The sequence below is a fragment of the Nicotiana sylvestris genome, chromosome 12 (genome assembly GCF_000393655.2).
Source record: "Nicotiana sylvestris chromosome 12, ASM39365v2, whole genome shotgun sequence".
NCBI classification, from domain to species: domain Eukaryota; kingdom Viridiplantae; phylum Streptophyta; class Magnoliopsida; order Solanales; family Solanaceae; genus Nicotiana; species Nicotiana sylvestris.
Genome location: NC_091068.1, coordinates 102561818 through 102633906, shown reverse-complemented (window position 1 = coordinate 102633906; position 72089 = coordinate 102561818). Strand labels below are relative to the sequence as shown.

At 38.9% G+C, this 72089-nt stretch overlaps 1 protein-coding gene, 1 long non-coding RNA gene and 1 pseudogene across 2 annotated transcripts; 2 read left to right on the top strand and 1 right to left on the bottom strand.

The window, feature by feature from the left end:
• Positions 1–16996: 16996 nt before the first annotated feature.
• LOC138884322 (uncharacterized) lies at positions 16997–44662 on the top strand. Its single transcript, XR_011404491.1, has 3 exons — positions 16997–17487; positions 43955–44018; positions 44145–44662. It is a non-coding gene; the product is annotated as an uncharacterized lncRNA (long non-coding RNA).
• Positions 44663–55501: 10839 nt separating this feature from the next.
• On the top strand, positions 55502–56809 carry LOC138883471 (uncharacterized). The gene has a single exon (XM_070164160.1). It carries the CDS (start codon positions 55502–55504, stop codon positions 56807–56809), a length of 1308 nt encoding a protein of 435 aa, XP_070020261.1.
• Positions 56810–69834: 13025 nt separating this feature from the next.
• LOC104228395 (protein DETOXIFICATION 21-like) overlaps positions 69835–72089 on the bottom strand; it is a 2453-nt pseudogene continuing 198 nt past the window's right edge.

The following is a 72089-nucleotide window of genomic DNA, read 5'->3' as shown; positions in this document are numbered from 1 at the left end:
TTATAAAAAATCCAAATTCCTAAAAAACAATGATGAATGTTAATCACATTTATCTAACTCAATAAAAGAACATCTCAACTCTACAAATACCTTAGTATTTGAACTTTTATTAGGGATAGATTTAGGTTCTCACGCCATAGGGCACTATCATCAGCCTAAGAAGCATGCTTATAAAATCAACACTAGTAATCTGGTAATTCAGATCGCTTCACTGCCTTATTGCGCAAATAATTAGAAATTATACTTATAGGACCTGCAGTGCTTTAATCTGCCTATACGAAGCAGTACTGTCTGGTTAATATTGATTAGAATCATATAGGAACCATGCCTATAGGATTTAGCAACCCAAATATGTCTTAATTCTGAAATTGTCTACTGCATAACCATAAATCTGATCGCGTGCTTTTGTGCTTATATGTGCAGGCTAACTTGAGCCTTTTATTGCTATCATGTGCAATCCTATCTATTTTGAATGTCGCCTAGTTTTATCATTTTGATCACCTTAAGTAAAGTCTAGAACCACCCAAATAGTAGATCCAAAGCCTCCTAGACCATAGGCATGGGATGGGTAATGCATGCATAGGATGTCACGACCTAAACCGATGGACCGCGACGGGTGCCCGAGTCCTACCTGTCAAACACCCCAAAACATGCGTCTAAGATATAAACCTGAATAATATCTGCTGAATTACGAGAATAATATACACGAAGGAAACCTGCCTAAAAAGGCATACATACATATACGTGCAACACACGTAGGGCGAGCCGACAAGGCTGCTATAGACAACAATATACCTCAAAACTGGAAGCCGACAAGGCCACATACAACCCAACTAGACATACTTTATATAAACCTCTAATAGAAATATAACTGTACAAAGACGGGATTGAGCCACGTCATACCCATATATATACAAACATATCGTACCAAAATCAAAAGTAGCTCCGGATCAAGTGGAGCACGCCAACTCTCGCTGATCAAGGATCCTAAAAAGGGGGATCGTCAGCTTGCCTACCTGCACATGCGGGCATGAAACGCAGGCCCCATAAAATAGGGAGTCAGTACGAAAAATGTACTGAGTATGTAAGACATGAAAATAAATACATAAAAGATATAGATGAAACATGGAATAAAGAAATCCATCTTTAAATCTGAATAACTTTGTAAATTCTTAAACATTTATAATGCTATGCACGTGTATATAATGTCGTGTCATGCATGGGTTTAGGTGTACATAACATCATCAAGCCACTGAGGGCATCCTATCATATCGTCTCGGCCACTGTGGACAACATCATCAACATGTACCAACTGATCAGGTGGTGGTGCGTATATAACGTCGTAACCTTTTTTCCATATCCCATATACATATAAATACACGTATATAACGTCGTCTGGTCATGTGTCAATGTACATGCATAAATGAATAAAACACATGAAAATATGTTAAAAAATCTCAATATTTTTCGCGGATAAACTTTATCAACTGCGTATTATTTTGAGACCCATGAACGGAAGATATAACAATATGTCACATGGGGAATCAATAACAAGGAGACCCCTAGTATTTCTATGAATAGAGTCGTTTATAGAAACTGTGTGTTTACTTGCTTCTTCTGTATAACTTGGACCATGCCAAAAAGAAAGAAGGGATGACCTTAATATACCTGGAGTAGGGAAAACTTCGTATAATATTCTTGGCGAAGATTGCACCGTACTCTTTTAGAACCGCAAAATTTAAATGGAATTAAGCTTCTGCTTCTTTGAAGTGTTCGAACGAATTTAAGTTTCTGATTGTTGAAATATTTGAACGATTTTGAGCTCTGTTCTTGAAATGTTCAAACTAAGAAAGGGAATGAAATATTCAAAGTTCAAACCAAGAAATGGAATGGAACCTTACTTCAGGATTTTTAGTCATCATTTGGTTCATTTTGTCTAAATGAAAAATGGAATCAGATTGTGAATCAATCTTTTCCTATAAAGTTCTAAGGTAACCACCTAATTACTTAAAATGACTTAGTCATTTTATGTTGCCACGTTACTAGGGTGTAATTTATTAAGTATTATTCAGTTATTAGTTAATTGGGTGATGTCCTTACCCGGTAATTAACCAATTACCCGCATAATTTAAAAATTGCCTTAAATTACATAAAATTCTACTTATTTTTACTATACTTTATACATTATACTATCGTGGTCATATGGTATCTTGCATGGTACTAATTCATAATTATTCGGTATTATCGCTCCACCCGTATTTTATTGCAAATTGGCCACTTTCAACAAAACTCGTTTTCTTTAATTCGTGTACCATTTATCCTTCATGACACTTATTTATCGCTTGTTATAAATAGAGTAAATACGTTAACCTCAAGATAATTTTGTAGACATGTGATTTTTGACCCAACCCAAAATTTTACACATTTTTGTATTTAAATATTTAGTTTAGGTCTAATATATTTATTTTAACTAGTTTACCCTTTTACTTTATTTTATCACAAAATGAAAATTATAAAAATGTTTCTTCTTTTTAGTTGCTTTTAGTTTATATACCTTTCGTAAAACTAAAAAAAATACAAAAATAGTACCTTGTTTTTATTTTAATATGATATTTGAAAATACTAAACAATAGGTTTGTTTTAACAGTTAGTCTTATTTTAATAGTTATATTACTTAAGTAGGATTAATCAGTAAATAAGGTCGTATTTTGATTGTTGAAATGTTTGAACGATTTTGAGCTCTGTTCTTGAAATGTTCAAACTAAGAAATGGAATGGAACCTTGCTTTAGGATTTTTGGTCATCATTTGGTTCATTTTCTCTAAATGAAAAATGAATTCAGATTGTGAATCAATTTTTTCCTATAAAGTTCTAAGGTAGCCACCTAATTACTAGGGTGTAATTTATTAAGTATTTATCCACTTATTAGTTAATTGAGTAATGTTTCGTTATCCGGTAATTAATTAATTACTCGCATAATTTAAAAATTGTCTCAAATTACATAAAATGCTACTTATTTTTAATATACTTTATATATTATACTACCATGGTCATATGGTACCTTGCATGGTACTAATTCATAATTATCGGGTATTATCGCTCGACCCGTATTTTATCGCAATTTGGCCACTTTCAACGAAACTCGTTTTCTTTAATTCGTGTACCATTTATCCTTCATGACACTTATTTATCGCTTGTTATAAATAGCGTAAATATGTTAACCTCAAGATAATTTTGTAGACATGTGATTTTTGACCCTCCCCAAGATTTTACACATTTTTATATTTAAATATTAAGTTTAGGTCTAATATAGTTATTTTAACTAATTTTGACCATTTTACTTTATTTTATCACAAAATGAAAATTACAGAAATATTTCTTCTTTTTAGTTGCTTTTAGTGTATATACCTTTCATAAAACTAAAAAAAATACAAATATAGTACCTTATTTTTATTTTAATATGATATTTGAAAATATTAAAAAATAGGTTTGTTTTAATGGTTAGTCTTATTTTAATAGTTATTTTACTTAAGTAGGATTAATTAGTAAATACGGTCGTATTTTAGTGTCGTTCACGGAGAAAGAATAAAATTTGGGCTCAAACAACCCATTTTAGGCCTAATTTTCGGATCTAGCCAATAATTTTAAAGCCCATAATTCCTAAACCCATACCCCCTAACCTAAAAATAACCCAAAAACCTAATACTACTTAGAGCATCAGTCGTTTTTTACATGCTAGAGACCCTTGATCTTCCTTATGAAGACAACCAAAGAAAAAACCCTAGGGACCTAAGCTCCTTCATCTTCCTTAACAAAACTCTAGAGAAGAACAACCAAGACCAAATCCAGCCGTCATCTTCTCCAAGCAGCAGCCCGTCTCCCTCACCAACTTGTTCCTCTCCTGGTGACGCTGCCAACAACAGAACCAGCGGCGAACTCGCCGGAAAACGCAATAATACACGGACCCTTCAACCATTTTTTCTGATTGAAAGAACACAAAAAAAACCAAGGACCTTCATCTCTTCACCTTTTACAAGCCCTAGTGATCAATTTCTCCCCCATCGTTCTTCTGCCTCAAGTTGTAGAACGCCGGATTCTCCTCCTCTCACCACGCCAGCGACAAACTCAACGGAAAACACCATGACACACACATGAAGACAACTTAAAAACACCCTAAGCTTCTTCTTCTTCATCCAAAACCAACGACAGACTTGAAGCTCCCTTAACATCGACCCCTGCTCCCTTCAACGAAACCAGCAGCCGTAAATCTGGTCGCAACTCCATTATCAACAACCTTTGAGTCAAATTTTTTACTCATTTTTCATCTCCATAAAAAATCAAAGGTTCAGCTCCGGTTTTGAAAGTTCTGGGTCGTCATTTCATCTCTAGTACATTGTTGGTTTGAATTGGTTGAGGTACGTCGAGGTTGTCGGTGCGGTTCATGTTTTCCGGTCAGCGACTCTCAGATCTGTTCGATTTTTGCTTAGAGGTCCATGTATATTTTTAAAGCATCGAAGGAAGTTCAATTTTGATACTCTAAGGTCCATTCTTAATTTATTCTTTTAAATATAAGTAGTTTCTGTTCTAATTTTATTTCAAAATTTGCTTTGGTTGGTCTTTGTTGCTATTATGTTGATTGTGATTCTTTAGTTGAACTAGTACATATATTGAATAGTTTTGCAAATCTGATCCAAAATTCTTGAATGAAGACTTGAGTGAAATACATGGTTCATTATCCTATGTTTGCTTTCGAAAATTAGTTCATTTGTTGAATTCTCTAATGAGACATGACTGTTCATTTGTTCGAAGTTGCTTGTTTCGTAATGTCGCTTAAAAATGGTCCTTTGAATAGTCTGTTGGATTAAAGACTCCAATGACTTGAATAAGATATTAGTTGGCTAGGGTTTAAAAGTTGAATGAATAATGAACCTCGTAATCTGCTTTAGGCACGTAATTAAAACATCACAATTACGAGTACGGTTCCCGTGGCGTAGTTGTGCTACCTAATTAGTTTTAAATATGAATATTCGTAGTTCTTTTAATTGAATGCATTTCCTTTGAAAGAAATTGAGGTGCGCCATTCACACAATTGAATCACCTAATCTATGGCCCTCATATTAATTATCTTAACTAATGTAGAAAAACACCTTGAACTCTCGTAGTTGCTTTAGGCGCGTTGAATTAAATAAATTGTCATAGTTACCGGTACGGTTTTCGTGACGTAGTTGTGACGTCTAATTTCTAAATCCAGAGGTATATTTATGTGACCCGACCATAATTTTAATCTTGTTAATAAAATAAACATGTTGTGGATCATGGGTATGCTTCCCATGACACGATTCGCGACGTGTAATCAAATAATTAGTTGTATGACAATTGGATTACTAAAAGCGGTTTAAAAGTTAAAAATGCACGTAGGTTTAAAATGTGTAATTAATTGGATAATTAGGCTAATTATTAACAGTTGAGCGACCGTGCTAAAACCACGAAATCCGGGAATGCCCAACACCTTCTCCCGGGCTAACAGAATTCCTTACCCGGATTTCTGTGTTTTGCGGACTGTAAAATAGAGTCAATCTTTCTTCGATTTGGGATTTAAAACCGGTGACTTGGGACACCATAAATCATCCCAAGTGGCGACTCTAATTTCTAAATAAAATAATCCCGTTTTGATTATCACTTTAATTGGAAAAACTCCCTTATACCCCTTCCGGGGATAGAAAAAGGAGGTGTGACAGCTCTGGCGACTCTGCTGGGGATCGAACCCAGAATCTCTGGTTCAGGGTTCAAGAATTCGAGCTTAGAATAATTGTTATATTTGGCTTCTATTTATTATCTGATTTTTATTATATGTTTGGGCCTAATGTGCTAAATATTGCTTTTTACCACTTTGATATTAGTTGAACTGTATATAAACTGCTGCGAAACCCTTCTCTTCTAATCTTCTAGGAAGTGCACGCTGGCGTGACTTCTTTTCTGTTAGTGTCACGCCCTAATTTAGAATGAGGTTCGAACAAGTTGCAAAGCCGGATGATCTTTTGCTTACCGGTATGCTTCCCCCCCTCGGCTCGAGTTGTCCACTCGGGTAAGCCAATTCTAGAATAATACACCCAGGTTTTAAACCTAGAATAACATAGCCTCATGCCGGATCTAGTAGGAATGCTTATTTGCATCACGTGCATTTGACTTTGGGGACTCAACATAGGGGTTGGGTCCGTCTATGATAGGTGTACCCAAAAATAAAAGACCATCCTGATGCATACTATGTGCTACATGTTGCAATTTTCAAGGGTAAAAGGGGTCATTAGGCAGACCAAGGAGGTTTGAGGATAAATAAGAAAAAAAGAGGGTGAGGTATAAAAAAAAATAAAGCAAGAAGGGCCCAGTTATGTTTTTCTTTCACATTTTTTTGAGAAAAAGACAAAAAAACAACATGAAAAATCCAAAAAGATTTTACACTTTCCCATCATTTTCCAAAAAAAAAAAATCAAAAAAAAGAGGAAAAAGAAAATACAAAAGAGTTTACATGTTTCATAATTTTTCAAAACAAAAAAAAGATAAAAAAAATATTTTCTCTAAATTAGTTGTTTTTTTTAATTCTCGCCCGTATCCGATTTTCCCGAACTACGCATACCTGATTCCCGTCTTTCGGGGCGTGATACGTAGGCAACCCACATAGGGTTCGGTCTTCCTAGTGAGTCTTAGGTTCTTGGCTTTGACGGGTCTTAGCCAAATTTTGCATTTTTAGCCACTTTTAGCCACATATGTTAATTTTAGAAGAATAGTCACAATCATGTCTTGCATGTGTCCAACAGGAAGGGTTATTCTCTCACATAGCGTTCTAGGTCTTTAACATTATTTGGTCTTAATTTTCTCATACAGGTGTGGGTCTACTTACTGGAGTTTGAGCATGACATACACCCCGGGACTATCCAGTCAGGATCGTTGATTCAGGAGTTGCTTAAGGAGATTTTTTTTATTTTTTATGTTTTGAGTATGTTCTTCATTTTATGTCGTCTTTTACTTTCTAGTTTTGTACAGTAATGTCGAGTCTTTTGTTATTGTACTTTCTACTTTGTATTTGAAAAAGTGTGTTGTAACTCAAAAATCCAAAAAAGAGGTTTTGCGTTTTATATTTCTGTTAGAAGTTTTCTTTAGAATACTAATTCTAGAAATAAAAAAAAACTGAGGTGGTTTTTCTTTAAGAAATTAATATCTAGAACTCAAAATAAAGAATTGCTTATATATTTCCTTTTAGTACATTAAGGCTAAAAATTTAAAAAAAAAAGAATTTTCTTTTAGTACCTCTTTAAAATTTTTCTTTAAGATATTAATTCCAAAAATCCAAAAAGATTTTTGTTTGAGGTTCTTCTTTGAAAATTAATGAAAAATGAATTAAAAAAAATTCTTTTATTTTTACTAGAACTTTAGGACATTGAACATAGAAGAAAAAGAAAATAACATACTTTATCTTTGTTTTATTTTCAGAGTTTCTCCCTTAGGTAATCAAACTGAAATCCAAAAATATTTTTTTATCTTGTTCATTTCTCGTTTCGAAATATGTTTTTCAGGGATATCAAATGAAAATTCAAAATATTTTTCTTTGGTTTATTCTTTAGATTTCTTTCCTAAAAAGAATCAAATTTTTTTCTTCTTCTAGGGTTTTTTCCTTAATAATTCCTCATAGAGTATTTGTTTAAAAAAAAAGATATATGTTTGTTTGAGCTTGAGTTTAGAATTAGTTATAAAATATTAAGTCTATAAAATAAAAATAAAAAGATTTGGTTCTTTTATTTTCCTTTTCTCGTCAGAGTAACGTTAGTTTATTTAGTCTATTCTCGATTTTCCCGAACTACGCAAAGATCTGATTCATGCGGCGTCATGATACTTAGGCAACCTATATAGGGTTCGATCGAATCATCATTAAATAAAAAGCATAAAAAAAAAGAGAAGAAAAAAAAAGGGTGAAACTATGGGATGTGAGAAATGAGAGGAAAAAAGGAGTGATAATTAGAAGAAAAAAAGAGGAAGGAAAATGAGCAAGCCAAGAAGTGCTAGAAAAGAAAGAGAAGAGAAGATTGAAATGAACAAAATTGGGATGATGCCAAGTGACCTTGTGACCCTCGAAGTCATTCTAGAACCGTTAATTGTTGCTAGGTGTATGACATACAATGTGATATTTTTAGCTGTTAAATGCCCTAATGCTAACAGGATGACCCCATTTTGTTCCTTTTGTTATCTTCATTGAGTAAAAGGGTGGTTGGTTTGTGGTTTTTAAGTAACTTATCCATATAACACAAGGTCAAAGAGCAAGGTAGCCATGGCTAGCAAAGACTTGGACACAGGGGTTGTTGATCCGTTTAAGGGAAGTGTTGAATCAGAATCTGAGTTGAAAGAAGAGGTCTTAAGGTTGAAAAAACAGATGGCCGAAATATACCAAGTTTGGATTAGTGGGCGTCCTCCACCATCAGTTTTAACTAACTACACTGAAAGCCTTGTCACCATTCCGCCACTGTCACAAGTCCATGATATCTCCCCACAACCTTTTCACACTCCACCCTTCAGAACCACCTCATATCCCGCACCTTTGACCATTTTGTAGCTCATCCACCCGCTACCTTTCCTTGATCCTCTAGCGAGACTGCGTTCAAAATCCTCGATGCCCAACTCTATGCTCTAGAATCAATTTTCAAGGTATCGGGTCCATACTCCTACGCTCCTGATTTTGAGCCTCCCGATGAGACTGCAAAGCCTGCTAAGACAGTGGAGCAAGATGACATATCCATAAAGTTTAAAGCATTTAAAATGCCAAAGTTTAACTGGTATGATGGGCATGGAGATCCAGTAGCCCATCTGAGGGGTTACTGCAATGAAATAAAAAGTGTTGGTGGGAAAGATAATTTGTTGATGGCATATTTCAGTGAGAGCTTGACTGCCCCGCCTTGGAATAGTATACTAGTCAAGATGTCAATATGTGGCATGCATGGGATAACATGGCTCAAGATTTTGTTCGACATTTTCAGAACAATCTAGACATTATCCCAGCCGCTCCTCCCTGTCTAAGATGGAAAAGAAATCCGAGGAAAGTTTTAGGGAGTTTGGGCTCAGATGGAGGGAACAAGCTGCTTGGGTCAGCCCTCGGTTGGTGAAGAAGAAATGGTTGAGCTTTTCCTACAAGCCCAGGGGCCCACCTACTTCAATCATTTGATCCCGGCCTTGGCTAAACCTTTCAATGATGTGGTAAAAATGGGGGAGATGGTAGAAAAAGGAATCAAGTCAAGCAAAATCAGGAGTTATTCTGCATTGAAAGATACTACATAAGACATTCAGAACATCTCAATAAGTCTGGGTGGAAGAAAGAGAAACAGAAAAGATACTGTGGAGCCCCGCCAACAACGAGATCCAGTGGACATTTCTGCTCAACGTTTTCAGCCTCAATATCGACCCCATGGATATCCCTGTGCTCCAGATAATCCTCCCAAATGCTACTTCTCTCCACAAAATCCCCAAAGTCATACATCACCTTCCCAGTACTCCATCCATAATGCACCACCATATGCTCCACATCCACTAGACCCCCAATGGCGTGCACCATTTTCGCAAATATCCTACCCGCCTCCTCAAGCATACCAACCACATACCCGTAAAAATTCCAACAGAGGATAGAGTACAACATGAAAAGGCAACAGGAAAAAGAAAAGACTTTCACTCCTATTTGAGAATCATATGCTAGTTTGTTCCAAAAGTTGAGGCAATTGGACATGTTGAAGCCGATTCAGATAAAAATGCTGAACCCTCGTCCAAAGAATTTTGATTATTCTCAAAGGTGCGCATATTGCTCTAATGCCCCGGGTCATAGCACAAAAAAGTGTTGGCATCTGAAAAGAGCAGTTCAGAAGCTTATTAATGCAGGTGACATTATCGTGCAAAATCCAGATACAGTAGACAATAGCCAAAGTCCATCGTCTGTTCATAATGAGACGCATATGGTGTGTATGATTTGTGTTGAAAAGGAATATGAGAATTTTTCTGAGATCCTCGAAGGGACACTTGCCGCAAATCTTTCAGCGATATCACCGTCGGTTCCGGAAGTTGATCTTAAGAACGAGCTGGCAAAAGGGACCCAAAAGCAATTTGCTAAGGTCAATGTGATGGAGACTTGTGAAGGTCCTAGTACTGTTGATACAGAACTCAGTGGCTAAGATGTTGAGCTTGGTGATTGGGAAGTTGCTCCTTTCTTGGCTAGTCAGGGAGGAGTTCTGGTGTTTTATTTTGTTGTCATTTCTATTGTCCGGGTTATTTCAGGGTTGTAATCCAGATATTGTCTTGTGACTCAAACCCTTCTATCCTTTTATTTTGCCTAGTTTCTTTAGTCGTAGTAACTCATTTTGTGTTATCTAAGTTTGTTCTAGGGTTGTACCCCAATTTATTTTGCTTGTTTTGTTGTTCAAACCCTTTCACCGTATGCCTAATGAAATTTTCTGTTTTATATTATTTCTAGTCATTTTTGTTTAGTTCTCTTCTCGTTCTATAGTTCTTTTCATGCTGGTTCTAGTGACATAACATGCACACATAATTCTAGGCTTGGTCTTAAAAGTTAGTTTAGTCATGAAGCAATGAAGCAATTTTGAAGATGATAGGGACACTTGAGGGAAATAAGTACAGATTTGGACATTTTGAGATCATTTGAAGCCTGAACCATGTGAAACTGGGGCAGATAATTTGAAAAGTTAATAGGGTGACAAGAATTCATTAAAGGAGAGTGCATCCCGGATGATTTGAAGCAAGCGACTTTGAGTTCAAGTGCATCTCAAGTTACAAGATAAAGTCAAGGAAGTTTTCTCCAAATTGATGGAGGATATCCATTGTGAAAAGGGAATCACCCAACGAGGGTTCTGTACTTGACAAGGCGCTAAAGAAAATTGAAAGGCATATCAATGATATCAATGCCGAAGCCGCAAAAGAAATATGTGAATGATCTTCAATTTTTATCCTCAAGTTGCATGTGTTGTACTTGACATTTTTAGGGATTGGGAGGCCCTCTTTCAGCTACCCAAACACTTAAACCATTTTATACCGTTTTGAGCCTGTACTGATTTCTTTGACCTCCCCTCTTTTGGAATCAAGTTAGAGTCATACGAAAAAAAAATTGTCCCCATAGGTTTATTTTAGAAAGTTCATTCCGAAAGAAAAATTCAAAAAAAAGAAGAGAAAAATAGAGATAAAGAAAAAAAAGGAAAAAAAAGGAAAAAAAGAAAAGAAAAGAAAAATGAAAATAGTAACAAAAAGTAGTCTTGTGAACTACGTTTGACCTGATTCTTGTCACCACAAGATACGTAGGAAGCCTTACGGTTCGGTCATACCAAATAAAATATTTCACAATCCCACGAAGTCGAGAGTGGGGTAGTCTTTCTTAGAAATTCCATCTCAAAAAGAAAAAGAAAAAAAAAGAATCAAATGCCATTGTTTTAGAAAGTGGGGCAAAGTTTTTAGAATGGATTCCAAAAGTTGTAAATAAATTAACCCCGTTGTCTTAGTTATTTTGAGACTTTATGATATCCTTTCTTTCTAACCTCTTCCAAAAGCCATATTACAGTCCAAAAAAGACCTCCCAAATAATCTTTGAGAGTGCCGAGTCAGACATGCCAGGAGCATATGATAAATGTATCGTGGTTAATGCCTTATCATATGCAGAATCAGAGGGAAAAGAGGAAATAAGAAGAAAAGAACAAAATGAGAGAGTCTTATCGGTGAAAACCTTCACAGGCACCATAAGGCGATGGTGAGTTGAGAGAAAGAACAAAATGAGAGAGGCTTGATGGTGAAAACCCTTCGAGCACTACAAATCGAATAAGGATCGTGAATCAGATTGGATAATCGCAGCGTTGAAGCCCAGTTTTACGGTTTAGGGGTATAACAAGAGTTGAACATCAGACTTGCTTGACAGATTAGGCCATTTAATCCAAAGTTGCATGTCATGGTCATTAGAGTTGGTATCCACATTTGATAAGTTTCTACTTTGTAGTTTTCTTGTTAGGAATGATCTCTTTCCATTGTCCTTCACTCTATTCCTTTTGTCTTGTTTACTTCCTCTTCCTGAGTCTGTTTGGTCAGAACAAGTGAGAAATGACTTCAAAATTTGTCACCAGTTTTCCAATTGCACAAAACGGAATCTGGCTAGCACATCAAAGTGGCATATATCAGGAAAGAACAGTACGCGTACTGATTTGGTAACAATCAATGTGCTTTGGGATTCATGTGAAATACAAAGGTTTAGCATATGTCAATTCATGAACAATGAATCAGATAGAGGGTGTTGGGTTTGAACGGATCAAGGGTATTTTCTATGATAAGGTTGACAAAGAAAGTGGTTAACCAATAACAAACAAGGTCTTCCAAGTGGAAATCAAAGTTATCATGGCAAGTGAAGGAGCAATAGACCTCAAGGCCAAGGCCAGTGGCATACGTCAGGAAAGAACAACAAGCGCACTGAGTGGGTGGCAATTGACGTGCTTTGGGATTTATGTGAAACACAAAGGGTCAATATATGTCAATTCATGAGAACAATGCAACAGATAAAGGGCTTGGGTTTGAACGAATCAGAGGTATTTTCTGTGATAAGGGTGACAAAGAAAGTGGTTAGTCAATAAACAAGCAAGGTCTTTCGAGTTGAAATCAAAGTTATCATGGGAAGTGAAGGAGCAATCGCCCTCAAAGTCAAGGCCACAAACCAACCACCATGTTTAAACTCACAAGTTTTCTTTGTTTAAAACATGGACGAAGATTATGTCCAAATCAAACCTTGGAAGCTTGAATATTTCAAGTGTCGTGCCCAAATTTTGTCAGCACAAAGGCGGTTTGAGAAGGGGAAAGAAAATTTGTTCGATCTGCGGGAACACTCCATGAGGAAAGCATACTTCAAGGGCAAGGAATTTTGTTCGTTCTGTAGAGATCCTCCAGGAAGAGGGTATGGCGCAGGTAAGTTCATTCTCGGCTTTTCAGGACCCTCCCGGATAATGAGATTTAATTTTAGTTTTCAGGGCCTTCCTGGATAATGAGATTTAATCTTAAAAGCTCTCAGACCCTCCTAGATAATTGGACCTAGTTACATTTTAAGACCTTCATAGATAACAAGATTTGGCGTAAGTTCTACCTTTAGGGAACATAATTTAGCTTTAAGGTTTTCACTCTTGAGATGAAATTTAATTTGAAATTTTCAGGATAATGGGATTTAGCTTTTAAATTCTTAGAGCTCTTTTGGGTAACATGATTCGATTAACACTCATAGATGTGACCAGATACCAAACTAGGGCAGAAAAGTTTCTTTTATTTTGTCTGTTTTGTTGTAATGTCAGGCGCCCACCTAGAGAATAAGGGAATACAGTTCAAGTTTTGGCAGTCAGGTGCCCCTAGAAAACAAGGGAATACAGTTCAAGTTTTGGTAGTCAGGCGCCCACCTGGAGAACAAGGGAATACAGTTCAAGTTTTGGCAATCAGGCGCCCACCTAGAGAACAAGGGAATACAGTTTCAAGTTTTTGGTAATCATGCTCCCACCTGGAGAACAAGGGAATACAATTCAAGTTTTGGCAATCAGGCGCCTACCTCGAAAATAAGGGAATACAGTTCAAGTTTTGGTAATCAGGCGCCCACCTGGAGAACAAGGGAATACAATTCAAGTTTTGGCAATCAGGCGCCCACCTGGATAACAAGGGAATATAGTTCAAGTTTTAGCAATCAGGCGCCCACCTGGAGAACAAGGGAATATAATTCAAGTTTTGGCAATTAGGCGCCCACCTGGAGAACAAGGGAATACAGTTCAAGTTTTGGCAATCAGCCGCCCACCTGGAGAACAAGGGAATACAGTTCAAGTTTTGGCAATCAGGCGCCCACCTGGAGAACAAGGGAATATAGTTCAAGTTTTGGCAACCAGGCGTCCACCTGGAGAATAAGGGAATACAGTTCAAGTTTTGGCAATCAGGCGCCCACCTGGAGAATAAGGGAATACAATTCAAGTTTTTGGCAATCAGGCACCCACCTGGATAACAAGGGAATACAGTTCAAGTTTTGGCAATCAGGCGCCCACCTGGAGAACAAGGGCATACAGTTCAAGTTTTTGGCAATCAGGCGCCCACTTGGAGAATAAGGGAATACAGTTCAAATTTCGGCAATCAGGCGCCCACCTGGAGAACAAGGGAATACAATTCAAGTTTTGGCAATCAGGCGCCCATCTAGAGAATAAGGGAATACTGTTCAAGTTTTGGCAATCAGGCGCTCACTTGGAGAACAAGGGAATACAATTCAAGTTTCAGCAATCAGGCGCCCAGCTGGAGAACAAGGGAATACAGTTCGAGTTTCGGCAATCAAGCACCGACCTGAAGAACAAAGGAATATAGTTCGAGCTTTGGCAATCAGGCGCCCACCTGGAGAACAAGGGAATACAGTTCAAGTTTTGACAATCAGGCGCCTACCTGGAGAACAAGGGAATACAGTTCAAGTTTTGGCAATCAGGCGCCTACCTGGAGAACAAAGGAAGTCATTTTAGAATTCAATTCAAGTTAGAAGTAGCAGAAACTCGCGGAAAGAATGCAAGTCAACAGTCCGAGATGATCAACAAAAGTTAGTCACAATCCAGAATAAAAAAAGAAAAGAAAAGCAAGAAGTGAATCCAAATGCGGAAGTAGATGAAAAATGTGAGCTGCTCAAGACATGGCTGAGGTCACAAGCACTGCATGTCCGATCTTGATCCGAAAAAGCTGAAGAAGAATGAACTAGCACCTGCAGCTAGCAAGCGTCAAGGTTCAAATCTAAACTCTGCATGAAGAACCATTCAGGACTCAACATCAAGCTTCAGAAAACTTATTGATAGGAATCTTGTAACTCGTAGTTGACAGGCTTAGTTAGTCTTTTTTATTTTGATTTTTGATGTAATAACAGGAACCGCAGACCGGAACCTCGGCGGCACCTCAATCGGCTCTCCACCTCGATACTCCATCACTCTTCCTAATTTTGAACTACACGTGGCCTGATTCCTTTATAGCCAAGGATATGTAGGCGATACCAGGGCTCGGTCACATTCTCCTTTCTCTTTATTTTTTGTCTCCCTAAATAAGGGTCGGGTCAAAAAACCTGTCTAGTCGTTCTTTGTCTGAAAATACTTCATGTTTCCAGTCAAAGAGGGGTAACTGTAGACATGTGATTTTTGACCCTCCCCAAGATTTTACACATTTTTGTATTTGAATATTTAGTTTAGGTCTAATATAGTTATTTTAACTAGTTTTGACCCCTTTACTTTATTTTATCACAAAATAAAAATTACAAAAATATTTTTTCTTTTTAGTTGCTTTTAGTTTATATACCTTTCGTAAAACTAAAAAAAAATACTAAAATAGTGCCTTATTTTTATTTTAATATGATATTTGAAAATACTAAAACATAGATTTGTTTTAACGGTTAGTCTTATTTTAATAGTTATTTCACTTAAGTAGGATTAATTAGTAAATGAGGTCGTATTTTAGTGTCGTTCACGGAGAAAGAATAAAATTTGGGCTCAAACAACCCATTTTAGGCCTAATTTTCGGATCTAGCCCATAATTCCCAAGCCTATAATTCCTAAGCCCATACCTCTTAACCTAAAAATAACCCAAAACCTAATACTACTTAGAGCATCAGTCGTTTTTACATGCTAGAGACCCTTGATCTTCCTAATGAAGACAACCAAAGAAAAAACCCTAGGGACCTAAGCTCATTCATCTTCCTTAATAAAACCCTAGAGAAGAACAACCAAGACCAGATCCAGCCGTCATTTTCTTCAAGAAGTAGCCCGTCTTCCTCACCATCTCGTTCCTCTCCTGGTAACGCTGCCAGCAACAGAACCAGGGGCAAACTGGACGGAAAACGCAACAATACACGGACCCTTTAGCTGTTTTTTCTAATTGAAAGAACACAAAAAACCAAGGACCTTCATCTTTTCACCTTTTACAAACCCTAACGATCAACCTCTCCCCCGTCGTTCTTCTGCCTCAAGTTGCAGAACACAGGATTCTCCTCCTCTCACCAAGCCAGTGACTAACTCGCCGGAAAACGCCGTGACACACACATGAAGACAACCTAAGAACACCCTAAGCTTCTTATTCTCCATCCAAAACCAACGACAGACCTGAAGCTCCCTCAACATCGACCTCTGCTCCCTTCAATGAAACCAGCAGCCGTAAATTTGGTCGCAACTCCATTATCGATGACCTTTGAGTCAAAATTTTTTACTCATTTTTCGTCTCCATCAAAAATCAAAGGTTCAGCTCCGGTTTTGAAAGTTGTAGGTCGTCATTTGAGCTCCAGTACATTGTTGGTTCAAATTGGTTGAGGTACGTCGAGATTGTCGGTGCGGTTCATGTAGACTTGTAATTTTTGACCCTCCCCAAGATTTTACATATTTTAGCATTTAAATATTTAGTTTAGGCCTAATATCGCTATTTCAACTAGTTTTGACTCTTTTACCTTATTTTGTCACAAAAATGAGAATTACAAAAAATATTTTTTCTTTTATTTAGGTAATTGATATTTTATATTGTTACTTTTAGTTTACCTACCTTTCATAAAATTCAAAAATACAAAAATAATTTCACTTTGTTTTTGGGAATATTAGTAGTTTGGTAGGAATATTATTTTAATTTTGCAATAATTTTAATCTAATTCCATTTTAATCTTTTAGAATGATATTTGAAAAATACCAAAAATAGGTTTGTTTTAACGATTAGTTTTATTTTAATAGTTATTTTTTCTAAGTAGGATTAATTAGTAAATGGAGTAGTATTTTAGTCTTGTTCAAGGAGAAAGAATAAAATTTGTCTCAAACAAGCCATTCCTTTAGACCTAATTTTTGGACCCTTAGCCCACAAATCCAAGCCCAATACCCTTTTAACTCACCCAAAAAAGAAACCTAATCTTCCCTTTAAAAGGAAAGAAGCCAAAATCTGAAGGGGAAGAAATTCCAAAAATAGCTAAGGCAAGAGAAGCTGCGCGACAACAACCATTTCCGAGCAAAAATACAATGCCTTTGGTTTCTTCTTCTTCAAAAATCAGCCATACACACATTGAAAAACCAGCAGCCACCTCCTTTTCCAACACCCAGGTGACACAACGAGAGATAACCCTTCCTCTTCAGCCCTCAGGGATGCCGCCATCGTCGTTTTCTCCGGCGAGCTGGCTGGCCGGTAGCCATGCTTAGCCATTGACCACCTCTCTCTCTTCCCTCATCTCCTCTCTCATTTTTCTTACACAACCATTACTCCTTTTCTGTTTTCAATGAGCAACATTCAAACATACAAAACAAAAAGAGAAAATCGGTAGCCATCTTTCAAGGAGCTCAGCCGAAAAAATCCTCCATAAGTAATCGCCGATTTAAACCGCTCCTCCCATGTTCCCTCCTCATGCCATTGCGATTTTTTCTATAGGCGAAAATCTCAGTGAATCAGCCTTCAATCTACAAAGGTCATTTTTCTAACATATTTCATCTTTTTATTCTGGATATTTTGAATAGTATATTTTTGTATACCCAGTTGGGAAATGCTTGGATATTTGTGTTTTCTTGTTTGTCTTTCAATTTAGTTTCGTTGCTATTTGGTTTAATTATGGTATGATTTTGTGAGTCTTAACGAAATGTGGATTCTGTTGTGTTGTTCTCTGAATGGGTTATGTGGGTCTGCTATAGAATTCAAGAATTAATACGTAATATGATTGTTGATTGATATAAAAAGGATCATAAATTTTTCCATTAATTAATTAATTAGGATGGCACTTTGAAATGATTCGGAGTTACCCTCCTTTTGATGGGTGTATCATTGTTGCTAATAGTCTAAATTTCATTTGCAAGTAACTCCAAGGAATGGAAAATATTCTTTCATGTAGCTTAAGTGCGACAGAGCTGAGCATTGAATCAAAGTTTTGGGTTCAGTTCTGAGTTTCTGTGATCTTGCATAGCTTAGTTAAAGACCAAATCTCGTAATCAATAATCTCAAAGTAGTTTTAGGAAATAATATGAACATCGTAGTTTGCTTTAGGCGCGTAAATAAATAATCGTGACTATGGGTACGGTTCCCGTGGCATGGTCGCGATACGTAAATCTCAATTCGGGTGTGCATTTCATGTGACCCTACCATAATTTTGAATAATAATAATAAAAATAAACATGTTGTAAATCGGGGGTGCATTTCATGTGACGCAGTTTGCAATGTGTACCAAAACGACAAGTGTACGACAATCGTGACATGTTCCAGAAAATAATTCTATAAACATTAAAAGCGGTTAGAAAGTTAAAAATACACGTAGGTTTAAAATGTGTAATTAATCAAATAAATAGGCCAATTATTAATAGTTAAGCGAACATGCTAAACCCCCGAAACCCGGGAATGTCTAACACCTTCTCCCGGATTAACAAAATTCCTTACCCGAATTTCTGTGTTTCGCGGACTGTAAAACAATGTCAATCTTTCCTCGATTCGAGATTTAAAACCGGTGACTTGGGACACCATAAATTATCCCAAGTGGCGACTCTGATTTCTAAATAAAATAATCCCATTTCGATTGTCACTTTAATTGAAAAAACTCCCTTATACCCCTTCCGGGGGTAGAAAATTGAGGAGTGATAGATTTCATCCCCGAGTCTACGTCGATTAACTGAAGATGAAACTTTTAACATACAAAAATGCGAGTTATAACATCCTTCCCCCCTTAGAACATTCGTCCTTGAATGTTCAACTCCCCGAGATCTATATAACCTTTGGTAGGGTCGCCCTTGTAACAACACTACTACCAACTCTCCCTGTAGAAGCTTAATAATCCAATGCCACACAGGGCCACAATCATCAATAACGACACTGGCCTCACACGACCACCGATAATAACTAACACAAGAATTCTTACACGTACCTTGAGGTTATGACGTCTCAGTTGGATCCTTCCCTGGAGGAGGAAATAAGTAGGGATATCTAGGCTTCATGTCTTCCTCGACCTCCCAAGTCATTTCTTCCACATTGTTTTTCCTCCAAAGTACTTTCACGGAGGCTACCACTTTATTCCATAGCTTGCGGATTTATCGGTCTAGGATGACAATCGAAATTTCCACGTAAGACAAGTCCTCTATAATCTATACATCATCCGTGGGCACCACTCAGGTAGGATCGCCAATGCACTTCTGTAACATAGATACGTAAAAAACCAGATGGACAGACTCCAATTCCGAGGGCAATTCTAACTCATAAGCTACTTGGCCCACTTTCTGAATGATCCTATAAGGCCCAATATACTGTGGGCTAAGTTTACCTTTTTTGCCAAACCTCATCACACCCTTCATAGGTGACACTTTTAAGAATACCTAGTCATTAACCCCGAATCCTAAATCTCATCGCCGCGCATCAGAATATGACTTCTGATGACTCTGAGCTATCAACATTCGATCCCGAATAAGCTTTACTTTTTCTATGGCTTGCTGAACCAGGTATGGTCCATGTAACCCAAATTCTCCAACATCATTCCACCCTATAGGCGACCTACACTTCCGTTCGTAAAGAGCTTCGTATAGAGCCATCTGAATACTGGAATGGTAGCTATTATTTTATGCAAACTCAATAAGAGGCAAATGATCATCCCAGCTACCGTTGAAGTATATTACACAAGCTCGTAACGTATCCTCCAGTGTCTGAATAGTACGCTCAGCCTGTCCGTCTGTCTGGGGATGAAATGTTGTACTAAGACTTACTTGAGTCCTCAATCCTTTTTGGAAGGACCTCCAGAAGTTAGTTGTAAATTGAGCTCCTCTATCCGAGATAATAGATACCGGAACACCATGTAGTCGTACTATCTCTTTAATATAAAGCCTTGCATAATCCTCTGAGGAATATGTAGTTCTAACGGGCAAAAAATGGGCTGGATTTGTAATCCTATCAACAATCACCCATATCAAATCAAACTTACGCTGGGTACGAGGTAAGCCTACGATGAAATCCATATTGATTACTTCCCATTTCCAAGTCGGAATCTCCATAGCCTACAATAACCCACCGGGTTTATGATGCTCAATCTTAACCTGCTGATAGTTAGGACACTAAGAAACAAACTCCGCTATATCCTTTTTCATTCTGTCCCACCAATATACTTCCCTGATATCATGATTCATCTTTGTTGCTCATGTATAGATAGAATAACGAGAATAGTGAGTTTCTCCAATAACCTGCCGACGCAGCCCTGCAACATTAGGCACACATAATCACCCTCGATATGTGAGGACCCCATCTTCTGTAATTTCAAATAGTGTCTTCTCCTTCTAAGGGGTGGTATCCCTATAATGAACTTGTTTACCGTGAAAATGGTAATTTCAAATGGCACACATTAGGCCTTGAGCTTGTTGATCCGGAGCCTCGAGGTCGATTTCGGGGCTCGAACTTGAGCTATCGTGGGTGATCGGGGTAGGGCTAACAGATATAAAATAATAAATGAAGGCTCTTTATGGACTAATGTGTGCGGAGTGATAAGAAATGATTTTGACACCCAACTCTTCGGACTTCCCGCAGTGATGTCATGCTGACGATATCATACTTACGATGTAAGTCTCCGCGATAACTGGTACATCCCATGGACTTGTCTTTTCAGCGTTATTCAATGTGCTACCGATTCCCATTGTTCAAGGCGACCATATCTTCGTCGATCCAGTTTCCAATGGCGCATTGACTGTGTCTGTCAATACATCTTCTAAAGGCATTGATGGCATTGTAGGCCACACTATCATCCCCTATAAATGGGGCCTTTCCATGCTAACTTTTTATTCAAGTGTTTCTCAAAATCTTTTCATTCCTTTCTTCTCATTCTCATTATCCTTCTCTTATTGCTACCCGCCATGTCTGGGGTTTCTGACCTTAAGATCTTACGGTGGCGTTCTTACCAGTCGTGCCATGACCCTTTACCTAGGATTTGCTGTGTCACGCAGGATTACACTGTCTCATTGTTGTTGTTGTTGTTGTTGTTGTTGTTGTTATTGTTATGGCTATCACCACTGTCGTCATTAGACTGAGGTGACGAGATAAAAGGTGTCGGCCTGTTCCAACTTGGGGGAATATTTGGACTCTACACCGCTGCTCGGGAGAGTGTTCGGACTATACACCGCTGCTCACTCTCCTACCCTGGCCTAGTGCTGCACTTCATCCCTTAGGTCTTTTCCCAAAGGATAAAATGGCACACCGACCATTAAGCTCGCACGACATGATGTCCCGGAAGGTGGACCCAGAGCGGCCGTGCGAGTAAGGTTGAGGCCCGCCGAATCTTCAACTTTTGGCTTCGGCGGGCTATGTCTCTTTTTTCTGCCTCTTCTGCATCACCTTCATCTTCTTTGCCTTCCTGTTTTCCTCTTCTTCATCTTCGCCCTTTGGAGGTATTGCTCAGTGGGATCGAGCTGGGAACCTAGAGGAGGTGGCAGTCGAAGGTATCACCATCAAGGAAACATGCTCGATGGGGTGGAGCTCGGAGATGTGGATTCCGGAGATGAACCTTTGAGAGTAGATTATGTCCCAGGTTTTCACTACATGCATACCCTCCCGCTTCTTTGTTTCTATGTAAGGACCCCTCGTGGGCTTTTGTAATCATATGTAAGGACCCCTCGTTGGCTTTTGTAATTGAATGTTTCATGAATACTGTATACGGTGAAATCGGAGGGTCCAATTTCTCATTATCAAAGCACCTCAGAAGACCATCTCGAAGTCCCGGGGCTACAAGGCTACGATAGAGATTTCTCTCTTGAGGTTCGTCGACACTCGGTCTTGTGATAATGTCAACCACGGCCACGGCAGAAACTGGAGTTCTCAAGGCATGTGGCTAGGACTGACAGAGCCTAGAGAGCTACTCTAAGACCCGAGTCAGGGTGTCATCTAATGGTCACATCTCCATATCTTTGTAATTAATGCTTGTTGTACTATGAAGGAATTTCCCTCCTATATAAAGGGAATCCCTATCACTTTGTAATGGTTGGTCACTTCAGTTACTCCACATGAAAATATACAAGAACTCTCTGATTCACTCTCTCACATACTCTCTTGATATTATTGCTTTCATTTCTTATCTTCTTATTTGTTCATCATTTATTGCTTATCATTGGCCATAAAGAGATCTCTTTAATCGTCTCATAACTGTTAGCCCTACCCCGATTACCCTCAACAGCTCGTGGCCGAGCCCCGGGATCAACGTTGAAGTCCCAAGTGACTGGCCTATCGGTTTGGTTATAGCTCCCTCCTTAACTTTATTTCGTCTATAAATCTCATATACTTAGCATCATCCGCTTATCAAACTAGCATAAAAATAGATCACGTATTTTTAGAGTTCCATCAATAAATTTAATTGCTATTACTATTTTTATGGTAAACAGTTTGGCGCCCACCGTGGGGCTAAAAATAATACTGATTATTTTCTTGCTGGTTTTGGCACACAAGCAAGTTATCTTACATGCTTTTTCTTGTCCAAGATCTTCAATTTCAGGTCAATATGTCTAACTCAGTGAATGGAGGCGAAAACAACAATCTCGAGGACCACAGGGAGAACAGTGTGGATGTTCCGGGTGTTGGTGTGCTACCACAAAACCCTAGGAATTTGCCTGAACCAATCCCCGTGGACGCGGTCTCTCTCGACGCCCAACGCATCGATATAAGCTCGCATACCGACAGGAGTGTACGTAGGGGAGATCCACAAGAAGCTCAGAAAACCCCGATCAGGGAAGGTTGTGAGGTTAGCCTTCACGTTATTTTCGAAAAGTTACAGGCACAACAACTAACTATTGCTCAGCTACAGAATCACCAAAAAACTCCTAGCACGGTAGCGTCGGGGACAACTCCCCCAACTGAACAGGTACCGTAGAGATCAAGCAATAACGGGTCGATGACCGATCCTGCCATCATAAAAATGCTCGAGGACCTCACTATGAGGATCGAGTCAGGCGAGAAGATGATAAAAGCCAACGACAAAAAAGTTGAAAATTACAACTACAGGGTTGACCAAATTCCGGCGCACCCCCGGTCCTGAAAGGCGTGGATTCGAAGAAGTTCATACAAAGGTCGTTCCCTGAGGAAGCGGCCCCGAAACCCATTCTAAAGAAGTTCAGAATGCAGGAACTCCTAAAATACAATGGCACCTCAGATCCTAATAAGCACATTACTGCCTACACCTGTGCGGTAAAAGGCAACGACATAAAGGATGACAAAATCTAGTCCGTCTTGGTAAAAAGGTTCGGGAAAACACTCTCGAAGGGGGCCATGATGTGGTATCGCATAGTTCCTAACTCCATAGACTCATTCTCCATGCTTGAAGACTCCTTCATAAAGGCACATGCTGGTGCCATCAAAGTAGCAACGAGGAAATCCGATGTTTTCAAGATTAAGCAAAGGGAGAACGAGATGCTACGAGAATTTATATTTCGCTTTCAAATGGAACGGATGGAGCTACCGCCAGTGTCCGACGATTGTCAGTGCAGGCTTTCACTCAAGGTCTGAATGAATGAAGCTCGGTGGCTCCAAAACAATTGAAATAAAATTTGATCGAGTATCCAGCCGTGACCTGGTCGGACGTACACAACCGGCACTAGTCAAAAATCAGGGTCGAGGATAACCAGTTGGGAGCCCCATCGGGCTTAGTATACCCAAGCAAGCTCCTGGAAAAGGAGCCAAAACCAAACAAAGAAAGATATCAGCCATACGTCGAAGACAGAAGGAACGCCCCAAGGCGCAACCCACCGCACAATGCTCGAAGGATAGACCAAGGACTAGACCCTCGGGGGCTCTCCAGTAGAGCCAGATTCGATAGGAACGCAAGGCCAACGGGGGCACCTCATAATGCTGTATTCTGGGCCAGGCCCGGGCCTGGGCTTAGCGGGCCTAGGCTCTAGCTGTCCCGGGCTTCGTTGGCTCAACGGGTGAAACCAGCCCATGACGGGCCTAAGCCCATATGGTCCTGGGCTAAACGGGCCGGGCTCGTGGGCCTAACGGGCTTTTTTATTTCCGTGCTTATTTTTTTAATTTTTTTTGTTTAAGGCAATTTCTTGTAAACCATATCATGGCTATATAAAAATTATATATGTAGAAATCTAATTATTAAAGTGCTTGACGAAAAAGTAAAATAAAAAAATAATAGTAAAACTAAATTGCCATGCATAATAAATTAATAAGAAAGTACAACATGAAGCATAAATACGTCTAATAATTTTAAGACTCTTCCACAGTTCTTGCATTTTAATATTTGGCCTTCTTCATTTTCTTCAAGCACTTCATAGTAGTGCGAAACAAATAAGCGCACTCTTTCCGAACGAGGCATGATGTAACTTGAAAATTAAGATTGAGACTTGAAGTCTTGAAAATTGGAGATTGAGAGATTGAGAGAAATTTAGATTGAGAAATGAGTATTGAGTATTGAAATGAAGAAGAGGGAGGGGGTATGTACAGTGTTAGAGAAGGTTAGTTTTGTAAATTGGAAAAAAAAACCCGGCTATTTGTGCAATATGGCCGTTGGTGGTCATTAAGGGTGGGGCCCTCATTTTGAATTTTGAAAAATCTTGTTTTGTAGTATATATAGTATACTAGTATAGTATATTAGTATAGTATACTATATATAGAAATAATGCATTTTTGCATTGTCCACTCTTCATCTATCCAATGACTTGTAACAGTTAGATAATCACAATCATTACCACTTCTACCAATATCAGTAGTAATAGAAATTCGATTAGTTATATGAGTAAATAAATACCGCAAATATTGTTCATATTCATGTTTATATTTATAAATATCGCTCTTAACTGTTGCGCGAGGCCAACCTTTATAAGTAGGATTAAAAACTCTTCTAATATAATGCACCCAATTAGGATTAGAAGGAAAAGAATAGGGTAAGCACATAACGGTAACCATCTTTGCTAATTCTTCACGATCTCTATTTGGATCGTAATATAAAATACCTCCGGTCACAGTGTTAATTCCTGGTTGAACTAGATTTGAACCTGTACTAGGGTTAACATCAGAATCTACATGTGTTCCCTCTAGCTGCGCTTTCATTTGTAAATATCTAACTTTATCTCTAGGGTGTGTTTTTATGTGCCTAGTCAAACTACCCGTGCCGCTACGGTCTCCGATATATTTATGCGCCAGTAATTTCCCACATGTTTTACACTTAGCCTTATTTTGTTCTCTTACTTGAGTAAAACAATTCCAAACTAATGATGTTTCTAGGCGTTTAGGAGGTTGTCTATTAAAACTAGGGGTTTCTACAGGTGGGTCGGGCGGTACATCAGTTGGATTATTAACAGGACTAGTAGGTGTATCATCTAAATCCGGTTGGGTTTCATCTTCATCCTCATTTTCAAAGATAGTTTCATTAGGATAAAGAGCATTCATAGTTTCATCATCTAAATTTTTACCTGGTGCAATATTATGGCAAAATTGACTATCGGAAAATTGAAAATAGGGGTTATCACTATCAAGAATAATAGGAGCAGCAGGACGTCTACCAGGTCTGGGTCGGGGAGCCGGGGGAAGGGTAGTAGGTTGGCCACTACTTTCACCAGTTTTAGCTTTACCCTTACCACCAAAAATATTTTTCAAAGAAAATGCCATATTAATTATAATTATACTAAATAAAACTAACAAAACTATAATATTAAAACTTAAGAGTTGGAACGCGTTTACCGAATTGCCGAACAACTTCTTGAAAATTGAAAATCGTTGAAGACTTGAATACTTCAATTCACCAACTTCACAATTTTTCACGAAATTTCAACAATAAAATAAGCAATTATAGTAGAGAGATTGAGAGAGATTGATGAATTGGTGAGTAAAAATGAAAGAATGAGGGGGTATTTATAGTTGAGAATTGGGAAAAAGTGTAATTATATAAAGTTTGGGGGCCAAATGACTATTTTTGAAAGTTCCAAACGGTCAAAATTGCAGCCCAACGGCTACTTTTTTAATTTTTGACCGTTGCTATTTTTTTTTTAAAAAAAAAATTAAAAAAAAATAGCCGTTAGGCCCGTTAAGACCGGTCCCGGGCTTAGCGGTCCCGGGCTCGTGGGCTATTTTATCATACCCGGCCCGCCCCGGGCTTTTTGCACCATTAAGGACCGGCCCACCAGGCCCGGCCCGCCAGACCCGTTTAGCCCGTTAGGACCGCGGGCCCGGTCCAGTCCCGGTCCCAGCCCGGCCCACCATACAGCACTAGCACCTCACTTGTCAGAATACAACTTCAACATTGATGTATCGTACATCGTGTTCGCCATTAGTAAGATCAGAGATGCCAGATGGCCCAGGCCTGTATAATCGGATCCTTCACAAAGGAATCATAACTTAGTGTGCGAGTTTCACAACACGCATGGCCACAGGACCGGAGATTTCCACCAACTCTTAGAAGAGGTAGCTCGACTACTTAACAAAGGTCATCTCCGAGAATTCCTTAGTGACCGAGCCAAAAATCAGTTCCGGGAAATAGAGGCAGCCAGGAAGAGCAAAGCAAATGAGCTACAACATGTCATCCACATGATCTTGGGAGGCGTCGATGCCCCACAGGAACCTATAATGAGAAGGACAAAAATATCCATCACCAGAGAAAAGCGGACCCGGGGATATATTCCTGAGGACGCCCTCACTTTCAGCGAAGAGGACACCGAGACCTTGTCTCAGCCTCACAACGACACACTGGTAATCTCTTTCCTTGTAAATTCTTTTCAAATAAAATGTGTACTCGTGGATCTAGGTAGCTCGACCAACATTATCAGGTTGAGGGTGATAGAGTAGCTCGGACTGCTTGACCAAATTGTGCCCACCACTTGAGTCCTCAGCGGATTCAATATGGCAAGTGAAACAACAAAAGGAGAAATCACACTCCCAGTCACCATGGCCGGCACGACCCAAAATGCCAAATTCCATGTCATCGAGGAAGACATGAGGTATAACGCCTCGTTCGGACGACCGTAGATACACTGCATGAGAGCAATACCATCCACTCTCCACCAAATGATTAAATTCCCAACAAATAACGGAATTAAAATTGTCTACGGGGAACAACATGCGGCAAGGGAAATGTTCGCGGTGCACGATGTGGCACCGGCGCCCGCACCTCCGCTCGTAAAAGAGCTAAAGGGTAATCAAGCCACACCCTTGATCAAACCCGATTAAACGAAATAAAGGACCATACCACGTCCTCATCTCGAGTAATTGGAACATATCGATCCGCAAAACATCATCGGCGCGTCTCGCACTAAGGTACAACCATCTCCCTTTTCATTTTGTATTCTAGACTAACCCTTATGCAGGCGCCTGATCGAAGCATTCAGAACGTTAACCCAGCTCAAAGACCTTGAGGTTTTAAAGCATCTATTTAGCACTCTTTTCCTTCGACTGGGTTTTGGTCCCGAAAAGGGTTTTACCGACAAGTTTTTTAACGAGGCAGTATCTACATGCTTCCTAAGGGAGATTCAACGAGTGTCTGAGGCTTCATTTGCAATCAACCTCGAGCGCTGAGGGGCATCCCCCCCGAAGGTCATCCGCTCGAAAAAGCCAAGAGTCGCCGAATCGGGCCCCTATAGGAAAATGATGTATTGGGCCAAGCGATTGAATGAACCGTGTCCGTATAGCCGGGCCCCCGACGGTGAAAACGTGTACAATTGTACCAAAAAATTGAAGAATATTTGTTATCAAAGCATCTCACGCTCCAAAAGAGGCTCAACACCTTAGCAAAAACAACTCCTCCGCCGAAAATGTCCCGAACACTCAGGGACAGGCATCAACGATTAAACACCTAAACGACCTCCAGGTCAGGACTCCAAAATTGTAAGCCCTTAGATAAGGCAATGCGGAAATCGCTAAACATCTTCAATGCCAAAAGTACCTCGAATACTCAGGGACTAGCATCAAAATCTCAAAAGAGAAACACACGGCCTCAGGGTCGGGATCTCCAAATCATAAGCCCTCGACGAGGCAATGCAAAGTTTGCAAAAAATGGCTCCCGAGTCAAGAAACTCTCGACGACTTGGGGACTGCCGTCAAGCGCTACCTCCATCGACTTATCAAAACTCGAGGCCATAAGAACCCGAGTGGGGATACTCGATCTCGTAAGACCTACATAAGGCAGTAATCATATTTGTAAGACCTCAACGACATGTAAAACTGTAAGACCTCAACGGCATGTAAAACTGTAAGACCTCAAAGACATGTAAAACTTTAAGACATCAACGACATGTAAAACTGTAAGACCTCAATGGCATGTAAAACTTGTAAGACTTCACTAAAGGCATAGGCTCGATCCCAAGGTTTTGGCTATATATCAAACTTGTAAGACCCCTAAAAAGGTATACCCTCGATATAGATGCTGAAACTACTTCACTCGGGACTCAAAGGCTCCGACCAAATACAAGTGACTTTGGTCACACAGCTATACCAACCAAACTAATGCGACTCGGGGACGCCCGACCGTCGCACACATGCCTTTAAATTACTCCGAATCTACTTCGAAAAGAACCGGTGAACAGGCTACCCTCAACGTATACAAAAGAGCTTCGACCATGTCAGCTCCAAATCACAGGCTTCGAGCCACTCAGCCTCCGAGCCAAACCTCCCGAGGTGCTCGAACATCGCCGCAAGTTACTCGAAATCGAGGTTCTTCCTGAACCGACGACGAGTCATGCAAAAATTACTTCAAAAGTCCTTAACAAGAGGAAAATAAAGCCTACATAAATGGTTGCATCGACCAAGCACGTAAGAGCCATTGTCGCCAGCCTAATAAACCTCAGGGCCATACACATAAAAAGGTCGCATCGACCTAAAGTGTAAGAGCCACTGTCGCCAGCTTGAAACCTGAAAACTTGAGAGTCAAAATGAGCTTGAGTTGTAACCTGATTCGGAGACCGGAATCAAAACAGTTAACTAAATATGCCTAAGAGCAAGGCGTAAGAGCCATTGTCGCCAGCCCTCATTAAAAGGTCGCATCGACCAAAAGTGTAATAGCTATTGTCGCTAGCCCTCATTAAAAGGTCGCATCGACCAAAAGCGTAAGAGCCATTGTAGTAATGGTCGGGCATCCCCAAGTCGCGTTAGTTCGACTAGTACAGCCGTGTGATCGGAGTCACTTGTATTTGGTCGGAGCCTTTGAGTCCCGAGGGAAGTAGTTTCGGCATCTATATCGAGGGTATGCCTTTTTAAGGGTCTTACAAGTTCGATATATAGCCTAAACCTTGGGATTAGGTCTATGCCTTTAGTGAGGTCTTACAAGTTTTACATGCCGTTGAGGTCTTACAGTTTTACATGCCATTGAGGTCTTACAGTTTTACATGCCATTGAGGTCTTACAGTTTTACATGTCGTTGAGGTCTTACAGTTTTACATGCCATTGAGGTCTTACAGATATGATTGCTGCCTTATGTAGGTCTTACGAGACCGAGTCTGCCCACTCGGGGTCTTATGGCCTCGGGTTTTGATAAGTCGATGGAGGTGGCACTTGACGGTAGTCCCCAAGTCATCGAGATTTTCTTGACTCGGGAACTATTTTTTTCAAACTTTGCATTGCCTCGTCGAGGGCATACGATTTTGGAGATCCCAACCCCGAGGCGGTGCGTTTCTCTTTTGAAATTTTGATGCCAGTCCCCGAGTATTCGAGGTACTTTGGCATTGGAGATGTTTAGCAATTTCCGCATTGCCTTATCTAAGGGCTTACGATTTTGGAGTCCCGACCTGGAGGTCATTTAGGTGTTTTATCGTTGACGCCTGTCCCCGAGTGTTCGGGATGTTTTCGGCGAAGGAGTTGTTTTTGCGAAGGTGCTGAGCCTCTTTTGGAGCATGAGATGCTTTGATAACAAATATTCTTCAATTTTTTGGTACAAGTGTACACATTTTCGCCGTCGGGGGCCCGGCTATACGGACATGATTCGTTCGACCGCTTAGCCTGGTACATCATTTTCCTATAGGGGCTCGATTCAGTGTCTCTTGACTTTTCCGAGCGGATGACCTTCGGGGGGGGGGATGCCCCTCAGTGCTCGAGGTTGATTGCAAAAGAAGCCTTGGACAATCGTTGAATCTCCCTTAGGCAGCATGCATATGTTGCCTCGTTAAAAATCTTCCCGGTAAAACCCTTTTCAGGATCAAAACTCGGTCGAAGGAAAAGAGTGCAATGGATGCTTTAAAACCTCAAGGTCTTTGAGCTGGGTTAACGTTCTGACTGCTTCGATTGGGCACGTGCATAAGGGTTAGCCCGAAATACGAAATGAAAAGGGAGATGGTTGTACCTTAGTGTGAGACGCGCCGACGATGTTTTGAGGATCGATATGTTCCAATCACTCGAGATGAGGATGCGGTACGGTCCTTTATTTCATTTAATCGGGCTTGATCGAGGGTGTGGCTTGATTACCCTTTGGATCTTTTATGAGCGGAGGTGCTGGCGCCGGTGCCACGTCGTGCACCGCGAACATTTCCCTTGCCGCATGTTGTTCCCCGTAGACGGTTTTAATTCTTTCCTTTGTTGGGAATTTCATCATTTGGTGGAAAGTGGATGGTATAGCTCTTATGCAGTGTATCTATGGCCGTCTGAACAAGGCGTTATACCTCATGTCTCCCTCGATGACATGGAATTTGGCATTTTGGGTCATGTCGACCATGGTGACTGGGAGTGTGATTTCTCCTTTTGTTGTTTCACTTGTCATGTTGAATCCGTTGAGGACTTGAGTGGCGGGCATGATTTGGTCAAGCGGTCTGAGCTGCTCTATCACCCTCAACCTGATAATGTTGGCTGAGCTACCTGGATCCACGAGTACACATTTTATTTGAAAAGAATTTACAAGGAAATAGATTACCAGTGCGTCATTGTGAGGCTGAGACAAGGTCTCGGTGTCCTCTTCGCTGAAAGTGAGGGTGTCCTAAGGAATATATCCCCGGGTCCACTTTTCTCTAGTGATGGATATTTTTGTCCTTCTCATTATGGGTTCCTGCAGGGCATCGACGCCTCCCAAGATCATGTGGATGACATATTGTGGCTCATTTGCTTCATTTTTCTTGGCTTCCTCTCTTTCCCGGAACTGATTTTTGGCTCGGTCGCTAAGGAATTCTCGGAGATGACCTTTGTCAAGTAGTCGAGCTACCTCTTCTCGGAGTTGGTGGCAATCCTTGGTCCTGTGGCCATGCGTGTTGTGAAACTCGCACACTAAGTTGTAATTCCATTGTGAAGGATCCGATTGTACAGGTCTGGGCCATCTGGAATCTCTGATCTTACCGATGGCAAACACGATATCCGATACATCGACATTGAAGTTGTATTCTAACAAGTAAGGTGCCCCCATTGGCCCTGCGTTCCTATCGAATCTGGATCTGTTGTAGAGTCCCCGAGGGTCCTATCCTTGGTCTTTCCTTCGATCATTGCGCGGTAGGTTGCGCCTCGGGGCGTTCCTCCTATCTTCGACGTATGGCTGATATCCTTCTTTTTTTGGTTTTGGCTCCTTTTCCAGGAGCCTGCTTGGGTATACTAAGCCCAAGGGGGCTCCCAACTGGTCATCCTCGGCCTTGATTTTCAACTGGTACCGGTTGTGGACGTCCGACCAGGTCACAACTGGATACTCGATCAAATTCTATTTCAAATGTTTTGAAGCCACCGAGCTTCGTTCATTCAGACCCTGAGTGAAAGCCTGCACTGCCCAGTCATCGGAGACTGGTGGTAGCTCTATCCATTCCATTTGAAAGCGAGATACGAATTCTCGCAACATCTCGTTCTCCATTTGCTTTATCTTGAAAACGTCAGATTTCCTTGTTGCTACTTTGATGGCACCAACATGTGCCTTTATGAAGGAGTATGCTAGCATGGCAAATGAGTCTATGGAGTTAGGAGCTAAGTTGTGATACCACATCATGGCCCCCTTCGAGAGTGTTTTCCCGAACTTTTTTAACAAGACGGACTCGATTTCGTAGTCCTTTATGTCGTTGCCTTTTACCACACAGGTGTAGGCAGTAACTTGCTCATTGGGACCTAAGGTCCCTTTGTATTTTGGGAGTTTCGGCATTCTGAACTTCTTTGGAATGGGTTTCGGGGCCGCTTCCTCAGGGAACGACCTTTGTGTGAACTTCTTCGAATCCACGCCTTTTAGGACCGTGGGTGCGCCCGTAATTTGGTCTACCCTGGAGTTGTAAGTTTTGACCTTTTTGTCATTGGCTTCTATCATCTTCTAGCCCGACTCGATCTTTCTAGTGAGGTCCTCGAGCATTTTTACGATTGCAGGATCGGTCATCGACCCGTTATTGCTTGATCTCTCCGGTACCTATTCAAGTGGGGGAGCTGTCCCCGATGCTACCGTGCTAGGAGTGTTTTGGTGACTTTGCAGCTGAGCAATAACTAGATGTTGTACCTGCAACATTTGAAAAATAACGTGAAGGCTAACCTCACGTCCTTCCCTGGTCGGGGTTTTCTGAGCTTCTTGTGGATCTCCCCGACGTACGCTCCTGTCGGTATGCAAACTTATATCGATGCATTGGGCGTCGCGAGAGACCGCGTCCATGGGGATTGGTTCAGACAAATTCCCAGGGTTTTGTGGTAGCACACCAACACCTGGAACATCCACACCATTCTCCTCGTGGTCCTCGAGATTGTTGTTTTCGCCTCCATTCATTGAGTGAGACATATTGACCTAAAATCGAAGATCTTGGACAAGAAAAATAGTGAAAGATAACTTGCGTTGTCTGACGAAACCAACAAGAAAATAATCACTATTATTTTTAGCCCCACGGTGGGCGCCAAACTTTTTACCGTGAAAATAGTAATAACAATTAAATTTATTGATGGGACTCTAAAAATATGTGATCTATTTTTATGCTAGTTTGTTAAGCGGTAGATGCTAAGTATATGAGATTTAGAGACGAAATAAAGTCAAGGAGGGAGCTACAATCAAACTGATAGGTCGATTATTCAGGGCCTTGAGCTTGCCGATCCGGAGCCTTGAGGTCGATTCCGAGACTCGGACTTGAGCTATCGTGGGTGATCGGGGTAGGGCTAACAGATATGAAATAATCAATGAAGGCTCTTTATGGCCAATGATAAGCAATAAATGATGAACAAATAAGAAGATAAGAAATGAAAGCAATAATATCAAGAGAGTATGTGGGATAGCAAAGAGAGTGTTTTTCTATATTTCTTTATGGAGCAGCAAGAGCAACAGAAGTAACCAACCCTAACAAAGTGATAGGGATCCCCTTTATATAGGAGGAAAATCTCATCATAGTACAACAAGCATTAATTACAAAGATATGGAGATGTGACCACCAGATGACACCCTGACTCGGGACTTAGAGCAGCTCTCTAGGCTCTGTTAGTCCTAGCCACGTGCCTTGGGAACTCCCTGTTTCCGCCGTGGCCATGGTTGACATTATCACAAGACCGAGTGTCGACGAACCTCGAGAGAGAAATCTCGATCGTAGCCTTGTAGCCCTGGGATTTCGAGACGGTCTTCCGAGGTGCTTTGATAATGAGAAATTAGACCCTCCAATTTCATTGTATACAGAACTAACACAGGATCCTCGTACTAGCATTCCTTTACTTCAGTTACTAAAGAGGATGTTGCAGTATCCTGAATAGTAACTCCAATATCACCTGAGTCTAGTAACCGAACTTCAAGACTAGCTAGCTGATGAACCTCATGGGTTGTTCCCCTCTTTTCTGGCTGTAAATACGACATGCTACCCATAGATCTATGGCTGAGGGCGTTGGCTACTACGTTTGCCTTCCCTGGATGGTATAAAATATCAACGTCATTGTCACGACCCAATTTCCCCTATGTTGGGTTTTGTGATAGCACCGAGTCTTAAGGACTAGGTAAGCCTAACATTTACGAAAGAACAACAATAATAAACAACATCTTAAACTTCTTTTGGAATGAATCCTTTATACAATGAACCTATTCCCAAAACCCGATAGTACAAGTCATAAGCTCTACAGAGTTAACTACCACTTCTAAATGTAACTGTTCAGAAAAGAGTGAAAATAGTTGAATACAAGTAGGAAGATGACTCCGAAGCCTACAAACGCGACAATAGGTTTACCTTGAGTCTCCTCAGCAATGTTCTGCACAGCTTCTAACGATCGATACCTGGATCTGCATAACAAAAATGTGTAGAAGACTAGCATGAGCACACCATAACGGTGCCCAGTAAGTATTAAGACTAACCTCGGTGGAGTAGTGACGAGGAACAGTCAAGATACCTACCGGTCCAATAAACTGTACAATTATAAGCATAGGAACAACGAAACATGATGTATATATAAAGACTACACGAAATGACTTAATAAGAGAAGAAAACAGAAAGTAACAGCGGAAATACCAAAATAATGACATAGAAGAGCGAGCGAAATCACAACCCCAAAACCTAAATCACAAATACAGTAAAGGTAAGCAATAACTCAGAACCTACGACAGTGTTCACATCAAGTCTTAGCCAATAGACTCCATGAAATACCGAACTTCGGATAACTTACAGCTCACGGGTCCCAATACTTGAACCCTAACACTTGGCATCATGTGCCTCCATCACAACTCATGGGCATGCTGATTACTCACTTACTAACTAGAGCTACTCTCACATATATGACAAGTAGATGAGGGTGTACATCTATACTCAGCAATATCAGGAGTACTTCATATCCAATGGGAGTGTTCAACTACGTATATACTTGTGCAAGTGCTTTAACATAGTTCCTACCAGCTAATAAGCATAAGGAAAAGAATGGAACGACACGCAAGATGTTTTCTCACAACTTCCACGAGATAAAACTCACATAGGTAAGCATACCACAACACAATATCAAACAACAAGAATGCCCCCAGGCCATCACAAATCATCACATATCAATCCCTGACATAGCCCACCTTGTCTCGCCACGTGTGCAAATAATAACATAATAAATGCCCGCCTTGTTTCGCCATACGTGCATCATAATGTTCCCACCTTGTCTCGCCACATGCGCAACCCACATATAAGCATATATATATATATACATACATATATATATATATATACATATCCCGCCTTGTCACGTAGCATGTGCAATATATCAATAGTAGCGATAGCATGGCAGAAACCTCGTGCAACCCCATAACAATAACCACACGACAGAAACCTCGTGCACCACCACAACAAGTACCACAACAACAATGACAATATATACAAGAACATGACAAGTAAATCAACTCGAGAACTTTCAATCACAAGGAGACAGTAAAACTAGCTCACAAGCAATAACCACAATAGAGAATACTAAGCGTAATAGAACAATTCAACAAGGGAAAAAATAATGTGAAGCAACGATCCAACGATATGTAGTTCAATAACAAGGAAGCTAATACGAATCAAATACTTCCAACTAAGGAAATGCCAACTAAATATAGGATACCTAAACTTCTTTTAAGTTTGGGAAAATTACGAAGGATACACAACAATTTCAATTAAGGATGAGCAGCAGAAAGATAATCATAGCCTCAATTAAGACTAAACAATTATATGAGAGATAATAATGGTTTCCAATAAAGACAAGTAGTTATGAAAGATAGCATGACAATAGAAGAGGTAAAAATCTTCAAATAAGCAAAATAAGAGTCAAATAGGCAATAAGAATGAATCATAATGCAATTAATTCCAATTAAAGCATGTAGAGGTGAAACTAGAAAATGGAAGCTCAATCATATCAAGAACAACTTCATACTCAGTGAATACAAGGACCTGAACTCTAAAAGGCCAACTTTCCCCAAATAAGTCTTAACACGCACTCATCACCTCGCGTATACGGACTACAATCAACATAGAAGACTCAAATCCTAAGGGGAAGTCCCCACACGAGGTTAGGCAAGATACTTACCTCAATCCAGCAATACAATACTCAATTTAGCTTTTCCTTTACCAATTCATCAACGCTCGGCTCAATCTAGCCAAAAACGACTTGAATACATCAAACAATGCTAGAGAAAATAATTTCAATTAACAAAACTATGATTCTTATACAATTTGCAAAAAGTCAACAAAAGTCAACTCACTGAGCTCGTACCTCGGAACCCGACAAAATTTACAAAAACCGAATACCCATTCCGCTACGAGTTCACCCATATAAAAATTATCAAATTCTGATACCATTTGGTCCTTCAAATCATTATTTTACATTTTTGAAAGACTTTACAAATTTTTCCCAAATTGCATCCCAAATCAAGAATCAAATGATGAATTCAATGCTAGATTCATGTATTTTAGACAAATCCAAGTTAGATTCACTTACCCCGATTAATTTCTTGAAAAACCTTCGAAAACTCACCAAGATCCAAGCTCTCTAGGTCAAAATATGAAATAAAACCCCAAATCTCATATTTATAATTCACCTTCCGGATTCCCTCACCGATGACTGCGGAAAATCACCGCTGACCACGGTAAATCCACCACTGTAGTCGAAAATGTTGACTGCAGTGACAGGCTTCAGTATATTATCCATAACTTTCCCTACAGATGTCCAAATCATAATTTCTTTACCTTTTTTGAAACTAGACACAAAGGGCTACAACTTTCGTTTTTGAATCATCTAAAAAGTCCTTGTAGATCAAAAGATATAGGCTTCCGAAGTCGGACTAGTGAACCTGCAGATCTTCATCATCGCAGACCGTGGAAAAACTTTCGCCTCAGCGTTAAGACCATCGCCCCAGCGGAAATTCCTTCACCCCCAGCGAAGATTTAAGCATCAAAACCATTCCCTAACTTTCGATATGTCCGGACTCGCTCAAAACTCACCCGAAACACACCTGAGGCTGTAGATATGTAATTTTTGACCCTCCCCAAGATTTTGCACATTTTAGCGTAAATATTTAATTTAGGTTTAATATTGCTATTTTAAATAATTTTGACTCTTTTACTTTATTTTTATAACAAAAATAAAAATTACAAAAAAAAAATAAAATCTTTAGTTTAAAGTCAATTAGTATATTTATATTTATAGTATATAACATTTGAAAATACAAAATTAGTTTCACTTTTAGTGTTTAATTTTATATTAGTTTATTTTAATTAAGAGTGATTTTTACACTTTACAGATACATTGTATTATTTGATCTTCTTAGCCTAAATTTAAACCCAAGAGATAGCCCGAAACATTAAACTCATATCCATTTTCCATTTGACCTAACCTAATTCCTACTCCCTATAAGACCTAGACCTAGCTAAAACAAATATACCTACAACCTAGAAAAACTTCCAAAAAAGATCAGCCGCAATTCTGAAGTGACGATTTTTGGACTTAAATCCCAAAAAACTTCTGCCATCTAAACCTTGAATTCCTCCCTTAGCTAAGAAGCAGTAGATTTTTGAATTCCAAAAAAAAAAACGCACACACTCACGCAAAGGAGATCAAGACAAAAGGAGAAAACGGCAGCCTAAGGTTGGTTTTGGTTTTTGATCATTTTACGTCTCTTCATCTCCAATCTGATGGAGAAATGAATCGAGACCTAAAAAGCAGCGCCGATTCAAAACGGAAATGAAAACCTTGTCTATGATCTCACGAACTGGAAGAGATTTGCAGAGATATAATGATGGTTGTCGTCAAGTTGTTGGGATTGTCGTTTACCTGAGCTAGAGAATTTGTGATCTTAAAATCGAGTGAACAGTAGCTTCTGATTTGGGTTTCGAGCTTTCCGGTGTCGATTCGAGGTTCCAGTTTATTAATTTCGGTGTTTCAGTCTAAGGATTGTTGCTTTATTTAGCCCAATTGATTTGCAATTTTCAGCTTTGTTCATCAATAAAAGGTCCATTTCTCAATTTTCATTCTCATTTCATTATGTTATGATAGCTTGGTGCGCGTGTTGGTTGATTTGTGATTCTACGTTGTTTGAGTAGCATGTCTTAGTTTTCATTTAAATTGTATTAATTAGTTTTATTTCGATTGGGATGTATGTAGTCTTGGTTCTTGAATAAATGCTTTTAATTAGGTAGATGGAAAATTGGAGTTGTTTTTTTCTTGGCAAGGAATAAGAATGGGCCATAAGGTGGGTCTTGAACCATAAGGAATCTAGCCAAGTAATAAATCATGTTAGCTAGCCTATTTGCCCCCCAATAATATCTTGTTCATAAATTTGGCCTTATAACAATCTCGAAGCTTAGGGAAATAATTAAATGCACTAGTTTCTTTAGGCGCGATTAATGATAATCATCGTAACTATGGGTACGGTTCCCGTGACATGGTTACGATACGTAATTCCCAAATTCGGGTGCACATTTCATGTGATCCGACCACAATTTGAAGCAGTAATAAAATTAAACATGTTGTAGATCGTGGGTACGGTTCCGTGACGAGATTCACAATGTGTACCAAACAAACGAGTGCGCGACATCTCGACTTGTTCAAACAAATTCCATAAATAAATAAAAGTGGTTATAGAGTTAAAATGCACAATAGGTTGTAAATATGTAATAAATCAGGTAATTATGCCAACTAACAATAGTTGAGCGACCGTGCTAAAACCACGTAACTCGAGAATGCCTAACACCTTCTTTCGGGTTAACATAATTCTTTACCCGGATTTCTGTGTTTCACAGACTGTAAAACAGTGTAAAACTTCCTCGATTCGGGATTTTAAACCGGTGACTTGGGACATCATAACAAATATTCCAAGTGATGACTCTGAATTTTAATAAATAATCCCATTTCGGTTATTGTCACTTTAATTGAAAAAACTCCCCTATACCCTCTCGGATGGAAAAAGGAGGTATGACAGCTCTAGCGACTCTGCTGGGGATAAGAACCCAGAATCTCTGGTTCAAGCTTCGAGCTTAGAATAATTGTTATACTTGGCTTTCATTTATTATATGATTTTTACGTGTTTGAGCCTAATGTGTTAATTGCTGCTTTTTACCGCTTTGATATTCTGTGAACTGTATATAAACTATTACGAAACCCTTCTTCTCTATGAGTTTTCTAAATCTTCTGGGAAGTGCATGCTGGCGTGACTTCTTTTCTGTTAGTATCATATCCTTAATTTAGAACGAGGTTCGGACAAGTTGCAAAGCCGGATGATCTTTTAGTTACGAGTACGCTGCCCTCCCCCCTCCCCCCGGCTCGAGTTGTCCGCTCGGGTAAGACAGGTCTAGAACAATACGCCTAGGTTTTTAAACCTAGAATAACATAGACTCATGCCGGATCCGTTATAGGTACATTTGTTTGTATCACGTGCATTTGACTTTGGGGACTCAACACAAGGGTTGGGTTCGTCTAGGACATGTGCATCCAAATTAAAAGACCATCTTGATGCATCTTACGTGCTACTTGCGTATCTGTTTGTTTCGCCTTGCATGTTGACTGGCTGATAGATTAGGGAAAGAAAATAAAATCAAAAAAAAGAAAAGAAGAAAGAATAAAAAGAAAAGAGAGTGAGAGGTAGGTATTTGAATTATCCTGAAACTCTGCTGAAATTTTGAAGAAAAAAAAGAAGAGGAGAGGTCATTTCAAAATAAATCATATCTTCCTGTTGCGTCAAAACTGCCGAACTACGCGGGTTTGATTCTCACCGAATGTGAGATACGTAGGCAAACCTCATCGGTTCCGGTCCCCAAATTTTAAAAATTCAAAAATATTTTCCTTTACTTCCTTCTTTAGAAAGTCTTTCTTTTAGACCCCAATTTTGTTTAAAAAAAATACAAAAATATTTTCTCTTAATTTCTTCTTAAAATCCAAAAATATTTTCATTCTTCTTTCAAAAATTGAAAAGAAAATTCAAGATCCAAAAAATATTTTCTTTTTCTTTAGAAGCATTTCTTTCATAAATTCAAAATAAAATTCCAAAAATCCAAAAAAATATTTCCTTTCTTCTTTAGAAGCTTTTCTTTCGAAATTTCCAAAAAAGAAGAAGTTGAAATTCAAAAGGAAAAAATATTTTCTTTCTTCTTTAAAAGTCTTTCTTTTCAATTTTTTTTTTTAAAAAACAAATCGAAATCCAAAAATATTTTGTTTCTTCTTAGGCCTTTCTTTCGAAAAAGTTCAAAATCCAAAAAAAAAGAGTTAGTTTATTTACTTTATTCCAAATCTTCCCGAACTACGCAAGATCTGATTCATGTTCCCACATGATACATAGGAAACCCACATCAGGTTCGATCAAATGATTTTTTAAAACAAAGAAAGAAAGAAAAGAAAGTAAAAAAAAAGAGAGTGGAAGAATGATAATAATAAGGACCGACTGAGTCCATTCTAACATGTTTTTGTTTTGAATTGTGAAGAAAGTTGAGGTGGTTGGTTTGTGATAAGATGGCAACACAAGATCCAAAGAAAAAATGTCATTGACAAATGACATCGAAACTATTACAAATGCTCAAGAGACTCAGGGTCAGAGGGTTCAACAAGAATCTACAATGGTTGAGGAAAATAGAATACTGAAACAGCAAATGACCGAAATGTGTCAAGCATGGGCCCATGACCAAGGAAAGCCTTGTCATGAGTAACAATTTGCTACCCAGCAAGAACAGTACCACTCTCCTGAGTACCACGCGTACCGATTTGATCTTCCGGCAAAGATTGAGAAGCTTGCCCAAAAGATGGCACAATAAGAAATGACCCAAAAAGTGAAAAGATTAGAACAACAGTTGAAAAACATGCAGGGGTTGACAGGTCAGAAGAGTATTGCCTTCAAGGATCTACGTATGTTCCTCGATGTTCGTTTGCCACTTGGTTTCAAGATCCTCAAATTTGAAAAGTATGATGGACATGGAAACCCAATAGCCCACCTGAAAAGGTATTGCAATAAGCTAAGAGGTGCAGGAAGAAATGAAGAATTGCTAATAAATTATTTTGGGGAAAAGCCTTACGGGAGTAGCCTCTGAATGGTTTATGGATTAAGACACATCTCGCTGGTATGTCAAGGATGACATGGCACGGGCTTTTGTCAAACAGTTCTGATACAACATTGACATTGCCCCAGACCGCAATTCCCTTTCAAACCTGAAGAAGAAACCAAGTGAAAGTTTCAGGGAATATGCCATTAAATGGAGAGAGCACAACTAGAGTTAAGCCACCCATGGATGACCATAAGCTAATCACTGTCTTCCTTCAGGCGCAAGAGCCAAATTACTTTCAAAACATGATATCCGCAGTTGGCAAATCCTTCTCGAAAGCAATCAAAATGGGAGAAATGGTAGAGAATGGCCTTAAGACATGTAGAATTATAAGTCACATAGCTCTCAAAGCTGCAACTCAGGTTGTCCAAATTGAATCTGGTGACACGAATGAGATGGATGAAGAAATTTGATGACATCAGGGTCGACAAGAGGTCCTAAGAGAACATCTTGAAGGTATGACCAGCCTTGTCTGTTTTTTGATGATTCCCCTGAGCATTACTATCCACCTCAAAACCCACAATACCCTGTTGCTCCACCTCAGTATGTTGTCCAGCCATCAAAACACCCTAGAAGGCAAGCACCAGCATCGCAAAATCTCCACCAGCATCCACAAAATTTTCAAGTGCCCTATAACCTACATCCAAGCCAGGGGTATAATGGGGAACAAAGGTTGAAAGATAATTTTACGCCAATAGGAGAGTCCTATGCAAGCTTATTTGAGAAGTTAAAGCATCATGATATGATTGCACCCATTCCTCCAAATCATGTGTGTGATGACCCGGCCGGTCATCTTAAGAATTTATGCCCCAATCCCCTATTAACTGCTTTCCCCATGTTTATTTCTGCTATTTTGAATTGTCAGGATGTTTGGTTTTGAGTTTCGGAGAGTTTTGGGACACTTAGTCCCTATATGAGAGCTTAAGTGTTGGAAAATTGATAGTAGTTGGAACAGTGTAAAGATGACCTCAAAATGGAATTCTGATGGTTCCGTTAGCTCCGTTGGGTGATTTCGGGCTTAGGGGCGTGATCGGATGGTGTTTTGGAGGTCCGTAGCTAATTTAGGCTTGAAATGCCGAAAGGTCTAATTTTGAAGTTTTCAGTTCGATAGTGAGATTTTGATACGAGGGTTGGAATGGAATTTCGGAAGTTGGAGTAGCTCCGTAGTGTTGAATGTGACGTGTGTGCAAAATTTCAGGTCATTCGGACGAGGTTTGATAGACTTTTTTATCGAAAGCGTATTTTTAGAGTTTTGGAATTTTTAGGCTTGAATTCGTGGTTGATTCGTCGTTTCGATGTTGTTTTAGGTGTTTCAAGGATTGGTATAAGTTTGGACAGTGGTATTAGACTTGTTTGTGCTTTTGGTTGAGGTCCCAGGGGCCTCGGGATGATTTCGGATGGTTGACGGAAGGATTTGGAAGTGGTTTGAAGCAACTGAAGTTGCTGATATCTGTCATAACCGCACCTGCGGTTGGGTCCCGCATAAGTGGATTTGAAGATGCTGATATCTGGCATTTTCCATTACAGAAGTGGAAATGGAGAGGAACAGCAGGAACCGCAGAAGCAGTAGAATTTCCGCAGGAGCGGTACCGCATCTACGAATGGGGAGTCGTAGGTGCGAAATCAGGCTAAGTTAGTGATTGTCGCAGATGTGACCATTGGTCCGCAAAAGCGGGACCGCATCCGCAGAAGCGGATTAACTGGGCAAAAACATATAAATACTTGCCTTCGCGAAATTTAACCATTTTTCACCTCTTTTCAAACGGGAAGAAGCTTGGGAAGCATTTTTCAATAGGGATTTTCAGAGGAGTTCACTGGGGTAATGTCTTTGGTCCTTAAACTCGTTATTGGAATGATTTTTATCAATTTAAGCATGAAAAATTAAGGAAAATTGGTGGTACATTGGGGGTTAGGACTTAACTAATTAGAGACCTTTGAGTGATGATTTGAGGGACCATTTGTGGTTCGATTTTGGTACTTATGGTATGACTGAACTAGTGAGACTGTGAGGATTCTGGAAATGTAAATTTTACCCGATTCTAAGATGTGGTTAGCTTAGAATTTCTTTGTAGAATCAGTTACTTGAAGTGTTATTTACATTATGCAATTGAATTGGATAGATTTGGGTCATTTGGAGTCGAGTACTCGTGGCAATAGCGTGGTTTCAGATTGATTTGAGCTGGTTCGAGGTAAGTGGCTTGCCTAACCTTGTGTGGGGGATTTTCCCCTTAGGATTTGGTATTACTGTTAATTGAAATGCATTGTACGTGAGGTGACGAGTGCGTACTTATGCAATTGTTGAAAATCTGGTTTTCATGAAGTAATTACTAGTATGTTTCTTTTCATGTTTATATTACCTGCATTTAAAGCCCGTTATTAGCTTAGGAAAGCATGTCTAAGTGTTTTAATTAGCTTATTTGCTCAAACTGCTTTTCCTAAATTCCGTGAAACATGCTAGGCTAGAATTACTTGTTTGCCTTGATATGAAATTGATATTTCTGAATATTTTCCTGTTGCTGCTGTGTAATTACATTTGGGACTATGGATGTGGGATTCTGGTAGCTTTCCCTTGTCTATTTATTTGGGAATACGGATGTGGGATTCCGGTAGATCCCCCTGCACAGTTATACGGAACTACGGGACTACACCCGGTAGATTCCCCCAGTACTGGGTATTTACATTTGGGACTAGGGAATGGGATTCCAGTAGATCCCCGCGCACTATGAGTTGGACTACGGGACGGGATCCTAGGAGATCCATTGGATATGTATAATTGGGACTACATGACAGTATCCTAGGAGATCCCCAATTGTTATTTTGGTGTTGAGCCTTATTTCTTTCTATGTTTACCTTGCCTCTGTAATAGTTGTTGTTGCCCTTTTATATCTTGTGTTACTTTTACTATTGTACTTATTTATACTGATCTGTTCTACACTGTCGAACTTTATATTTTATTTAACCTCAGTAGGGTCCTGACCTTTCTCGTCACTACCCGACCGAGGTCAAGCTTGGCACTTACTAAGTACTGCTGTGGTGTACTCATGCCTTTCTGTGCATGTTTTTCATGTGCAGATCCAGGTACTTTGAATTAGTCTTATCACCATCGAGGCGAGGTGACTGTTCAAAAGACTTCGAGGTATGTCTGCCGCGTCCGCTGATAACTAGGGATTTTAACGCATTTTATACTCCTTCTTGCTTATGCTTTGATTAGAAACTCATACAAAATAGTCCCAAAAGGCTCACAAGTTGTGCTTGATTGAAGGTGTAATCAACAAAGTGAAAAGATGTCAACGATCAGCTTATAAGGAGTAAAACTTGCACAAGTACCAAGACAAGACAAGGCTCAGGCAAAGCAAGGCCAGTGCGGCCGCACTACATTCTGTGCGGTTCGCACTGTGAGATTCAGAGAGCATGACTTTCAAGGAACAAAGACAATGCGGCCGCACTAGGATTTGTGCGGTCCGCAGAACCCAAGATCTGAGAGGTGCCAGTTTCAAGGATTCAAGTCAATGCGGTCCGCATTCCATTTTTGTGCGGACCGCACTAGAAGCCTCCACGACCGCAGTCCATTCTCTGCGGTCTGCAGTGCCTGAGTTCAGAGAGTCAGATCTTCAGATTCAGAGCCCTAGTGTGGCCGCACACTATTTTGTGCGGTCCACACTAACCCCGCAGGGGCATTTTTGTCCAGAATTTTCAGCTTAGTATAAATAACTTCTTTTCCCATTTTTAGGGTATCAGATATTGTAATTAAGCAGCTGCACTCGTGGGTTCGAGATTCTTAGCTATTTTGGGCAATTTTATCTACTTTTCATCATTGAATCTTGTTATTTAGCTTAGCAATTAATTAATATGAGTTGTTCTTCATCTATTTCTTATTTTTCTTCATCAATTATGAGTAACTAGACCCATAAGCTAGGGTTGTGGCTCAACCCTAGTATGGGTAATTGATGGGTCTTATATTTTAGGGCTAAATTGACTATGAGTGTTTGATATTTGGGCCAATTTCATGGTTAATGGTTGAATTAGTGGTTGCAAATGTTTAGTTGATTTGGGCTCTTCTTGAGAAAGAGAGCCTAAGTCTCCGAAATTGGTCCAACAAGGAATTGGGGTGTACTCAAGAGATTGATAGCCCCAATTAAAGGGTTAAACCTCGAGAGAGTAATACCCGACTTGAACCCTAGTTGCTTGTGCAAATTTGCATACCCAATTGGTCTTGAGAAAGTCAATTCGGGCAAAATCACTTGAACCACCGAGAGGTGTAGAGTGGGTAATATCGTGCAACGGTTATATCATACTCCCTAATTATGTCAATCGTGTCTTAGATTCAAATACCCGTCAATTAACCACCTAGGTGAAAGTCATTACCCTAGTTCCTTTTAAACCAATTGAACAACCCTTTCTAGTTTAACTCTTAACTTAATCTAGTTGCATTTACCATTTGTAGTTGATAATAGTAGAAGTAAAATGAAAACCCCAAAAATGATTAGAAGTGTAATTTGGAACACATACGCAATCCTAAACTAGATAGATACTCGATTCCAAATTCTAGCTCTCTGTGGAAATCGATCCCGACCCTAAATCGGGTAAAAGCTGCTCCGACCCTCTCTCGCTACTCAATTGTAGTGCGGAGTAGGCCGCGATCACTTTTTGGTGCCGTTGCGGGGGAGCTAACAGTTTTGGCTATCTATTTAGTTAGTTTTGTGTATTGTTCTTCTTTCCTTCTTTGTTACTAACTTGTTTGTGTCACAACTCAGGTACCAAATGGCAGCAAACAATGTCAATGACCCTCTTGGAAAAGTGATTGCAGCGGAGGAGGTAGATGATGTCGGGGAAGATGAGGTGCCTCTTGTACCTCAAGGAGAACGTAGAGGCCGCAATGCCAATGCTAAACCGAATGGTGATATTCCAGACCCTCCTCCGCCACCTCCAAGAGTGGCTCCTAGAGTACTTCCGAACCAAGGCTATTCAAGTGCTATTGTCCCACCCCGAATCCGAGCGGGCAATTTTCAGATAACCAATGTGATGTTGACCTTACTAGAACAGCGTGGAAATTTCACAGGCGCTGCAAATCAAAATGCCTACAAACATCTCAAGGGGTTCATGGATACATGTTGGGGGAGCAAGCAGACGAATGTGTCTGAGGATGCTCTTAGATTAAGGCTTTTCCCATTCTCACTTTGGGGGAAGGCATTATATTGGCTTGAGAGACTTCCCAACCATTCCATCACAACTTGGGATGAGTTGGTGGATAAGTTCATTGCTAAATTTTTCTCACCGGGGCATATGGAGGCATTGTGTGATGAGATATTGGCTTTCAAGCAAGAGCCCACGAAACCTTTGCATGAGATTTGGGAGCGTTATAGAACAATGGTTAAAGAATGCCCCAACAATGATATGACCGAGGCTATAATCCAACAAACCTTCTACCGAGGCATTAACACAACAAACCAATGCATAATGAACCAACTTGTCGGGGGCAATTTTATGAAGCCGTCATATGATGAGGCATGTGATGTACTTGACGAGATGGCTGACACTTCTTCCGCATGGAAAAGTAGAGCCAATGTGCCTCAAGGTGACCCCACAGTTATTCATTTGTACAAGGAACTACATGATCACGGGCAAGCTATAGCTGAGCTTACAACTACTATGAATCAATTGGCAAATGCACAGTTGCAACAAGTTCAAAATCCTCGCCAAGTGAATGTCATGGAGGGTGTTAATATGCTTGCTAACAAAAGAAGGCAAAGAAGACAACAAAACCAAGGGAATTCTGAGCAATTTGATGATGACTGTGATGGGTTTCAAAATGATGGTTATGATGAACAAAGTGAAGAGGTTCAATATGTGAACAATTATCAAGGCCAACGGGGCAACTCTTCCAACCAACAACAGTGGAGACCTCAAGGCAATTGGGGCAATCAACAACAAAACAGTGGTAATTGGGGCAACAACAACCAAAACAACAACTAGGGTAATCAGAACAACAACCAAAACAACCAAGGGAATTGGAATGGTAACAACAACAATTGGGGTAACAATAATCAAGGTGGATGGAACAATGGAAACCAAGGAAACCGGGGGCAAGGCTTTCAAAGGCCCCCAATGTACCAACAACCGAACAATCCACCCCCATTTTTATATCAAGGTCCTAGTTCTTCTAGCAATGATATGGGTAGAATTGAAATGATGTTCGAGCAGATGATGAAGAAGAATGTGGATTCTGATGCACAGTTGGCTTCCCACAATACATCTATCAGAAATTTGGAGGTGCAATTAGGCCAAATCTCTCAGTCATTGAATACTCGCCCGAAGGGTGCTCTACCAAGTGATACGGTAGTGAACCCGAAGGGTGGGAACAATCATGTTATGGTGGTTACAACAAGAAGTGGGAGAGGCGGTGATGTGAATGCCTCTAAGCAAAAGCAAGTTTTGGGTGATGTGTTGAGTTGCAAGAAGAAGAAGTCCCTTTGGTAGTTGAAGATGTGGTTGATGAAAATGTGAACAATGAAGTTAGGATTGATATTCAAGATGTTGAGGTGGAAACTCAAAATGATGTGAACCCGTCTAGGGAACACATAATAGACATGCCGGAATCGGTTGTGGCTAAAGCCAAGGCACCTTTGCCAAGGACACCTCCACCTTATCCTCAAAGGCTCGCGAAGCAAAAGAATGATAATCAGTTTAAGAAGTTCATTGACATGATGAAGAACTTGTCCATTAATGTCCCTCTGGTGGAGGTTCTTGAATAAACGCCGGGCTATGCAAAATTCATGAAAGACTTGGTCACAAAGAAGCTTTCTATGGATTGTGAAACTATAAATATGACTCACCAAGTTAGTTTTATAGTGCATTCAATGGCCTCGAAGCTTGAAGATCCTGGTGCTTTCACCATTCCTTGCACCATTGGGAGTGCGGACTTTGCCAAGGCTCTATGTGATTTGGGAGCTAGTATCAATTTGATGCCCTACTCAGTTTTCAAAACTTTGGGTATTGGGAAACCTGGGCCAACTTCCATGAGGTTACAAATGGCGGATAAATCGATGAAGAGACCTTTGGGTATTATTGATGATGTGTTTGTCCTTGTGGACAAATTTATCTTGCCAGCTGACTTTGTGATCTTGGACTGCAAAGTGGACTACAAAGTTCCAATCATATTGGGAATACCTTTCCTAGCTACGGGGAAGGCATTGGTAGATTTGGAAGCAGGGGAACTCACCTTCCGGGTGGGTGATGAAAAGGTGGTTTTTCATGTGTGCAAGTCTATGAAGCAGTCCAACAGTACCAAGGTATGCTCTTTTGTTGACCTCGTCACAGCAGTGATAATTGATGATACTAGTGCAATGATCAATGTGGAGGACCATTAGAGGCCGTATTATTGAATCTTGATGTCAATGAGGATGTAAGCCGAGTGGAGTGTGTGAATGTTTTATATGGAATGGGCTCTTATTCTTATGAGCCTAGGAAATTGTCTTTGGATCTCGAGAATAGAAAGACTCCACTAACCAAACCGTCAATTGAGGAGCCTTCGGTGTTGAATTAAAACCACTTCCTCCACACCTCAGGTATGAGTTCTTAGGCTCAAATTCTACTTTGCCAGTTATTCTTTCTTCTTGCCTTACTAACATGCAGGTTGATGCCACATTGACGGTGCTTCAAAAGCGGAAAAAGGCAATTAGATGGACTCTAGCTGATATTCGGGGAATAAGCCCCGCATTCTGTATGCACAAGATTATTCTAGAAAATGATTCAAAGCCCTACTTGGAGTACCAAAGGAGGTTGAACGAGGCAATGCAAGAAGATGTGAAAAAGGAGGTGATCAAGTGGTTGGATGCCGGGGTTGTGTACCCCATCTGTGATAGCTCTTGGACTTCACCGGTGCAATGTGTACCGAAGAAGGGTGGCATGACCGAGGTGACAAATTCTAAAAATGAGTTGATTCCGACAAGAATAGTTACCGGTTGGAGGGTTTGCATGGACTACCGCAAGTTGAATAAAGTGACCCGCAAGGATCACTTTCCTTTGCCTTTCCTTGACCAGATGTTAGACCGACTTGCTGGGTGTGCCTTCTATTGCTTCTTGGATGGGTATTCTGGGTACAATCAAATCTTGATTGCTCCAGAAGATCAGAAGAAGACCACATTCACTTGTCCATATGGCACTTTTGCTTTCTCTAGGATACCTTTTGAGTTCTGTAATGCACCGGCTACATTTCAGCAGTGTATGATAGCCATTTTTACCGATATGGTGGAAGACATTTTGGAAGTGTTCATGGATGATTTTAGTGTTGTGGGGGACTCATTTGATGAATGCTTGAAGAATCTTAATAGGGTGTTGGCCCGTTGTGAAGAAACCAATCTTGTTCTCAATTGGGAGAAATGCCACTTTATGGTGGAACAAGGAATCATTCTTGGGCATAAAATTTCGAAGCATGGCATTGAGGTGGATAAAGAAAAGATCGATGTGATTTCAAGGCTACATCCCCCTACATCCGTCAAGGGAGTTCGAAGTTTTCTTGGGCATGCGGGGTTCTATCGAAGATTTATCAAAGACTTTTTGAAGGTAGTGAATCTCTTGTGCAAGTTGTTGGAAAAAGATTCTATGTTCATGTTTGATGATAAATGTATGCAAGCCTTTGAACTTCTCAAGCATAAGTTGACCACCACTCCTATCATTACCTCGCCTAATTGGAACTTGCCCTTTGAGCTCATGTGTGATGCGAGCGATGTTGCGGTTGGGGCGATTTTGGGTCAATGAGTGAACAAAATATTTCATCAGGTGTACTATGCGAGCAAGACAATAAATGATGCTCAAGTGAACTACACGGTGACCGAGAAAGAACTTTTGGCTATTGTGTTTTCTATGGAAAAATTTCGGCCGTATCTTATGGGTGCTAAGGTTATTATTCATACCGACCATGCCACACTCTAGTACTTAATGATGAAGAAGGACTCCAAAGCTATACTGATGTGATGGGTCTTGTTACTTCAAGAGTTTAATTTGGAGATTGTGGACCGGAAGGGTAGTGAGAACCAAGTGGCGGACCACTTGTCCCACTTGGAGGAGGAGGGGAGACCTCGTGATGGCCTAGAGATCAATGATTCATTTCCTGATGAACAACTCCTTTCGATGTCGATTAATGATATGCTATGGTTTGCCGATGTTGCTAATTTCCTTGTGACCGGTATAATACCGTGTGAGCTCTCTTCTAACCAAAGAAAGAAGATCAAGTGGGATAGTTTGGACTTCTATTGGGATGAGCCGTACTTGTTCAAGATTTGCACGGATGGTGTGATCCGAAGGTATGTCCCGGAGGAGGAGCAATTGAGTATCTTGGAGGTTTGTCATTCCTCTCCCTATGGTGGCCATCATGGCGGGGCGAGGACGGCTTCTAAAGTTCTTAGTTGTGGGTTTTATTGGCCAACCTTGTTCAAAGATGCGGGTGATGATGTGAAGAGATGCGATGAATGCCAAAGAGCGGGTGGAATTTCGAAGAAAGATGAGATGCCTGTCAATACCATCCTTGAGGTTGATATTTTTGATGTATGGGGCATTGATTCCATGGGCCCATTTGTTAGCTCTTGTGGGAACACTTACATTCTTGTGGCGGTTGACTATGTTTCAAAGTGGGTTGAAGCCGTGGCTTTGCCCAACAATGAGGCCCGAAGTGTTGTTGCATTCCTCAAGAAAAGCATTTTTACAAGGTTTTGGTACTCCGCGTGCAATCATTAGTGATGGGGGGGTCTCATTTTTGCAATAGAGCTTTTGACACTTTGCTTTCAAAGTATGGTGTCAATCACAAATTTTCTACCCCTATCATCCTCAAGCAAGTGGTCAAGTGGAAGTTTCCAACAGGGAAATCAAAAGCATATTGTCAAAGACGGTCAATGCAAATAGGGCCGATTGGTCAAAGAAGTTGGATGACGCTCTATGGGCTTATCGGACTACTTACAAGACTCTGATTGGTATGTCTCTGTATCGGTTGGTATTTGGGAAAGCTTGCCATCTACCGGTTGAGTTAGAGCATAAGGCCATGTGGGCTTTGAGGAAGCTTAATCTTGAGGGGCATGTTACAGCCAATCTTCGTGTGGAGCAGCTTAATGAACTTGATAAATTTAGATTCCATGCCTACTCCAGTTCGTCCTTGTAAAAGGACAAGATGAAGTACCTTCATAATAAATATGCTCGTGGAAAGGAGTTCAAAGTAGGTGATTTGGTTCTCTTGTTCAACTCTCAGTTACGTCTATTTCCGGGAAAGCTCAAATCAAAATGGAGTGAACCTTTTGAAGTGGTGTGTGTGACCCCGTTTGGTGCTCTTGATTTAAAGAACAAAAATGGTGAAGTTTTCAGAGTTAATGGGCACCGGTTCAAGCATTATCTTGGAAAAATTGATGACAGCCACGTGGTGGCACTTCTTTATTTTAAATGATATGATGGTAACCTACGTCGTGCCGTGACGTTAAATTAGGCGCTTCTTGGGAGGCAACCCATGTGTTTTCTTCTTGTTTTATTTGATTTTCTTTGTAGTATATGATTAATTTTTGGGCTAACTGGTTGTGAGATGTTACAAGATTGTGTTGGTGCAGTGCAAGACATAGTGAAAAAAAGTGCCAGGTCTCTGAAGTTGTTAGTGCGGCCGCACTAGTGAAGGGTAAAATATCGACCTCTCTGAAGTTTTCCACTGCGGCCACACTACATTTTGTGCAGTCCGCAGTGGACCACTGCGGCCGCAGTCCATTTTGTGCGGACCGCAGTGGGTTACTTGGTCAAACTTGGCAAAAGCTGTGTAGTGCGGATCGGGGTCGATTTTGTGTGGTCTGCACTGGTTGGTGAGACTAGGCCCCAGGTCCTTTTCTATAAATAAGCCTGAGGCCCTCCGTTTATCCTTTTCAAACCCTGACTCTTAAAACTCATACAAGCACTGTTCATCACCGTCTTTGCTCGTAATTAACTGCTTGGGCTTGTTACTCTTCATTAACTCTCACATCTAGTACCATTACTTGCCTTTTAATTGTTCAATTTTGTTAATTTCTTTTGATTTTAGTTCTTCTTTTTTCCCTCTCTATGTTACTCGTAGTTTCTTCAATTATTTAGGTTAGGGTAGTTAAATTTTTGATTAATGTAGACTTAGGTAGTTCAATACAATGGGCAAGCATGTAGGGTCATTACGTGAGTGTTAATTAAGCTTAAAAATCAAAAATTCTTGGAACCCTAACTTAGTGCCACAATTGGGCACTCAGTGCAGACCGCATTGATGAAAACCTAAAAGCTGAACTATGGGCAGTGCAGTCGCACTACATTTTGTGCGGATCGCACTGGCCCCTGTGCGGCCGCACTACAATTTGTGCAGTCCGCATTGCCTAAATACAAAGGGTAGGTAGTCTGAACCCCACCCTTATGCGGTCCACATGGCCATTTTGTGTGGTCCGCACTGACTCCTGTGCGGCCGCACACCATTTTGTGTGGTCCGCACTGGGTACCTTCTGCAATATGTCTGCAACTTTTTTCTTCTGTCTGCAATTCTATTTCTTGCATGTTGCTATTGATACTAACAAAGTCATTTGAATTGTGTTTGCAGACAATGGTACAACAACGAGGCAAAGGATCTAAACAACCTGACAGAGGTAAATCTTCCCGGGGAGGTAAGAAGAAAATCATAAAACTCACTTCCCAAGCTAGGCAAAACATCAAGAACATGAGGAAAGCGATAAAAGCTGCTGACAGAGCCATTGACATGTCGGGGATTGAGTACGAGCCTTCCCGGGAGATCTCTTCGGACTCTATGCCAGAATACATCCCTGACAGGTCGGAGAGGCATAGACTGAGAGATTCACCTCCAGCATCCCCCACTGCCCAAGCATAAGTGAACATCTCTTCTAGGTCGTCTGAGGGCTCAGGTGATAGTAGTGGGGAATACTCCACCTCTCTCACAGCTTCATTATCCGGAAAAGGTGTAGTAGGTGATGAGGAGGAAGTAGGGGGAGATGATGAAATAGGAGAAGGAGGTGAACCACAAGTGGGGGGTATTGCCCGAACTAGGAAGCTGGAGGTGTGGCAGGACCGGTTTGTTAGTGAGGTAGCGTACCACAAGTTCCACGAATGGTGGCCGGTGAGGAAGTTAATCCTGGAGCAGAGTTTTATTGATAGAGACTTGCTATCTCACAACCCCAATGTGAGGATGCAATTTAGGATAAGAGTGGGCTGGGAACATTTTCTAGATGAGTGTGTGGATGCCAACGAACACTTGGTCAAGGAATTTTACAGCAACGTAGCCCACATCAAAAAGGGCTCCAAAGTGACCAAGGTATGAAATCTGAAGGTGTTGTTCGACGGGAAGATAATTAATGACTATCTTGGGTTTAATGAGGAAGATGAGACCCTGTACATGGCAAAGATGGAAATAGGCGAGAAGGTCCACCCATGGTTGGCATAGTACCTGGTAATCCCAGGTACCACTCCTGATTGGTTGACTGCTGGAGTCAAAATTCTGAGGCGCAGTTTGAATTTTGAGGCACGGGGGTGGGAGACCTTTGTATGTAGCAGGTTGGACCTCACAACGCATGACAACTCCCTCCCTCTTCACCGGGATGTGTTAGTGGCTTCGATCATGGTAGGGTACCCAATCAATATAGGGAATGTGATGTCGCGGATTATTACTATTGTGGGTGTCGAGCATGACAGAAACTACCCGTTCCCTAGTTTCCTCACTATGTACTTCCGGGACCTGAAAGTGGAGAAGAGGCCCTTCGACATAAAAGTCAAAGCGAAGGCCCCTTTCTCCTGGTACAATATGTAGGGGGATGACAACCCCAAGAGCAAGAACTTCAAGAGTACAGTTACTGCTCCAACTGGCCAGTCTAAAGAGCAGTTGTGGTAGTGACTCCAGCTGAGCCTGCCTCTACTTCCACTGCTGCCCCTCCTGGTCCATCCACCTCAGTGGACCCGGAGATTCCATCTTCCCGGGCCCATCATATTACTGCCCACCGACTGAGCTAGGCACTTCTGAGTATCAACAACTGGATGCAGACTGCCTCGTCCAAGTTGTCCATCCCGACTACCACGGTAGAGGCTCAATCGGCACCTCTATCCCCACAGGTTTCCCAGTCGATAGAGGATGCTTTGAAAGAGAATTTAGACAACCAGAAGAAAATCCTTGACACTCAGAAGGTACTGGCTGAGGCAGTTGATTCACATAGCAAAGCTCTCAAGGAGCTTGCTCGAGAGCACAAAAAGCTGAGGAAGACATGGGCCTCCAAGGAGCCCGTGAAGGCGTTGAGAGCTGATGTTGACAGACTGAAGGCAGATCAACTGCTTTTAGACTTACTGCTCCAGGACTCAGTACCCTCAGCTCATTCCCAGCCAGAGCAGTCACAGAGGCCTCCAAAGAGGAAGAGGATGATTCCTAGAGTGGATGATGCAGTCATCTAGTTGGCCGACCCACCGGAGGCTTCCTCCAGTCAGCCTCAGGATGCACTTCAAGAGCCTGTCCAGGTCTAAGCCTAGGTCCCAGCAGCACAGCAGCAGGCCACCGGGAACCAGTCTAAGGTTCCCAAGCACAGTGAGGACCCAGGGACCACTCAGGAGCCTATGCAGACTGACAGGCCATAGGGAGTCCCTATATCCTTTTTCCTATCTCTTTTTGATGCTTTATTTGGTTTAGTTGGCATTGGGGACAATGCCAGCTTTCATTTGAGGGGTAGCCCCTACTTTTTATCCATTCAGATGATTGTATATATATTTCATACTTTTTTATGCTTTCTTGATTTTTCACCTTTGTGTAGGCGATTGAAATGCATCAGTAATAGTGTTTTGCTGCAAACTTGTAGTCTTTATCCATGAGGAGATTACTACATTCTATAGCAAATTATTGGGCACTACAGCAGCTCAATTACCTGCTATAAATCCTAATATTATTAAGGAAGGCAATAGGTTGGATAGACAACAACAACTCTGCCTTACTACACCAGTCACAAAAGAAGAAGTTGTCCAATATTTGAAGGATATAAATGACTTGAAGGCATCGGGGTGCGATGGCTACAATGCTGTATTTTTCAAAAAAGCTTGGTCAGTTGTGGGAGAAGACATTATTAAGGTTGTTTTGGAGTTCTTCTCAACAAGAAGTATGCATGAACCTATAAATTGTACTACTATTACTCTCATTCCTAAAGTGAAGAACCCTTCAAAAGTATCGGAGTTTAGACCTATCTCATGTTGTACTATACTCTACAAGTTGATATCGAAGATCTTAACACATAGATTGCAACAGGTCATGGATATGCTTGTGGACTCCAGTCAGTCAGCTTTTGTACCAGGGAGAGTGATCACAGATAATATTATTATGAGTCACGAATTAGTTAAAGGGTATGGAAGAAAAGGAATTTGCCAAGATGTATGTTTAAAATTGATATGAGGAAAGCGTATGATTCGGTGGAATGGCCTTTTATGGAGCAAATCCTTAATAGCTTAAATTTTTCGGCAGTGTTTGTGAAATGGATAATGATATGTATCAGCACAATATCCTACTCAATAATTATCAATGGTATACCTGCTATCCCTTTCAAAGCAAGGAAATGACTCAGGCAAGGGGATCCCCTATCCCCTTTTCTTTTTGTGTTGGTCATGGAATATTTGAATAGGAGAATGAAGACTTTAAGAAGACAACCAGATTTTAATTTCCATCCAAAATGTGAGAAACTGAATGTTACTCATTTAGGATTTGCTGATGATTTGTTGTTCTTTTGTAGAGGAGATCCTATATCAGTTAGAATGATTTATGAATGCTTCCAGGAATTTTCTAAATCTTCTGGGCTGGCAGCAAATACTGAGAAGATCTCCATTTATTTTGGAGGTGTATGTAGAGAGGATCAAGAAGACATAATGCAGAGTTTGGGGTTCACAAAAGGGGAGCTGCCTTTCAGATACCTGGGGATCCCTCTGAGTGATAAAAAGACCAGTGTGGTACAGTTTAAACCACTGATGGATAGAATGCTAAGCAAAATTACATCGTGTACTGCAAAATTCTTATCTTATGCTGGACGTGTCCAATTGATAAAATCTGTACTATTTTCCATTCAAATTTTCTGGTCGCAAGTTTTTGTATTACCTAAGAAAGTGGTGCAATTGATTGAATCATTATGCAGAAGGTTCTTATGGACTGGTGGAACTGAAATATCAAAGAAAGCCTTAATAGCGTGGGATCGACTATGCCATCCTAAATCTGCTGGGGGTCTAGGATTACTGGACATATATGCTTGGAACATGGCAGCCATATGTAAGCATCTATGGAATGTATGTGGGAAAAAGGAAAGACTTTGGATTAAATGGGTTCGTGCTTACTATATCAAACATGGTAGAGTATGGGATGCAAGGGTGGATAGAGCTTCATGGGTGGTCAGAAAAATTTTGAATGCGAAAGAAGTGTTTGAACAAGCTGGATGCAATGAAATGCAGGTAACTCAAATGATTACATTCTCCACAAAAGGGATGTATTGCAAAATTAGGGGAGAATTTCAAAAAGTTATCTGGAAGAGACTAATATGCAATAACTTAGGGGCACCAAGATGGGTGTTCATATTATACATTGCTATTCATGAAAGATTGCTTACAAAGGATAGGTTCGCAAAGTGGAAGCATGTGGATGATTTGAAATGTCCTATGTGCAACAATGAAGATGAATCCATAAATCACCTATTTTTTCAATATTGTTACTCTGCAACTGTCTGGGACAGGATATTGGGATGGCAAGATATTAACAGGAAATCTATGGGATGGCATGATGAAATGAGATGGGTTGTGAGATATGGGCAGGAGAAGTCTGATACTGCTTCTATGTATAGACTGACTTTGGCTGGATGTTTGTATTGCATTTGGCAGGAGAGGAACATGAAGCTGTTTCAACACAAGAGGCGAACTAGTGAGATACTGTAAAGACATATTATCCAAAAAATCCATTGTAGAGGGTCGAGGTTTCCTAGCTTAAAGAGGAAGATGGAGAATCTGAATTTTTATCCTTAGTAGTGAATGATAGAAGGTTAGAGCAATAGAGAAGATGTGTAGTTGGCTGGGTTGGGGCTATGTCCAAGACAACACGGTTGTATTTTTTTTTCTTGTATTGAGTTGTATATGTTTACTTGGTAAATAAAGAGTTTAGTTACCAAAAAAAAAAATCGTCATAAAAAACAGTCAAACACTATGCACAACATTAACGATATATCTTCTAGCTTTTTACCGAAATATTTTTCTAATTGTTATATTCTTATTGGGCTAGCTTTTATGATAAGAACATGATTTTTGTTACACCAACTGCATTTTTTATTACTCAAAAAAGCAGTGTACATGTGTAGAGAGAAAAGAACAAACTCAACAAAGTAGGATTATTAAAAAAGATAACAAAAGAATGAGAGTGGCTATTATTAAAATATAAATTAAATGTAATCTATATATATATATATATTAAAGCAAGAAAGTAACCATATATAATTGCATTATGGTTAAGCCAAGTGGCAACCTAATAAATGCAAATAGTATATGGTAACTTTATTTTTATATATTGTATGTTATATATATATATATATATATATATATATATATATATATATATATATATATATATATATATATATATATATATATATATATATATAACTAAATTTGAATTAAAGAATAATTTTTGAATTTATAGATAAAGTTTTTAGATTTGAATTAAAATAATAAAAGAAATTTATCTTTTTTTTGGTCAAGTTATCATACTTAATTTGGTTAATGATCATATGCAATTATGCTAGGAATTTTTGTTATCTTTTCTGATTATTTAAATACTACTGCACCTGTGGAAAAAAAACTATGCCATATAACTATAAAACTCTTTCACATTTAAAACCCTATAATTATAGTTCTTTAAAACAATATAGCTAGATTTGAATAAATCGAATTTCTTTGAAATAAATGTAACATATAGTGTACATGTCTATGGTTATCTAGATAACAAAAAAGAGTTTAAAAATCGAATAAAAGTTTACTTACATATATAATGAAGTAAACCTACATGCTGGAGAAAGAAACATCACTCAAAAATCAGTCAATATTCAAAAAAATTATCTTTTTCCCTTTTTGAAAAACGTTTGTTTGAAGAGTCAATTTGTATAAATGGACATCAAACAAATAATAAAATTTTGGCTATACATTTGCTATCATTAATTTTAATTTAGCACCTACTAGAAATTGAAGGGTATAAGCTGAAACCTCTTCATTTAGCTGCAGCGAAGCCAACATTGCAAGGGTTTAACATTTTTTTTGTTGAAGAATATCAGTTTTGAATCACTAGATTATGTAAAAATTTATTTTTCTCGAATTCAACAAGAGGGACATCGGTTTCTAATTGATAGTTTCTATAGCAATTTTCATGTGTAACAAAAGTATATTTTTTTTAAAAACCGTTATGACATGAAATATTTTTTTTTAAATGCACACAAATTATTTCAAAATGGGATTATCTTTTAAAATATCATGTAATTTTAAAAATAAAAGGATAAGATATTTTTGAATTTTAATAGAGTTTTTAAATTATTATAATAGAAGTCATATCATGGATAAAATTAAGAAACTAAAATCTTATGGAATATTTACATAAATATCTGGCCAGATTTATTATTTACTTTTTATAGCTAATATCCATAGATGATATACTGGCAATGCACGATTATACACATATTATATATGGATTATATATAAATTACACATTCTTCAATTTTTTCATTTAAGTGGTAATGCGAGCACTTATTTTGGTTGATTAGATAAAGCCAAAAGAAAAATATGAAGAATTTCAACTAAAGACTAAAAATATAATAAAGTTCTTATGTAGACAATTTCTATTTAAACTCGTCATTTTATAGAGAAATAAATTATTTTTTGTAGATAAAAAAGAAAAAAGAAAGGCATAAAAAATAAGATAAAAGAAAATAAATACAGAAAAAATGTATGTGAAATCTAAAAACCAGAAATAAGAGATGACAACGAATTTCTTTTTCTGTTTCATCTATGTTAAGTATAAAAAATTTGGAAGTTGATATCATCGATTTTAAATATTTTTTTCAACTCAAATACATAGATTATAAGACACTGATATCTTAGAATATTTTTTTTTAATTTACATTGTGTGCCATTTTTAAAAAATCACTATTACTAACAAATTGATATGATATCTGAATTTGAATATAAATGCAATTTGAGTAGTTTGCATTGAGGTTAAGCTAAGTATGGTGTCGAGAAAAAACTACTTGGCAATTTTAAGGCAATATATACAATGATATATAATAACAGTCAACTAATTTAACATTTAATGATTCAAAGAACAAAGAATTTGTATGTATATATATATATATATATATATATATATATATATATATATATATATATATATATATATATATATATATATATATATATATATATATATGTAACGACCCGACTTGTAGTTTTAAGAATTAGTGTCCCGTTCAGAGGCTTAAGACCTCAAGAAACTTCATAACGTGTATTATGACTTGCGTGTGTGATCGATTTTGGTTTTCGAATTATTCAAGACTTAATTGAAAGAACAATATATTCTTGTTTTGGAAGCGTGAATGAAAAGAGTTGACCGGAGTTTAACTTTTGTGCAAACGACCCCGGAATAGAATTTTGATGGTTCCAATAGCTTCTTATGATTTTTTCGGACTTAAACACATGATCGGAATTGGAGTTAGAAGTCTGTAGAGTAATTCAGCACATTTTGGCGAAATTACAAAGTTGGCGTGTTCTAATTATTTTATATACAAACGAGGACTAATAAAATGATGGATATCAATTGGATATGATAATAAGTATACGATGCATATTGTAAGTGATATGGGGTTTAACGAATGTCCTAAGTCTAAGTCAAGTTGGAAAATTTTTTAATAAACTAAAGTTGCAAATGAGTACGCACAAGACCTCACTTTGGACAATCATATCTAAATATATATAAAGATACTTATTTGAAGGAAATATATTCGAAATATATTTATTGAAAAGCATATTATCTTAGAGATTATTACTTGAAGGATTTATAGGCGAAAGATTTATATTTGAAGGACTTGATTAATTGATTGCACTTGTATTTTTTTTGTTGAGAAGCATTTATGGTGTTCTTGTTGCCTGCTATTTATATCACTGGTTGATCGTTTTTGTCATCATTGTTATTTGTTTCCTATTATTTTTGTACGTTATATTGCACAGGTTTATTTGGTAGTCTGGTCCTAGCCTCGTCACTACTTCGCCGAAGTTAGGCTAGGCACTTACCAGCACATGGGGTCAGTTATGCTGATACTACACTTCTGTACATTTTTGTATATAGATCTAGGTATTTGATCGATAGTAACTGTTCGTTGCGGTAGAGACTCAAGGTAAGCCTGTTGCAGCGTTCGCAGTCCTCGGAGTCACCTTAAATTGTACTTATTTCCACTTGTCCCCTTTGTTTCAGAACGGTGATGTACTTATTTTGTATAACTACTCTTAGAAAGGCTTGTGACTTGTACCACCGGTTTTAGGAATTGTAAATTGTTAAGAGTTATTGAATTTAAAGTTGGCAAATGTCAATGTTATTTCAGTTAATGTTAGGCTTACCTAGTTTAGAGACTAGGTGCCATCACGACTCCTTCGGAGGGATTTTTGGGTCGTGACAAGTTGGTATCAGAGCTCTAGGTTCATAGGTGCTACAAGTCATAAACGAGTTTAGTAGAGTCTTGCGGATCGGTACGGAGACATCTGTACTTATCTTCGAGAGGCTATAGAACTAGTAAGAAAAATTTCTACTTCATTCATTCCTTATCGTGCGACATTTATTCAGCTTGAAGCATATATCTTATGTTCTTTTGCATCCACTCATGTAGGGAATTGCGCAATACGCCAATGGGTTGTGATACCGTAAAAAGGGTTATAAGAGAGCCAGGGTTGCTCACCCATTGTTACCACGTGTCGTTCAAAATCGATGATATGTAAGTGTAGAGAGATCTTTCAATTGTGCGCATGGGGGTGCACCCAATTTTGACGCCTGATTGATAAGTAAAATCTTAAGAAGGTTTAGTTGGTTGCCTAATAATCACAGGTGGATGTAGATCTAAAAAAATATATAGTTAGTCGTATTAGAGACTATGTGTTTCGTTGAGATTTTTATTTAGAGAATAGTATTTACTAGCAAGCCGAGACACTGGAGGAAGTGAGTTTAATTGTCATGAGGGTGACAAGTGCCAAGTAAATGGCTTGAGGTGTCTTATGACTGGTATCGTACGAGCGGTGAAGGTTAGTATTGTGGATCGTCGGGAATGTGTCGTATGATTTTGCACCAAGTGAGGGAAGTCAAATATCAACGATCAGATCGCGGGGTCATGTGTTATACCAATTTTGGCCTGAGATGTATTTGTGTGGTATTGAAAGGTTTTCCAAAACTTATATATGATCAAGAGCTAAGATTTGAACGGGATGATAATGAGACTTGAAATATTCCCGTGTCTTTAATAATTCTATATTTCAGTATCAGCGGGGTCATGGAAACATATTCAGTATACTCGTAGTGCTTAAGTTAATCACAACACTCACGTGGGGCAGCCATCTTTCAATGTACCAGTGGCATGGAATTTCCTGCAATGGTTATTTAAGTTATCCGGTACGGACTCAGTATGAGCAGTCGAACTGCGGATGAGTTGTTATGAATATGGTGATACTTGGAACATCTTGAGAAATTGTCCTAGACTTGGGAGAAACCTGTTCCATCAGAGCACCCATGCCACGTACTCCATTACAGTTACTACTCTACTTACACTACCAATTAGGGGTGGAGGAAAAGAGGGTAGATGACACCTAAGAGGTGGAGGCCCGACCTATTGATATAATTGCTATGGTATGGCTGATATCTCTACACGAGATAATGTCATTACAAGTATGATCTCGAGTTATTATAAAGTAACAATTTCATTAACTTGATTCGGTTCCGAGTATCGAGGCAAGTCCTCCTAATATACGCCAATCATGAGTGAGGTTCGTAATCTTGAAGTCTATTTATGTGAATACTCTTGTTGGGAGATTATATGAAGATAGCTATGTCTATCATTACGTATTGGTCACTAAAAATAGCTGTGAGGCTAAAAGTGACTTTGTTAACCATTTCAGTGAGTTTGATGTAATTTCCAAATAATTGATTTCAACTGTGAATTATATGCCCTACCGGTATGAGGGTTAATTATATGTTGTGATTTTGTTTGACGAAAATTATTTAGAAGAAGAAAGAAAGGAAATGGAAAAAAAATTTCAGTTGGCACAATGTGCGTATTACTTGTGGTACGGAGTTGAGGACGAGATCCTCGTTTTTTTATATGACGTAAAATATTTAAAACGGGCTACAAGCTGCGGTGGATGCTATATAAGGACGAGGTCCTTGTGGTAAAAAGTTTATGTGTTTAAATTCTCCTTTTGTGAAATTAAAAATTTGTACCATAGTACTTATAGGGAGTCATGCCTATGAGGCTTATTTGAAAATTCTCATATGAATATCTCTGGGCATAATTTGCCAAATTTGTATTTTAACTATGGAATTTAGCCCACAAGATAAGTGCCCAGGCGGCGTTAAATGTGACTTGTTAATTCAGGAAATTACTTACGAAGTCTTCATGCCTCGTTGTTAGAAAATGGAGGTTTGAAACGAGATTTTTGTTGGCATGAGATTATTTGACGATTTGTAATCGATTATGAACAACTATTAAGACCAGAGATGCGGTTATGGTCATACATATGATAATGTCACGGTTGTAATGCGGAGATTTGTGTTATTGATATATACATTGTGGTGATTTGTTGAGTTGTGGATGTGTTGTTAGGAGTTGTTTTGGTGTTACTCTGACAGGTGGATAGGCCCAATCATAGGGAAGGCTCTGCCGAAATTTCTGAAAATTTTGGGAGTTAGAAAAATTTGGGATATTGAGATGTGCAAAGAAAGAGATAAGTTACATTATGTATTTGATGACGGACTCTACTTCTTATTTGAGGATGAATGACCTAAGTGGGGGAGGATGTAGCAGCCGTTAAGCGCTATTTAAAAAGTTGATGTGTGCGTAGGTACGAGTTGCTATAGCCAGATGATACTAATGTCGTGTGATGATGTGAAAATCAGACCTTTTTGAAAATGTTCGGAGTGTAAGAAAATTGGTCTTAAAATTTACAAAGGTGAGTAAGGGAAATAGCCTCAATTGAAATGATATCATCGGACTTATTTCGAATGCGGTAATGTGGGATCAACCATGAGTATATGTGTAAAAGTAGAAATATCAATTAGGTAACCTCAAAATAATTCTTAGTACGTTCGAGGACGAACGTTTGTTTAATAGATGGAGAATGTAACGACCCGACTTGTCGTTTTAAGAATTAGTGTCCCGTTCAGAGGCTTAAGACCTCAAGAAGCTTCATAACGTGTATTATGACTTGCGTGTGCGATCGATTTTGGTTTTCGAATTATTCAAGACTTAATTGAAAGAACAATATATTCTTGTTTTGGAAGCTTGAATGAAAAGAGTTGACCGGAGTTTAACTTTTGTGCAAACGACCCCAGAATAGAATTTTGATGGTTCCAATAGCTTCTTATGATTATTTCGGACTTAAACACATGATCGGAATTGGAGTTAGAAGTCTGTAGAGCAATTCAGCACATTTTGGAGAAATTACAAAGTTGACGTGTTCTAATTATTTTGTATACAAACGAGGACTGATAAAATGATGGATATCAATTGGATATGATAATAAGTGTACGATGCATATTATAAGTGATATGGGGTTTAACGAATGTCCTAAGTCTAAGTCAAGTTGGAAAATTTCCTAATAGACTAAAGTTACAAATGAGTACGCGCAAGACCTCACTTTGGACGATCATATTTACATATACATAAAGATACTTATTTGAAGGAAATATATTCGAAATATATTTATTGAAAAGCATATTATCTTAGAGATTATTACTTGAAGGATTTATAGGCGAAAGATTTATATTTGAAGGACTTGATTAATTGATTGCACTTGTATTTTTTTTTGTTGAGAAGCATTTATGGTGTTCTTGTTGCCTGCTATTTATATCATTGGTTGATCGTTTTTGTCATTATTGTTATCTGTTTCCTATTATTTTTGTACGCTATATTGCACAGGTTTATTTGGTAGTCTGGTCCTAGTCTCGTCACTACTTCGCCGAGGTTAGGCTAGGCACTTACCAACACATGGGGTCGGTTGTGCTGATACTACACTTCTGTACATTTTTGTGTACAGATCCAGGTATTTGATCGATAGTAACTGTTCGTTGCGGTGGAGACTCAAGGTAAACCTGTTGCAGCATTCGCAGTCCTCGGAGTCACCTTAAATTGTACTTATTTCCACTTGTCCCCTTTGTTTCGGAATAGTGATGTACTTATTTTGTATAACTACTCTTAGAAAGGCTTGTGACTTGTACCACCGATTTTGGGAATTGTAAATTGTTAAGAGTTATTGAATTTAAAGTTGAAAAATGTCAATATTATTTCAGTTAATGTTAGGCTTACCTAGTTTAGAGACTAGGTGCCATCACGACTCCTTCGGAGGGATTTTTGGGTCGTGACAATATATATATATAGGCAGAGGCAGATGTAGAGTGTTGACAACAGGTTCAATTGATAACTTTTTACGCTGAGCAAAAATTTATATGTAAAAAATTCTTAAAATTAAAAAAATAGTAGATATGAACACATAACTCTAAAAATATAATGAGTTCAATGCTAAAACCTTAAAAATTGAATACATAAAGTATACATCCTAGATCCACCTCTGTATATAGGGTATTCCAAATTCAAAATCTGTGGCTAGAGATATCGATAAACTCAAAATGACGTTATATTGAAATAAAATTTTACCGGCTAAAGAATCATTTAAATTCTTAGATAGCCGACTAAAGTGAATTTTAAATTAAGGATAATGTCTTCACTTGCATCATTATATATATATATATCAAAAAAATTTTATATATATATCAAAATAAAAATATTTTTTAAAAGATAACAACATACCAAATAAGAGTTCAAGTCGTAATAAAAGAGTCATGTCATAACCAAAGAATCGTTCATATTGTGTCAACCTTTGTGCTTTGACATAAATACGAGTTATTATTTCACTTTTTAGCTATTTTTAGGTTCCAATAACATCAATGAGAATGATGCAAAAATAATCATCACTACAAAATTTGAGAAAATGTTAGTCTTTTTTCATGTACTGTTTCGTCATTGATATCTAACGATTATCTAGAAAATTTAAAATTTAAGGTTATTTACGTATCATTTTTAGTTAAATTTTTTCAAGTGACAGAAGCTAGAAGCTTCCTTTCTCTCTCTCTCTTAGTATCTCTCTAATCTTAGATAATTCCTTGTAGATTTACTTAGAATTCAAACTTTATCACTCACTGATAGAGTCATCAGTCAGGTATACAAAGTTCATTCTCACCGAACCCTTGTAATATCTACTATATATTATAAAAGTTTCTACAGGAGGGTGGTGATGACAAAGTTCATTCCATTCACATTTTGCAACATCTAAATATTATTATTATTTTGGTGACTAGTGGAGAAGACGGTCATTATTGGTAATTCATTCAAATGCCGCACAACAGATAAGGGAGTGAGATTTGTATTAAGTGTGGACATTCGAGATGGGTACTTTGACCACAATCCATGGACAACTTGGACGAAAATAAAAAATGAAAGATTAAATTTTAGTTGTTGCCTACTAGTGCGTACAACTTGAGAATTTCTCTAAATAGTGTATCCATTACCTGATAAAACGATATTTTCCGGTAAAAAAAATATCTTTCCCTTGCGTTCAAGATTGAATCATTGGCTGCACTCCATTACCTATAAGTTTTTCACATAATATCTCTCACAATTTAAGATATTTTAATAGATCTATTTTTAGAATTTTAAATTATAATTTTTTGTCGAATTCCTACACCCATATTTGTATCTGGATCCATAACTCAAAATCTTAAAATTTAGATTATGAAGGATCCAACGTCTAGTCCGCACCTCGATCGATTACCCGTGCCCGAGTCTAAGCAACATAGATTAAGGCTGTATTGTGGTCCGGGTTCGGGCCTAAATGGGCCAAACGGGCCTGGGCTTAGGCGGGCCGGGCTGAGGCAGCCGGGACAAACGGCCCCGGGCCTAACGGGCCAAATGAGTGGAACCGACCCACTGCGGTCCTAAACCCACATGGTCCCGGGCTAAATGGGCCGGGCCCGCGGGCCTAAACGTGCTTTTTCGTTTCGGGCTATTTTTTAAATTTTTTTTATCTAAGGCAATTTCTTGTAAACTATATATGTATATACTAATATAAATTGCTTATATATAGCTATATAAATATATATAGTATATATAGTATGTATAGTATGCATATATAATTATATATTGCCTTATATAATATATAGCTTATATATATTATATATATATATATATATATATATATATATGCCTTATATATATGTGTGTGTATATATATATATATATAGTTTATATATATTAGATATATATATATATATATAGTTTATATATATTAGATATATATATATATATATATTGCCTTATATATAGCTTATATGCATTAGATATATAATATATATATATATACTATATCAAATTTAAACACAAAATAAATTGTAAAGAAATATTCAAGGGAATGTCTTATAATTTTATTATTACGACTTTAACAAAAAATGACAATATCTTTCTTACTCTTCTTCCTCCCAGTGGAATGAGCACAACAAGGTACTAATACCACCATTAAAAGGTTAAAAAGCTAAGGAAGATGTGCCAAAATACAAGTTACATATTAGTCTATATATTATCTCTAACAAATCTCATAAATCCTTCAAGGTCTGGAGGAATTTCCGTTGGTGGTGGTGGAAAAGAAGCTTGTTCATCACCACTTCCGGGCGAAGCAGCATCCTGCGTAAGTTCCGCTAGCATTTCTTCATAAGCTTCGTCTATCTCCGGTTGTGATTCTGCAAGTCCAAGATTTCTTCTTTCCGAACGGATCCAATCTCTGAAGAGTACTGATTTTTCCAAGCTCTCCCTCATAGACGCTCTATGATCACCGATTTGAAGTCTCGCTTGACTGAAAGCGCTCTCCGATGCCACTGTTGAAGCTTGAACACTTAAAATATCTCGAGTCATCCTTGAAAGAACCGGATAGTATTTTTGTTTGTCCTTCCACCATTCCAAAACATTAAAGGAGCCATCGGGATTCTCTGATTCAAGTCCCTGCGACAAATAAACTTGAAGCTCATTTAGTTGTGAACTATCACCAATATTATCACCTTGAGAACCCCAGAACTTCGCCCAAGAACTAAGGGCTTTTAGGCCCGCAGTTCTTTTAGATGATTATGAACTAGACGAAGTAGGAGTTGGAACATTTGGTCTAGCATGATCTAAGGCAAGTTGATAAGCATTATAAATTGTTTGAGCGTTTTTAATTGAGGCTTTTGCATCTCCAAGTGTAGCAAATTCCTCAGCTGAAAGTGTCCCCAGATAATTCATTTGTAGCAACATGAAATTGTTCTAAAAAGTCTACAAGTATTTTAACATTAGTCCAATCTTGATTTGTAAGGTGCTCATCATCATTATCATCATCATCACCTACACGAGCATTATATGTTGCGCTTATTGGGTTTCTATATTCATATGCAACAACTAAACTTTCATACATGTAATTCCATCTAGTCGGACAAGGTTTATGAACCTTTCTTTCTCTAAGGCCAAATTCATCACATTTTTAAAAATAATCTCTAAGTCTACTTCTACGGTTTGAATAAAAAAGTCAATTAAGAGTCATTTTAACCTTTTCAATTTCTACATTTAAAACTTTCATACCATCACCGACGATTAAATGGTAAATATGACAAATACATCTAACATGAAAAATATTATTAAATGCAGGATTTAGTGTAGTTGTAAGCAAGCCTATAGCATTAGTGTTACTAGAAGTATTATCCATTGAAACCGACATTATTTTATCTCTAATGCAAAATTATCTACAAATATCTGCAACTGTGTTAGCAATAAATTTACCTGTGTGGCGTGAATTAATTATTCTATAAGCAATAGTGCGCTTTTGCATTATCCACTCCTCATCTATCCAATGACTTGTAACAGTTAGATAATCACAGTCATTACCACTTCTACCAATATCAGTAGTAATAACAATGTGACAATCTATATGAGTAAATAAATAGCGCAAATATTGTTCATATTCATGTTCATATTTATAAATATCACTCTTTACGGTTGATCGAGGCCATCCTTTATAAGTATGATTAAAAACTCTTCTAATATAATGCACAAAATGAGGGTTAGAAGGAAAACTATAGAGTAAGCACATAACAATAACCATTTTTGCCAATTCTTCACGATCTTTATTTGGATCATAATATAAAATGCCACCGGTAACAGTGTTAATTCCCGGTTGAACTACATTTGAACATGTACTAGGGTTAACCGTAGTATCTACACTTGTCCCCTCTTGTGCAGCTTTCATTTGTAAATATCTAGCTTTATCTCTAGGGTGTTTCAATATATGTCTAGTCAAACTACCCGTACTGCTACGGTCTCCAGTATATTTATGAGCCATCAAAGACCCACAAGTTTTACACTTAGCCTTATTTTGTTCTCTTAGTTGAGTAAAAAAGTGCCAAACAAGAGATGTTTCGGGCCGTTTAGAAGGTTTTCTATTAAAAGTAGGGGTTACTACATGAGGGTCAGGCGGGGCATCAGTTGGGTTATTAACAGGACTAGTAGGTGTATCATCTAAATCTGGTTGTGTTTCATCTAAATCATCATTTTCCTCATCATTTTCAAAGATAGTTTGATTAGGATAAAAAGCATTCATAACTTCTTCATTTAATTGTTGACCTGGTGCAACATCATGGGAAAATTGACTATCGGAAAATTGAAAGCAAGGGTTATCACTATCAAGAATAATAGGTGGAGGAGGACGGGTAACATGTCTGAGTCGGGGAGCCGGGGAAAGAGTAGTAGCTTGGCGACTAGATTCACCAATTTTAGATTTTTCCTTACCCTTACCACCAAATATTTTTTTTCAAAGAAAAATCCATATTAATTATAATTATACTAAATGAAACAAACAAAACTATAATATTAAAACTTAAGAGTTGGAACGAGTTTACCGAATTGACGAACAACTTCTTGAAAATTGAATATCGTTGAAGACTGATGACTTGAATACTTCAATTCACCAACTTCACAATTTTTCACGAAATTGCAATAAAAAAGTAAGCAATTATAGAAGAAAATTAGAGAGAGATTGATGAATTTGTGAGTAAAAATGAAAGAATGAGGGGGTATTTATAGTTGAGAATATGAAAAAAGTGTAATTATAAAAAGTTTGGGGCCAAATGACTATTTTTTAAAGTTCCAAACGGCTGAAAATTGAAGGCCAACGGCTAGATTTTAAAAATCTGACCGTTGGCCCTTTTTAATTTTTTTTTTAAAAAAATAGCTGTTGGGGCCCGTTTGGCCCGGTTGAACCGGCCCAGTCCCGCTTGCCGATCCCGGGCTAAACGGTCCCGGGCTCACGGGCTATTTGGTCAGGACCGGCCCGCTATGGGCTTTTACACCACTAGAGACCGGCCCATTTGGCACGCGGCCCCGGCCCACAATACACCCTTAACATAGATAATAGATGCGACGACTATCACGTGATACAGTATTTAGTCATAGCAAATTAAGATTTAAGAGTTGCTGTTGTTTCCAAGATCTTCTCATACTACTAAACTTCAAGTTACTGATTTACATCTCTCTAATGGTTCATCTCATTATTGTAATCCAATGAAATTACATGATTAAAAAAAACATAGGAATTTTTCAATTTCAAGCAATTTGTGAATCAGCATTAGTTTCGGCTTCTACAAGCCACCTCTTCACTCTTTGCTGAGCAAGTAAAACCTGCACACAATATTTTAATAATGGGTGAGAAATTGTTTCATTATGATATATTGTTCCAAGGTAATAAATCCACAGCTCAAAATAAAATGAAGATGATAATATAGTACCTGTTTATCCTAATCAGTTTTCAAAGTGATTATAAGTAGTACAATAGTCTGGACCAGTGTACCAAATATCATTCCAACCCAAACACCCTATGACATTTTCCAAAAGGGTAAGTCATTTAGTAACAAGAAAAAAGATTTTTTCTACGGAACAACAACAACAACAACAATTCAGTAAAATCCCACTTGTGGGGTCTGGGAAGGTTAGTATATACGCAGGCCTTACCCCTACCCCGAAGGAGTAGAGTGACTGTTTCCGAAAGACCCTCGGCTCAAGAAGATAAAAAGATAAAAGGAGACGATATCAGTATCACCACAGAAATCATAGGAACAACATGAAATTCAGAAAAAAGATGCAAAGCAAAAGCGATAACTAGTAAATAAGTCCGGCACTGAAAAGAGGAATAGTAAAACACAACATTGCCACTAGCTATCGTAGAAATAAACCCTACCAGACTTTTTCTAGAGAGAGAAGAAAAAGAAATGGTAGAACTCGCCTTAACTTGCAGTTTAAAAACATAACCAAGCACAACTCCAACTGGAATTCCTACCAAGTAATAGCAGCCTATGTTAACATAGGCTACAATACTCTGCCAACCAGCTCCAACAGCAACACCTTTATCAAGAAATCTTAAAACTTTTTATACAAATCTTGAAAATGCTTTTCATAAGATTAGAATTTGAATCAAAGAAATGAAGTCTCACCAGAAAGAACTGGTTGAACACTGTTCATAAGTATGGAAAATGCTAATAGAGGAGACAATTGTTCGACTTCTTTAGCCACGTCTTGACTGTCCGTGAATAAGTAAGCTAGCCGTCCCCGCAAGAAGAGAAAGAATAGAAACAGAATGAAACCAATAACAAATGATGTTGTTGCTGTGATCAAGATTGAAAATCTTGCTGCTTTCGCGCTCCCTCTTCCCAGCTCATTTGACACTCGTACACTTGAAGTTTGTGAACATGAAATTAGAGAAATACTCAATAAAGAAGAATCTAAAGATAACTTAAGAGGATTAACAAGTATGATCACATTACCATGCTGCAGCTAAGAAACCAAGAGATATCATCATTTCCCAACCATTGATGTTAAGGCTGCAAAAGAGGGGTGCAAAACCTCAGCTTGCTTAATAGGAGAAAGGAGTATAAATGAAATGCGAAAGGAATATAAGAAGATTACCATATAGAAAGAGCATCAATCTGAATCTGATCCATAGCATTTTTCAAATTTCCTGTAAGAAGAACTAGTATACTGTTGTACCAGAATTCAAGGCTGCCAAAAAAAAGCCAATTATACACTCAAAAAGTTCAAACTTTTCAGGTTTAGATATGCAATATTTCATGAAATATTCAAATTTAGAGGGTATGAAGTGATCGAATACGTCTCACCAAAGCATGGCACCCGAAGACAAAGAGAGTTTGACTACTGGCCAAAGATCCTTAAAAGCCAAAGATGAAAAACCTTTCCATGTTTCTTTGCATCCTCCACATATTACAAACATTAGCTGACCAACATTAGGACGCCAGTATGCCACAATTGTAGATATCATAGCACCAATAATTCCAAACTTAAACTTCATGGTTAAAATTAAAGCCACGAGAGGGAAATATGGATCGCTAAGGTACAAGCTGCCAAGTATGTAATAATCTTATTCTTACTCTGTGCTTGTAAGAACATTTGACATGTATATGATGCAACAAAGGAATAAGTAACCGGTATTAACCATAAAGAAATGAGTCCGGCCTCTTTAGCTATCTCTTCTTTCTGGCCTAAAGCTCTTAGGATCGGTGTGGTGAAGATATAGAGTGGTAAAAGAAGAGTCGTGGCTACGGTTAATACAATCCAAGATCTTTGGAGATATAATCCAAGCATATGATATTGTTTAGCACCATAAGACTGTCCACATAAAGTTTCTAATCCACTCGCCATTCCCATCTGCAAGTACAAAAATTCTTAAGTTTTGTCACTCAACAAACACAAATATAAATCATGATTATTATACATTTCAATGTAATATTGGGCAATAGATGTTAGAGAAGATAGCAAAAGTACCAGAATGCCATTGCCAAATCTGAGGA

Coding starts and splice junctions, on each gene's coding strand:
- LOC138883471 (XM_070164160.1), top strand. CDS start 55,502: ATGGAATATTTGAATAGGAGAATGAAGACTTTAAGAAGACAACCAGAT.